This window comes from Maniola jurtina, chromosome 26 (genome assembly GCF_905333055.1).
Source record: "Maniola jurtina chromosome 26, ilManJurt1.1, whole genome shotgun sequence".
NCBI lineage: Eukaryota > Metazoa > Arthropoda > Insecta > Lepidoptera > Nymphalidae > Maniola > Maniola jurtina.
In genome coordinates, this window is record NC_060054.1 from 4628629 (window position 1) to 4700717 (window position 72089).

Sequence of the window (72089 nt, forward strand, 5' to 3'; positions counted from 1 at the left end):
AATCACATACCCACTGGTAATCAAAAGTTATTTTTATTTAATACCTAAATCTTATAGCAAATCATTAAAAAAAAAGAAGAAAATCAATAACAATTTTAATATGAAGTAGGTAATAACTAAAATGAATCTATTGAATATTATATCATATGTACATATTTCTAATTTAGATTATGAATGTCTACTTGATCATGGTTGACTAAGTGAGACACTATTATTATTTAGCCATTTAATGTTGATCACTTGGTGGCGAAACAGATTGACCAAGCGTTTTTTAGGTAACCTCTTAAGTGCATATTACTGTTCGGTGTTTTTCTTTTGCCAGGTGGCCAATGATGCGAAAGCCGGGATGTTATCTGTGGGCCGTGGGGCACGGCCTTTCTAGGATGGCCGAGTGTTAACAACTACCTCAAGATGCTGCCTTATATCATGAGTCATAGACATCTAGACCTATATCAGATTAATTATTATTATTTATAAATAATTGGCGGGAATGGATTATAAATCACATTTAGTTATTAACTATTTGGATCAATACATATTGTGTCGTATTTTACATTTAGCTGATATAATTGTTACGTTAATTGTCTATTACATCACCATGGTTTTACCTCTGTGGTAATTTGTCAAATAGCTTTCCGAAAAGTAGTACCTACCTACCTTAAAAATAAATCTGTCAAACTGATATAAATAGCGAAGGTATCGAATAAAGACGGGTATTGAGAAATAATAATTGTAAGCGAAAACTATTCTCAAAAAATACAGTGAAGTGAAATTGGAAAGTGTCTATTATTCAAACCTATCCATATACTTCTGCAACACTTAGTTGATAAGCCTAACTCAGCCTTCTTCTACTTATCTATACCTACCTACTCTATACGTTACTAATAAATAAAATTAAAGTGTCTGACTGTAATTTCGAAATAACTACCTACCTCATATTATGGTTATTTGAACCGTAGGTATACCATAACTAAATCACAAGTTTTTAAAATTTTTGTCTGTCTGTCTGTCTGTTAGAACGGGCTAATCTTCCGAACGGCTGAACCCATTTTGATGGGACTTTTACTTACAAGTATAAGATTAACCAAGGAGTAACATAGGCTACTTTTTTAACTGACTGAAAATGGAGGAGTTGTGTTTTTCTACCTAAATATGTACACCGAGATTTCTAAACCGGTATGCGTAATTTTTTTAAAAATCGACAAAGGAACTTTGCGACATCCAAATTTTGTATGGAAAAATACAAAATTTGGATTCCAACTCCTCAATCCTGATGCTGCAGAGGACCTGACCAACAAAGTTGATGGGATTTAGCAACTGTCGGTTATAAATTGGTATTGGAGGATATCTATACCAAGTAAAGACTTTATCGTTAACCTTGAGAGACCAACTCCTCAACCCTGATGCTGTAAGGAATTGCATTCCTAAATCCTGGTGATCCCATGGGATTTTTAAAGGATCATCCGTTTAAATGTTTAATTACGTTTGGAGACTTTGTCTGTGTTGGTGTTGGCTGGCGGGCGTGCTCTGCCTTTTTGTTAAAACTGACTGGAAAGCGCTCTAAGGGGGTGCTGTGCGTATGTCGGCGAGTGCCTGCACAGACGGGGTCCATACTTGTATAGTTTAACTAACTTGTTACAAATAACTACCTACAAACTTGACATTGGCTAATCTTTGTAAAGCCAGACGAGAGAGGAAAAATTACGTTTGGTACAGAAATACCTTGCATCCCGGGGACGGGCTATTATGGATAGCTTACTTTTGTACTGGAAAATCTAGAGTTCCCACGGGATTTTTAAAAACCTTCACACACGCGAACGAAGTCGCGGGCATCAGCTAGTACTTAGATAAAAGGTCAAATGATGTCTTACGTTACATTATAGTTATTGGTGATAACAAATTAATTAATGTGATATTAATTGCGAGACATTAAAAACAAAACAGTTATACAGTCCAGTTCCATTGTACAAACACGATGCACGCGCTTGGAATTTTGTGAGTTTTATTCTAATTAACTAATTAATTACTTATTGGGTATGTATTTTGTTAAGGTTCTGTACCTCATAAGGAAAAAAGGAACTCTTATAGGATCACTCTGTTGTCTGTCCATCATCGTTTCTGTCAAGAAAACCTTTAGGGTAGGTAGTTAGGTAGATACTTCGCGTTGATCTAGATTTAGAATCGTGAAAAGCAGTTATGTAGGTAGATCTTATAGCACAAGTATAAAGGAAAAACCGGCCAAGTGCGAGTCAGACTCGCGCATCGAGGGTTCCGTACTCGGGTATTTTTCCGACATTTTGCACGATAAATCACAAACTGTCGTGCCTATAAATAAATAAAAATATGAAAGGGCTTTACCTGTACATTCTAAAACAGATTTTTATTTATTTTTATGCATAATAGATTTATCGTGCAAAATGTCGGAAAAAAATACCCGAGTAGGTACGGAACCCTCGGTCCGCGAGTCTGGCTCGCACTTGGCTGGGTTTTTTGACTTAGGTGAATAGGTACGCACTGTTAGAACTTCACTGACAATAACTCCGAAGTTATGCCGCGTCCACACCCTGCTCTACTCGCGCAAATTAATCGCGTCGCGCCGCACTAGGTCGCTTGCCTTTGCAACGCGATGGACGTCGAAACTGTGGCAGCGTGCGCGCTATTGCATACTTACTGACACAAGTGTAAATTAAATATTTATAACACCCCCGACAAGTGAAGGTTACAGTAACTAGAAAAGAGCTAATAACAATCAAACGGCTGAACCGATTTTCTTGGATTATAGCTAAGAACACTCTCGATCATGCCACCTTTCAAACAAAAAAAAACTAAATTAAAATCGGTTCATTAGTTTAGACGCTACGGTGCCACAGATAGATACACAGATACACAGATACACAGACACACAGATACACAGATACACACGTCAAACTTATAACACCCGTCTTTTTGGGTCGGGGTTAAAAATAGGGAGCGATGGGCATGAACGAGGAACACGCGAGTAACGCGCCCACACTACGTCTCTGCCTCCGTTCCTCGCTCCTTCCCATGCCACACGGACAGTGTGTGGACGGGGGCTTAGAGGTGCGTGCATAGGAATGAATCCAAGAGCCCCAAAGTAGGAATTATGAGATCTACCGTGTGTCAATAAAGTTAACCATCATGATCAACCCATTTCCGCCCCACTACTGAGTACGGGTCTCCTCTCAGAATGAGAAGGGTTTAAGCCCAATGCGAATTGGCATACTTCACACACCTTTGAGAACATGGAGAACTCTCAGACATGCAGGTTTCCTCACGATGTCTTCCTTTACCGTTAAAGCAAGTGATATTTAATTGCTTAACGCACTTAACTGAAAAGTTAGTGGTGCGTGCCCGGGATCGAACCCCCGACCTCCGATTAGGAGGACGTTCTAACCACTAGGTTATCACAGCTTCTGTAAAGTTACAAGTTCAATAAAGTTAATACTTAATATTAATTTCAGAGTTTTAGTGGTACTTTTTTACGGAGACGTAACCTTCTCATGGATGGCGGTGCCGCAAGACGTTGAAACATCACAATCTGCGATAGAAACCAAGGAAAACGGTGGGGATATACAGTGTTTGGTAATCAGTATATAATGACAACACGTACCCATGCTACTTTGATCTAATAAATACAATGCTGAAGTAAAATGACGAAATAAAATTATAAAAATTTCCATACAAAATTTCAATTTTTTTTTATGTCCAAGTTTTTATGGCCCTAACGTGCCCTAACTCACTGAGATCGTTGGCCTCGGCCTATCTAAAGATGGCCAACGATTTCAGTGAGTTAGGGCACGTTAGGGCCATGAAAACTTTTAAGTATAATTTTATTTCGTCACTATCTGATGCCCGCGACTTCTTTCGCGTGGATGTAGGTTTTTTAAAATTCCCGTGGGAACTCTTTGATTTTCCGGGATAAAAAGTAGCCTATGTGCTAATCCAGGGTGTAATCTATCTCCATTCTAAAGAACATGGAACAAAACGTACCCACCCTTGTAGCAAATTGAAACCGGTACCATTAGAAAGGTCTTTGAAAATATTTAAACTTGTTGTATGACACCAACTTTGTAGCTCATGGGGGAAAAAAGATATTCGGCGTTAAAAATGCCGAAAATCATCGAATTTCCCTCAAGCGCATTCAACATGTTCGCGATATAAATGTGCATAAGTGCAAGTGAGATAGATAGTGTGGCGTCAGTACCTCCGCCGCGCCGCCTCGATCTTTTGTTCTCGCCAAGTTACTAGTTAGTACTACCCGTACACATAAAGAATGGTATTGAAAATGGCGTCGCTTTCTAACCTCTCACTCGCACTTAGCGGATTGTCGCTATACATCCCGTTTATGCTGACAAAACCGGCCTACTTTGCCGCCATTTCTAATCCCATTCTTTATCTGTACGGGTAGTACCTGTTTGGAACTATCTTTGAGCGCGCGTGTTAGATTTTTGGTTACAGAGTGGGCTTAAAAAAATGATGATTAGTATAAGTTATCATCAATTTTATATTTAAACTGTAGGTAGCTATGATTTTGTCAGGTAAAGCCTAAATGTTAAATCATTTAACAATTAAAATCAAGCAGAGCAACTACTGTATTATTTAGTAAAAGTAAGAATCCTAAACTGTTTTCTAAAATTAAATAAGTTAAAAACCTAATCTATACTTTCACTTCAATAGATAAAGTTAATTAATTACCAAGAGAGGGTAGGTAGTTAACACATAAGTAAAACAAACCAAGCTGAATAATAATAATTAGTCGTTTATTCAGATATCTTTCTTACTCTAATCTTTATAGATCTATCTGTATTTTATTGTATTGTTCAGCATAGATCTATTTATTTAAAGATGACTCTACCGCCCGTTTCGCAAAGGTGTTTAGTCGTGGAGAAGAAAGGGCAAAGAAACTCCACGACACACGTCCTTTAAAAACCATTACAACATACAATAAATAGTAGATATTTGTTAATTATATTAATTATAATAAAATATAAGAATACTTAACTTTGGTATAACCTGCCGCCCTTGTTTGCTCTGGCGTCAAGAACTTCACCGTTTGTACCAGACTGACTTTACTATTTGAATTATATCACAAGACTAACACAAGGATGTCGTAGACTGAATTATTACACAAGAATGACCCCTCTCCGTCGAGGTAAGGTACTTTTATAGACACTGCCATCGCAAACCAGGCGGGAATCCATTGTGACGTCCATCTTAATATTTATTTGAAGGTTGGTACAATGTACCAACCTAACACAATATTTAATTTAACATAATAATATCATCAGCAACACATATTTATGGTTTACATATTGTTAATTTGACAATAATAATTATTTACATAATAAATCGATGGTTTACATATTATTTCACATAATAACTATTGACAACTGTATACCAAATCCAGCGGTATCATGTCAACCCTAGTATAGTGACAGTATTCAATTTACAATTAATAATTAGTGACATGTATTGATAATTAACATCATAATATTTTAGATATTCTCTTATTCCTTATTTTACATAATAACTATTGACTACTGTATGTTATATGTTAAATCCAGTAGTATCATGTCAATCTTAGTATATTGACAGTATTTATTTTACAATAAATTAACTAGTGATATGTATTGATAATTTGCATCTTAATATTTTACATATTGTCATATCCCTAGATACCAAATTAAACTATGATGAATAATAATAGACATTATAACAATATCATACTCTTGTTTGATGGCAGCACATTGGCAGTAAAACTGTCGCGGAATAATAATGTTTCCGTTTAAAATATTAATTCAGAATCCAAGTTTATGATTGGGTCAATTTTAGCATAATAAATATAGACTCTAGCATCATAAAATTATCTTAATATGACACGGCCAGACTGACAAGTACTTCGCTCTCGAAGTACATAGGGGATAGAAAGGAAAAGAAAAGAAAAATGCCTAGCTAAAAGCTAAAAAAAAATATCTGTAAGCTACCAAAAATATATCTGTAGGCTACAAAAAAAATATATCTGTAAGCTAAAAAAAAAAATCTGTAAGCTAATAGCTAACCTATTAGTTAGAGACCCCTTCTCAGTCCTCTCACCTGCTGTGCGTGAAGATCTAGACCGAGTGGGTCAGTAACTCAGCAGACTACTGCCTCCGGCCTTTATTGCAAAATACCTATTCCCGCTGAGTGGAACATAACGGTAGAGCAACAGGGCGGTCATCAGCAGCCTAAATAAACTACCTAACTATCTGCCCCCCATAAATATTATGGGTTTGTACCAGAGACAATTACTAGATCACAGTACTAGCATTTGTCAGGTTCAAGAAGTCTAACATTATCAAACCAAAAACTTCTTTTTAAAAAAAAGGAAATGTTAAGAGAAGTTAAGAATTAGTACTGATAATGATTAGTACAAGCAGAACTAACTAACACCTACCTAACAATCTGCCCCCCATAAAAATATGGGCTTGTACCAGAGACAATTACTAGGTCATAGTACTAGCATTTGTCAAGTTCAAGACGTCTAACATTACCAGACTAAAAACTTCTTAAAAAAAGTATTAATAGAAGTTAAGAATTAGTACTGGCAATGATTAGTACAAGCAGAACTAACACCTACCTACCTAACTATCTGCCCCCCATAAAAATATGGGCTTGTACCAAAGACAATTACTAGATCACAGTACTAGCATTTGTCAAGTTCAAGACGTCTAACATTACCAGACTAAAAACTTCTTAAAAAAAAGTATTAATAGAAGTTAAGAATTAGTACTGGCAATGATTAGTACAAGCAAAACTAACACCTACCTACCTAACGATCTGCCCCCCATAAAGATATGGGCTTGTACCAGAGACAAGTACTAGATCACAGTACTAGTATTTGTCAAGTTCAAGACGTCTAACATTACCAGACTAAAAACTTCTTAAAAAAAAGTATTAATAGAAGTTAAGAATTAGTACTGGCAATGATTAGTACAAGCAGAACTAACACCTACCTACCTAACGATCTGCCCCCCATAAAGATATGGGCTTGTACCAGAGACAAGTACTAGATAACAGTACTAGTATTTGTCAAATTCAAGACGTCTAACATTACCAGACTAAAAACTTCTTAAAAAAAATGTATTAATAGAAGTTAAGAATTAGTACTGGTAATGATTAGTACAAGCAGAACTAACACCTACCTACCTAACGATCTGCCCCCCATAAAGATATGGGCTTGTACCAGAGACAAGTACTAGATCACAGTACTAGTATTTGTCAAGTTCAAGACGTCTAACATTACCAGACTAAAAACTTCTTAAAAAAAAGTATTAATAGAAGTTAAGAATTAGTACTGGCAATGATTAGTACAAGCAGAACTAACTAACCTAATTTTCTATTTGTCCTTGTCTCATTTGGGATTATTAATCTTTTGACCGTTTGACCATTTGACACTAAAAGATTTTTTTTTTTGTTTTTTTTTTTTGTTTTTCTTCCTTGTTTTTCTTCTTTCTGTCATTTAAAGTATAAATTATTAGCATATTATATCTCTTATTCGGCCATTCTGATAAGTACTTCGCTCTCGAAGTACATAGGAAAATAGAACATTGTAGCCAGTGAAAGTAAATCAACTGCGGTAGCAAAATACCGACATGAAAAAAAAATATATATAAAATGATGTCATTCGTAACAAAGTACCGACGTATATAAAATAAATTATATATAAATACGATTGTGTTATTCGTAACACAATTAATATTCAAAGATTCAATGTCAATGTTACTGCCATGAAAACTAAGATAGCTAGACGTCAGACCGAAATTGGATTATTATAGAATTTGTTTTATTTGTTGTTACAAAACATAGATTGTGAATAAACATAGTCTTTATTTTATGTTATTGTATGTGATTTCATCCTTCCTTCCTCTTTCAAAACAACTCAAGAAAAATAAAATTATAAAATGTTATAATGTAGGTATTTCCAAAATAAAATGGATGTATTACTATTAGTAGGAAGACTTATTAACATTAGGTATCTATATACTAAATATAGAAACAGTGAGGATATTTTATTAGTAAGATTAAAAATCAAACTATATTTAAGGGGAATATTTTTTTTTTTGTTTAAGGCAAGTTGAAGAGAGCCCAAAAAAAAACACTTGAGTGTCAAAAATTATTTAAATTGCTTTAAGAGAAAAGAAAGTAAATAGTTTTTTTTTTTATGCTTAGGTTTCGTAAATCATAATTTTGAAAATTCACACTGTCTTCAGACTTTTACCTAAAGTAAATGGGTATGATATATTCTCGAAAGCAAATTTACTGTTTTGTTGTTATTTTTTGCTTTGATAGAGTATAATAATTGTGATTATTTCACAAATACATTTTATATAAATCGCTCGGCCAATCTGACGCCTAACTAGATTTACCATTATCTAAATAAAATTATCTTAATCTAGATTTGTCTTATTAATTAAAAAATTTGTAACCACCCTCACTAAAAAAAAATGAACACTGGAACTTAGCTGTAGCATTGAATTTCACCAATGGAGAAACGTTTTAACTAGCGGTGCCAAACTAGCATCAAGTGCCACTGACGACAGGGTTGTCCATCGCTCTCTGGCCTTCGGATTACCAGCACCAAGTGCCGTTGACGACAGGCAGAAGCCTGTCGCTTCGAGGAGAGGCCGCATCCACGATTACTGAAAGCATTTGAAAAGTATTAGTATTAAGACAAGATCTTATCGAATCCCACTTCTGATGTTAGATTTTTGGTTACAGAGTGGGCTTAAAAAAATGATGATTAGTATAAGTTATCATCAATTTTATATTTAAACTGTAGGTAGCTATGATTTTGTCAGGTAAAGCCTAAATGTTAAATCATTTAACAATTAAAATCAAGCAGAGCAACTACTGTATTATTTAGTAAAAGTAAGAATCCTAAACTGTTTTCTAAAATTAAATAAGTTAAAAACCTAATCTATACTTTCACTTCAATAGATAAAGTTAATTAATTACCAAGAGAGGGTAGGTAGTTAACACATAAGTAAAACAAACCAAGCTGAATAATAATAATTAGTCGTTTATTCAGATATCTTTCTTACTCTAATCTTTATAGATCTATCTGTATTTTATTGTATTGTTCAGCATAGATCTATTTATTTAAAGATGACTCTACCGCCCGTTTCGCAAAGGTGTTTAGTCGTGGAGAAGAAAGGGCAAAGAAACTCCACGACACACGTCCTTTAAAAACCATTACAACATACAATAAATAGTAGATATTTGTTAATTCGCGCATTTTTGTCATCTTAGTTTTTTTATCATTGTTTTACCTACAACCTCAGCCTTCACAACGGACTTTAGTGTATTGCTTAACGACTGGATTTGACGAAATGGAAGGTGAACGCCGTGTAGTGTGTATTACGTGTACAAGATCAGTACTACGTGACCGAAACCGGCATCATCTGACGCGAGACTATTTGGAAGACAATCCAGGCTTCACAGAGTACGTGATGGAACGGATTAACATAAATGAGGTTAGTAAAAACTTAACTGTTTTCATTTATCATACATATGACTTAGTAGTATTTGCTCTTGCAGTGTCTTTGTGTTTACTCATACCTAATACGTAACGTCAAAGTATGCCCTCAAATAAAAAATAACATGAAGATAACTTGAGGTTTTTTTCTTTTAGATGGCCCTCAATCAAGTCCAATATATGTGTCATCGTTGTTGGGTAGCTGGAAGAAGACAGCAAGCCAGGTTCGAACAAGAACAAAACCAAGAACTCGGAAATCCAGAGCAACCAACCATGCAACCAACGTCGGTTCCAACTTATAGGCGGGTTGCAAATACGGCGCGTCACTGCTTATTCCGCGGGTGCATCAACCAAGAACTTCATAGAGTGTCCAGCTTTATAAAAGTACTTTTGTTAGTTGATTATAGCGTATACGTTCCTGAAAATGCACGCATTTGTGCACATCACATCAACTCAAATGATTGGAGCTCCCTGTATGAAAATGGGGAGACGATATTCACGCCAGATCAGCTAAAAGACATGATCGACACGTTACGAGCTGCATATAAACATAAGACAAATATAGATTTTGACAATGTAAACAACATTTCACCTGAGGATCTATTTTACCTAACTGGCTTAACACACCAACAATTCTCAACCATTTTAAGTGAAACACCGTCTCTTTTAGCTCAATGTAAAAGACCAAAAACTGCACTGGGTGTCTATTTATTAAAACTTAGGTCTGGTGAACCAAATACTCGTATAGCCTCACAAATAGGTGTATCTCGAAAAACGATTGGCGTTTTACTTAAAACTGCACGAAACTGCTTGACGCAGGACTTTGTTGTTCGCCATTTAGGTTTTAATCATATAAGCCGTAATGATATCATAGCTCACAGCCTTGCAGTGCCATCATATTTATACTCCAACCCTTTAAATCCAGTGGCGATAGTTCTATGTGATGGTTCATATATATACGTCCAGAAAAGTAAAAACTTTTTGTTTCAAAAAAAAACCTACAGCTTACACAAGTACAAAAACCTGTTAAAACCCTTTTTAATTACATGCCCAGACGGCTATATTATAGATATATGTGGACCATACGCTGCAACCAAAACGGATGCCCAAATCATGAGTGATATTATGAATGATACCACGTCCCCAGTGCATATAGTATTACAAACAGATGACGTTTTTATCTTAGATCGAGGGTTCAGAGACTCTATACCAGAAATAGAAAGTGCAGGTTATGTTGCCCATATGCCGCCGAGCAAAGACAGACATGCCACACAGCTCACAGACATACAAGCAAATAAATCTCGACAAATCACAATAGTGCGATGGGTCATTGAAGTCATAAATGGATGGTTCAAAAGAGACTACAAGATATTCAGGCATACACTTATTAATAAAACACTCCCTCACGTGTTTACAGACTTTCGCATTGCAGGAGCACTTATAAATGCATTTAGGCAACCTCTGACGGACAATGAGCATGCCCAAGCCTTTATCGGAATAATAGCTCAAAGAATAAACGAACACAATATACTGGGCAATTATGTAGTCACAGAAAATATAAATCGACAACGGGCGGTGTTCACTACAATGACGGCTACATTAATACCATTTCCACAATTGACAGAAGAAGACGTCATTTTATTCAGTTTGGGAACATACCATTTAAAACTCGCTAGATCGTACGTTGCCGAGCATTTGCGAGGTGGAGATGGTTTATATAATATAGAGGTATCTTCTAGCCCTAGCCCTAGTATGGCGGAGCATGGGCTGGTGACAGAAAACTGCTCATTAATTAGAGGCCGCATATTATCGAGGCACGTCTCGAATAAAATATATTACACATATATTTTGCTTAAAGAGAACATCCAGGGCAGAGAAGCTATCGCAGCATATTATTGTTCCTGCATGACAGGTATGAGAACTCTAGGCGCCTGTGCCCACACTGTTAGCATAATATGGTACTTAGGTGTGGGTAGGCACCTAGATAACTTCGTTGGTCCGGCAAATGCCTGGGACGATGTAATAATTGAAAGTAGCAATACCATATAAAAATGATGCTTCTTTGTTCTGTAATAAAACTGTGCTTTTTAAGATTGATGGTTTTTTATTTAATATTTTGCCCGTAGCAAAAACGAACGGTATGGAGGTAAGGAAGAGAGAACGTCTTAGCTTTTAAGCTGATGGTCTCTTTTTAGAATGGAAGAATGTCTGGTTGTTCATTTGGTTTATAGAACAGAAAAATATGCTATTGTTATAATACTTGGCAATTAAAAATGCAAAAAAGAAGTTATCATAACTTCGGTCTCCCATTCATTCATTCATTCGTTCATTCATTTTTCTGTCAGTCAGTTATGCCTCTTCTAAATGACACCTAGTCTAAAATGCTACACGGTGGGTACGGGTTCCATACAAAATTACCCATTGTTCTTTCAGCCCAATCCGTCCAGTAGTTTTTGCGTGAAGGAGTAACAAACATACACACATACACACACACACACACACACACACTCACATACAAACTTTCTCCTTTATAATATTAGTGTGATTTTACTTCAGCATTGTATTTATCAGATCATAGTAGCATGGGTACGTGTCGTCTTTGTATACTAATTACCAAACACCCTGTATAGCTATACTCTATCCACGGCGAGAATTTAATATAGGGCTCTCTCTGTTACGCAATCCCATACAAATGACAAAGACAACATGATAAAGTTGTAAAAACCCGACTGCAATCGTCTTAATTAACGCTGAAATCACACTATAATATTATAAAGGCGAAAGTTTGTGTGTATGTTTGTTACTCCTTCACGCAAAAACTACTGCACGGATTTGGCTGAAATTTGGAATGGAGATAGATAATATCCTGGATTAGCACATAGGCTACTTTTTTACTTTACTTAAAATCACAGAGTTCCCACGGGATTTCTAAAAACCTAAATCAACGCGGGCGAAGCTGCGGGCATCAGCTAGTATAAGAATAAAATTGTTTTTCTGTCGCTTGGTATATTTTAATGTTGTACAATTATTATCCGTCTTCCAAGAAAACCTATAGGGTGCTTCCCGTTGACCAAGAATCACAAAATTTGGCAGGCAGGTAGGTCTTATAGCACAGATACAGGAATAAATCTGAAAACCGCGAATTTGTGGTTACATCATTAAAAAAAATTTAAAATGTGTTTCAATTTTCAAAGTAAGATAACTATACCAAGTGGGGTATCATTATGAAAGGGATTTACGTGTACCTACATTCTAAAACAGATATTATTTAAGTTTATGAATATTAGTTTTTGATTTATTGTGCAAAATGTCGGAAAAATACCTGAGTGCAGAACCCTCAGTTCGCGAGTCTGACTCGCACTTGGCCGGTTTTTCCTTTACTTGTGTTATAAGACCTACCTACCTGCCTTTCATGATTCTAGGTCATTTCTAGGTCAACAGGAAGAACCCTATAGGTTTTCTTGACAGACACGACAAACAGACAGACAACAAAGTGATCCTATATAAAACAGATTTTTATTTATTTCTATGCATAACAGTTTTTGATTTATCGTGCAAAATGTCGATTAGGTACGGAACCCTCGGTGCGCAAGTCTGACTCGCACTTGGCCGATTTTTTTGATTATACAACTTGTTTCATGCATACAGTAACATCTCCGGCGCCTGCAATACAATGCCAAACAGCCAAAAATATAACAGGGTTATGTACAGTGAGGGAGCAATGCGACTTCGGCCCTGGAGGGATAGACTTTACCCTCTACGCTCCAAGATGGTATAAAAAGTGAGTACCTTTATACTCGACCCAATATATGGCTCTCTCTCACGTAATCCCATACTAATGATAAAGACAACAAGTGTAAATTAAATATTTATAACACACCCGACAAGTGACGGTTACAGTAACTAGAAAAGACCTGATAACTTTCAAACGGCGAAACCGATTTTCTTGGATTATAACTAAGAACACTCTCGATCAAGCCACCTTTCAAACAAAAAAAAAACTAAATTAAAATCGGTTCATTAGTTTAGTAGCTACGATGCCACAGATACACCCGTCAAACTTATAACACCCCTCTTTTTGGGTCGGGGGTTAAAAAAACCCAGTGGGTGTAAACCATTTTGAGTCACCCACCAATCACAAACGGAACTACAGAGTGTAACCAGAACGCTAGCAAAAATTTAGCGTTATTATTATACTTACTACCTTAACACAATCCAATGCCAATAACCATTTGCCTTATCTAGTAGTTTAAACCCGCATTGTATAGCGTGCAAAACTCGGGTCAATGCACCCACTTTCCGTAAATAGGTGACTTCGAGTCGCCTATTTACGGAACGTTCGTTGACCTCTAGCGTCAGTCAGATGCTTGCTAAGCTGCTTAGTCAATAAAACAAGTGTAAATTAAAAATTTATAACACCCCCGACAAGTGAAGGTTACAGTAACTAGAAAAGAGCTGATAACTTTCAAACGGCTGAATCGATTTTCTTGGATCATAGCTAAGAACACTCTCGATCAAGCCAACTTTCAAACAAAAAAAAACTAAATTAAAATCGGTTCATTCGTTTAGGCGCTACGATGCCACAGACAGATACACAGATATACAGATACACACGTCAAACTTATAACACCCCTCTTTTTGGGTCGGGGGTTAAAAATTATAAATGTAAACATAGGTTTCTATTATAATCAAAGAGTTCCTTGGATTTATAAAAAAAAATTAAATTCATACAGATGAAGTCATGGGCATCATTTATTTTTATTTTTTAGTTTATAAATGAAAAGGATTAAAGCTAATATCTATAGAACACACTTTGATTTCGCTCAGCCTTAACTTTCAGTTAAAACGAGACAGATTTATGTTATAGATATAACCCTGTCTTGTTTTTACAGTGTCTTAACAGGGCCCTCTCCGTCACTTACTCCATACAATCGTAGTCCCAATTTCATTTGAATACTAAGCAACCAAAGTCCATGAAATTTTGCAGACATATTCTAGAAACTAATATCTGTGTCTGTGGTGTTTTAGATTTTTCTAAAAATGTGTAGTTTTAAACTTACAGGGGCTCAAAGATTGGTATGTGAGTTTTTTTAGACCGCGTAACTTTGAAACCGAATATTTTAATGGAAATATGGAAAACCACAGGTCAGGGTATTAGTTCCCGGAACGTTTCTACAAAATTCCATTGAGTATGATTGGGTTAGAATTCCAATGAGAGACGAACTACGTTTGTATGGAGCGAGTGATGGAGAGACCCCTCTTAAGTCTGAGCAAAGTTAAAGTGTGGTCTATAGATCTCAGCCTAAGACCCACAACAACTCATTGTTGTGGGTCTTAGGCTGAGATCCAATACAATACTTATATTGCGACACAAAGAGATTCTTCTGTTCTGGAGAGAGATTTTTTTTTTTTTTTTTATTCACTATAGGCAAGCGCTTGACCACAATCACACCTGATGGAAAGTGATGATGTGGTCTAAGATGCGACGCGTTTACCTAGAAGGTGCCTATTCACTCTTGTTTTGTTTCTTGTTTATTAGCATTTGTGCGTCCACCAGTTTTGTGCAAGAGTTGCCATAGAAAACATCTTATTACAATTGGTGCATTTCCAATCTTTTTCATCGGCATGGCGTTCTTCAAAATGAGCCTTCAACTCTGGAATTAAACTCAAACCAACAAACTTGACGGAGCAAGCTGTGCACTCCACTTCAATCATCGGATTGGACAGTGACAACGGACCCAGAAATATTCTATACTGCGGTGAAATAGTCTCTTCCAACTGTAAATCATATTTCCTCGAATTGATATCCGGTTTCTTGACCTCTTTATACAAGTATCGTATGTATGGATACTTATTTGTATACCGTTTATAGCTCGCCCTTGACGCTATTTTATCCGGCAGCAACCTGATATCTCTTTGAATAAATTTCAGCAAAGGCACCAACGTAGGGTGCACACCCTTTAAATTCTCAACGAAAGCAACGTATTTAAATGTGCTCGTGTTGAGTTGTTCCGATTTGGCAAACTGATTCAATTCAATTTCTTGAGGTAACACTTTTAACGGATTGTATCGTGACATCAGATTCTTGTTAACGAGAACGTGGCTCAGTTCGTGAGTAGTTCTTCGTTCGTAGAGGTACGTGTTGCCTCGTACTATAGATATTTTGACGTCCCACCAATTCAGTATAGCGTCTAACGGTAGCCTAGTCACTTTTATTTGAGTCTGTGCAGAATCTGCTCCGTTGAAAATTGAATCGTTAAAGTTGGGGTGGGGTCTTCTAAAGATTACTTGATTGAGTTGCTGTCTGGAACATTGTATTTCTAATACAACATTGTCGTCTTTACTATCGGGTTTGTTCTTGACGTTTGCATCAATCATTTTGTCTTCAATCATTTTGTTGACTGTACTTTTGGCTATCGCCTGTGCCCGACCCAACATAACTTTTAAATGGTCTATTAAATCATGATAATTGCTTTCTAGCATTCTGTTTAATCCCTCCTTGTCATTTTTGGTCTTCAATATGTTGACGGTCTTGTCAAACTCGTCCCATTGAGGCCAGTCCTTTAAGAATTTCTTCATAATGGTTAAGTAGATTTCCCCCTCCAATTCGTGGATATCCCATAAGTTGATGCCAAACTCCTTGTCAAGTATGTCAACAATTTGGGCATTTGTCAAGATTGTACTCTGCTTATTATTATCATTGTTGATCAGCCGTTTGAAAAGTTGTATGATCGGCTTGTCTAGAAATGAAGGCATACAGATGTATATTACTAACTAGCTGATGCCCACAATCTTTTACGATAGAGGCTTTTTAAAAATCCAATAGGAACTCTTTAATTTTCCGAGATACAAAGTAGCTTATGTGCTAATCTGGGTATAATCTATTGATTATACACTGGATTTGAAATGGAGATATCCATTTCAAATTTCAGCCAAATCCGTCCAGTAGTTTTGCGTGACAGAGTAATAAACATACACACACACACAAACTTTCGTCTTTATAATATTAGTGTGAAGTGTGATTTAAATCCATACAAATGCTATTTAATTTTTTTTATTTTAATGATGAAGGAAAAAATCATGAGGAAATCGGTATGCTTTAAAGTTTCCCAAAAAGTTCCCAAGCAGTAAAAGTTCTCACTTACTCACAGTAAATAGGCAGTAAGTTACTGCCCTACTGTACATGTAGGTAGTGTAAATAAAAAACCGGCCAAGTGCGAGTCAGACTCGCGCACTGAGGGTTTTTTTTCAACATTATGCACAATAAATCAAAAACTATTATACATAAAAATAAATAAAAATCTGTCTTAGAATGTACAAGTAAAGCCCTTTCATATGATACCCCACTTGGTATAGTTACCTTACTTTGAAAATTGAAACCATTTTAATTTTTTTTTCATGATGTAACCACAAATTCGCGGTTTTCAGATTTATTCCTGTATCTGTGCTATAAGACCTACCTACCTGCTTTCATGATTCTAGGACAACGGGAAGTACCCTATAGGTTTCTTGACAGACAGACAGACAACAAAGTGATCCTATGAGGGTTCCGTATCCTTTTGAGGTAGGAACCCTAAAAAACAAAATATTACCTAAATCCAGAACTGATTCATCGTCATCCGAATTAATTGCAACGATTTCTAAAACTTCTTGCACGGCCATTCTTCTTAACGTATAGTAATTGGGTTAATTTAAATATATTCCGTATTTACATTACTTTAAAATACGCGTTCAAACTCCAAATCCAAAATATCAGTAAAAATAAAAAAAGCTGAAAACTCCTTATTTGTTAGAATTTGACATTTGTTTTTTTTTCTCTCTCGTCTGGCTTTACACTGATTAGCCAATGTCAAGTTTGTAGTTATTTACAAGTTAAGGAACTATATGTATAAGTATGGACTTCGTCTGTGCCGGCGCCCGCCGACATACACGCGGCGCCCCTTTAGAGCACTTCCCAGTCAGTTCCACCACCAATAAACACCAGCAGAACACTAAAACCGGCCACTTCTAACAAAAAAACACTCCAAAAAGGCACAACACGTGCGCCAGCAAACGCCACCACAGACGAAGTCCTTGACATTTGTTTGACGTTGACAGTGACAAGCCATAGACCAAATTAGCTTTTTGAAAATTACGGACATGACTGCTCTGAGTACTAGTATTTTCGGCCGACCTCGAAAAAGAAGCGCATACACGGGATCATCACCATATTAATTTTATTAGCGATTCAAAATTAATGATTTTGTCACACAAAAAAGTTAGAAAACAGCGTTCGACCGACCACCACTGTAAAGAGCGAAATAAAGACGTTTTAATATTTGCTTTTTAACCCCCGACCCAAAGAGGGGTTTTATAAGTTTGACGTGTGTATCTGTCTGTGGCATCGTAGCTCCTAAACTAATGAAATGATTTTAATTTAGTTTTTTTTGATTGAAAGGTGGCTTTATCGAGAGTGTTCTTAGCTATAATTCGAGAAAATCGGTTTAGCTGTTTGAAAGTTATCAGCTCTTTTCTAATTACTATAACCTTCACAGGCAAATGGTTATTGGCATTGGATTGTGTTAAGGTAGTAAGTATAATAATAACGCAAAATTTTTGCTAGCGTTCTGGTTACACTCTGTAGTGTTGTGATTGGTGGGTGACTCAAAATGGTTTACACCCACTGGGTTTTTTAACCCCCGACCCAAAAAGAGGGGTGTTATAAGTTTGACGTGTGTATCTGTGTATCTGTCTGTGGCATTGTAGCTCCTAAACTAATGAACTGATTTTAATTTAGTTTTTTTTGTTTGAAACGTGGCTTTATCGAGAGTGTTTGGCTATAATTCGAGAAAATCGGTTTAGCTGTTTGAAAGTTATCAGCTCTTTTCTAGTTACTATAACCTTCACTTGTCGGGGGTGTTACAAATTTTTAATTTACACTTGTATTGAACTTTTGTTTCTTTTTCAGACCATGCAAAGCGGGTGAAGTATGCTGCCCTTACCAGTTCATCCAGGTGCAAAGCCAACCAGCAGAACGGAGCGTGGAAAGCGATGATTACTTTGAACTTGACGACGACGATTATTTATTAATAAAGCACTAAATTAACTAATATAGTTATTTTATTTTGTTAAAGGTTGCAAAGATATTATAATTCCAGATTCATAAAAAGATATTAATTAAAGTATCGACTATTCTCACAAATTAGTCGATACTTTAATTAATTTCATAAACTGGACCTTTTCTGAAGAAAGTAAAGATTTTTATATAAACCTGTGAGGATGATACTGCCACTGTCGGAATCAGAATGCCTTAAGCCTACGTTGTCGTATTAGTTTAAAAATTGCGAAAAACAGAATGAGAATGAGACAGACCCGTCTCATTCCCCGTTAATATAGATTTTTTGTAAATATCAATATCAAAAATTTTGCGCTACAAATCTGAAAAATCACAGACACAGATACTATAGTTTATAGAATATGTCTGCAAAATTTCATGGACTTTGGTTGCTTAAAATTCAAATGAAATTGGAACTACGTTTGTATGGAGCAAGTGACGGAGAGAGCCCTGTTAAAATAAAATAAAATATAAACTCTAATAGACTTTCATATTTTTGTTAAATACATAGTTACTTTTTATAATAAATTAATTAGGTAATTAAAAAAATGCGAATGACTGTAATTGCAAGGCGCGCGCGCACGTTAGTGACGTTCAGGTGGAACCGCAGTCGTATGAGTTGCAACGTGGACATCGCCGTCCCCGCTTTCCTCTGCGGGCCTTATCTTCGTTGCTCCTTGACCGGCTCTTCGAACAGGATCTGTGCAGAAATCGACACAATCACACTAATATTATAAAGGTGAAAGTTTGTATGTGTGTGTATGTTTGTTACTCCTTCACGCAATAACTACTGAATGGATTTGGTTGAAATTTGGAATGAAGATAGATAATATCCTGGACGGAGAACGCCACCGTGACATAAACAAGATAGTTACCTGGATCGTGAACGCGACAGCCTGCTGGTGGAACGTTTCCGGGGTATCTCATTCTTCTCTACCTGGCTCGTAAACAGCATCTACCCGTGACATAAACAAGATACCTGGATCGTGAACGCGACAGCCTGCTGGTGGAACGTTTCCGGGGTATCTCATTCTTCTCTACCTGGCTCGTAAACAGCATGCTACCCGTGACATAAACAAGATACCTGGATCGTGAACGCGACAGCCTGCTGGTGGAACGTTTCCGGGGTATCTCATTCTTCTCTACCTGGCTCGTAAACAGAACGCTACCGTGACATAAACAAGATACTTGGATCGTGAACGCGACAGCCTGTTGGTGGAACATTTCCGGGGTATCTCATTCTTCTCTACCTGGCTCGTAAACAGAACGCTACCGTGACATAAACAAGATACTTGGATCGTGAACGCGACAGCCTGTTGGTGGAACATTTCCGGGGTATCTCATTCTTCTCTACCTAGCTCGTAAACAGAACGCTACCGTGACATAAACAAGATAGTTACCTGGATCGTGAACGCGACAGCCTGCTGGTGGAACATTTCCGAGGTATCTCATTCTTCTCTACCTGGCTCGTAAACAGAACGCTACCGTGACATAAACAAGATAGTTACCTGGATCGTGAACGCGACAGCCTGCTGGTGGAACGTTTCCGGGGTATCTCATTCTTCTCTACCTGGCTCGTAAACAGCATCTACCCGTGACATAAACAAGATACCTGGATCGTGAACGCGACAGCCTGCTGGTGGAACGTTTCCGGGGTATCTCATTCTTCTCTACCTGGCTCGTAAACAGCATGCTACCCGTGACATAAACAAGATACCTGGATCGTGAACGCGACAGCCTGCTGGTGGAACGTTTCCGGGGTATCTCATTCTTCTCTACCTGGCTCGTAAACAGAACGCTACCGTGAAATAAACAAGATACCTGGATCGTGAACGCGACAGCCTGCTGGTGGAACGTTTCCGGGGTATCTCATTCTTCTCTACCTGGCTCGTGAACAGGATATCCCAGTATTGGTATAACAGATACCCCATGGTCAGCACTGCTGCTATCTGTGACATACAAAATCACACTTACATGTTAAAGGCGAAAGTTTGTATGTGTGTGTGTGTGTTTTTTAAACAGCGCGCAAATGAGCAGGCGGGTCACCTGATGTTAAGTGATTACCGCCGCCCATGAACATTTGCAGCACTAGAGGTACCGCCGATGCGTTGCCGGCCTTACAGTTGTGTGAGTGTGTGTATTTTACTCTTACACGCAAAAATTGCTGGACTCGTTGAGTTGAATGTAGATAGATTATAGGTACCTACCGATATGGCTACTTTTTATCCCGGAAAATTGAAGAGTTCCCACGGGATTCATAAAAAAACCCATATCCACGCGAACGGAAGCTGTTCAAGTTAATAAAGTTAACAAGTAAAGCTAGCTTGCATCATGCAAGCTGTATGTACCTAGACAAACTTTTTTTACTCTCATTTATTTATTATGCACATTTTACCCTATTTTTAAAAAATGTTCAAAAATAACAGCAATAACAAAAACAACAGAAAAAATAACAGAAACACAGAAAGAACAAAAAATAAAATAACAGCAACAACAAAATCAATAAATAACAGAAACAAAAGAGAAATAAAATAACAGAAACAACAGAAAACTAATGTAACGGAAGAAGAAAAAAAGAAAAAAAAACATTGGATAAAAATACGGTAAAATGGCTCCCACTAGCAGCGGGGTGGGTTGGACCCAAGCCGCCAGCGGTCAGGGCTCCAGAGTGAGGAACCTCACAATGCGTGCCGTCTCAAGAACCACTGCCTTCTGTATCTTACCCTTGATCCAACAGTTAAGCGACAGTTTGTTAAGATGTTGGATTAATAAGATAAGTACCTAGACCTACTAATTATTATCAAAACTAGCTGGTGCCCGCGACTTCGTTCGCGTGGATGAAGGTTTTTTAAAAATCCCGTGGGAACTCTTTGATTTTCCGGGATAAAAAGTAGCCTATGTGCTAATCCAGGGTATAATCTATCTCCATTCTTTTCAGACAAATCCGTCCAGTAGTTTTTGCAGAAGGAGTAACAAACATACACACACACACACACACACATACAAACTTTCGCCTTTATAATATTAGTGTGAACTGTGAAGTGTGATTAGTTAGACCGATGGGCCAACAGACAGACACACTTTCGCATTTATAATAAGTACCTATACCTGATCTAATTACAAAGATTCAGAGCGAACGAAGCCGCAGGCAAAATATATATCGGGAGGTAAATAACAACAGTAGATATTTAAACCTAATAGTTTGATGGCTGCTTTTAAGAAAATTACGCTTTTACGTGATAAAGCATAGATAAATCCATTAGTAAACCATTTACATCCATACATACATTACATCCATACATACATTATCCATTAGATTAGTAGTTCTACTTAATTAACTATCTTTTGTAATAAATTTGGCTACTAAAAAGTTTTTCTTTGTAAATAATCTATAGTAAGAGCGGTTAAACGCACTCAGTCCGATCCGAGTCTGTGAAAATCACACTAATATTTTAAAGGCGAAATTTTTGTGTATGTACTATGTATGTATGGATGTTTGTTACTCCTTCACGCAAAAACTACTGGACGGATTTGTCTGAAATTTGGAATGGAGATATTATATCCTGGATTAGCACATATAGGCTACTTTTTATCCCGGAAAATCAATATTACTACGGGATTTCTAAAAACCTATATCCACGCGGACGAAGTCGCGGGCATCAGCTAGTATTAATTAAAGGCGTTACGTGTATGTATGGATGTTTGTTACTCTTTCACGCAAAAACTACTGGACGGATTTGGCTGGGAAAGGAGATGAATTATACCCTGGATTAACATGTAGGCTACTTTTTATCCCGGAAAATCAATTTCTAAAAACCTATCACCTACCTATATCACGCACCGTGGGAAGCCGGTATAACTCGATCCTATATCTATCATCTAAAGGAAATTACAGAAAAAGTATTTATGAAAATAGGCTTGCTAGTTGCTACAAAATGCTTGCTACTTTTATCATCTAAAAGTACGTAGGTAGATTTAGTAACTGTGTAGGTAAATCATCATCATCATCAGCCTGTGGACGTCCACTGTTGGACATAGGCCTTCCCTATAGAGCGCCACCACACCCGGTCCTCAGCCTTCCTCATCCAGCCACTTCCCGCCAGCCGCTTTATATCGTCGGTCCATCGCTGGAGGGCGTCCCACACTAACGCGGTCTTCACTCAAGTAGGTGAATCACATACCTAAATGTTCTAGCGGAAATGGCGAAAAAGCGCAAAGTGACAAAGAAACCAACCGCTATGTTGAGCTGCCTCACTCGGACAAAGTCCGTGATAGACTCGACCAGAGCTTCCATGGCCCATGTATACTCCGTTTACGCGCAATTCTGCAAAGAGACCAGTTTACACGGACTGAAGCATACAGTGAACGCGGACTTGTATCCCTTCGAAAGGTGCACGCGGAATTTGTGGTTCTTATACTTTTTGTACGGAATAATACGTCGTAAAATTTACAGAATTTAAAGGAAAAATCTAATATTTATTACTTTGATCATGACACTTGTAAATTTTAACTTTTTACTTATATGTGACATTTTTGTGACGATTCTTCTTTTAAATCAGTGATTTATTTTTTATTTATAGCCAGAATTGTTTTTTTTTTAATATATGAAATTTTTGTTGTTCAATTGTAGAATTATTTAAAATGTTTGCATATTTTTTTATGGCCAAAGTGGCCAAATGGGAAACTTTTAAATCACTTTGCAATTTTCTGAATTTGCGCTTATTTTTTTTCTTTACAGATTTACAGTTTTTTAATTTGCAATTTGTCATTAGTCATTTTTCTATTTCATTTTTAATTAATCTTATGATGCAATTCTTTTGAACAAAGTTGTTTAAAAGATTTTTTAAGATAATTTTTTTTAAGAGAATCAATCAAATCGCAATTTATCATTTTTTAATGGAATTAAGATTTGAAACGTCGTGTAATTTTGGATTTTTCTGGCTACCTAGTTAGTTAAAAACATTTTTCACTTTGAAATTTTTCATTTTTCAGGATCATCTGGTTAGTACTTACAATAAGCGCATTTGCTGGAGCGGTATATTGTGCATTAAATCAGCTTGATAGATACAATTCTGAACCTGTTGTAGTATCTTTGCAAAGAGATTATAGGTGTGTTCTTTGCAAAAGTCCTTTTTTATCATTTTACCTTTAGAAATTAAAAAAAAATTAGATTCTTTCTTTTTAATTTTAAGATTTTAGCGGTCTGCGTTTTGTGTGTTTGTGTATCTACATGATTGAACGTAACTCTCGTAACGCTTTTACTTATTTTTTTCTCTCTTAGGGGTTGGTCTACGGCTTTTCCTGCTGTCACTGCATGTTTCTTGGAGAGGGTGGATTCAGAAAAAGCTAAGACAGTTATTTCACAGTAAGTTCCTCCTTCTGTTTCAAAATCTATCTCTAAAAATTGATTCACTGTTTCGAGTTAATCGTGAACTACAAAATAATGTAAAAAAATTAGGCGAAAGGACTCACTTACTTTGACTTCGCCCATTAAAACGAGACACAGTTATGTCAGAGGCAAGAAAACGGTGTAAAAGTAAATAAGGCTGTACTTTTTGATTCAGAATTTGGAACGTAACAGAAGATTTAGATTCGGAGAAATACCAATACTATTACGAATTCGTGGAGCTCATTGGAGAGATATCGTTTCGCGGCAATCTGCAGAATTTCTGGAAGTACCAGAATGATGACACTGTCAACAATATAGACCTGCTGCAGCTGGCGATCAGTGTACATCCGAATTTCCCGCTGAAGATTACCACTTCACAGAGCAAAGAGGTAGGTAACAGATTTATTGTTGAGCTATTGTAAATACCTGTTATGCAAAGGCCCAAATCAAGTCTATATTATTCAAGCTACTTCCATAAAGAGCGTATAAAAAATCCTAAAAAGGTTAATTTAGGTAAGGCCTAGGTCTGTTGCTGCAAATATTCTTGGGGGAGTATCAAATTAATTACTTATCATCAGGTGCTCTCACCACTGGCTCAGCTCGTTTGCTCGCTACTCATAAAATTAAATTGAAGCACCACCCTTATTATCATAATTGATTTCTGTGGGATAAAAAATGCTTCGAAATATGCTGGAAATAACTCCTCTGGTGGACACAGACCAATTTTTATCGGAGAAGAGACAGAAATAGAGATATTATGCTGCTTTAGGAATAAGTGACAAGCAAAAGATATGTTGGGTCACTTATTACTGATTCAATTAAACTCAGACTTCACCGTAGATCATGTATTTAATTTACATAGCAACAACAGAGCTTATCTACTTATAAACTATGTACATGACCAACCGAGTTGGTAGGCGCCAACCAACTGCCCGACTCTGCCGCGCGCAGGCGGCTCATTCCATTTTACTTACATCAGCCCTTTTAGTCCCCCACAATATTCCCCCCTTTTAAAAAAAAAAAAAAAAAAATTTTTGTTTCTACAACACACAAAAAAAATTTTTATATAGTGATTTCAAACATTACTACTGAGCTCACAGGTCGCTTTGTTGCTGACTACGCGCCACTTGGAATGTAGATCGCTATAATTGTAAACAAAGGCTTCACATTACGGTCACTTGATGTGGGACTAAAAGTTACACGCGCCTAACCGACTTGGCACAATAAGTGGTACTCAACACTATTAACACATAACAATAAATTTTCTTCAAAACTTGTAACGTTCTTTTATTTCCTAGATACCTGTAAGGGCCATGCTAGGGTTTTATATTTTACGACACATTCCTACATCTACAACACATTACGAAATACGAGCTCCGCTTATTACACATATTCCACTAATACGTTTGGTTCTGCGTGACACCCGGTAGGGTGGATTGGATCCTTACTGTCGGGACCTCCAATCCGACACTAGCAGCCTCTTTACGTAGCCACTTCCCAATCTTTTTCCTGATTTGGTTCCTTACACCATAGCAGTAGATTATACATAAAAATATCGTTACAGTGCCCAGCAATGCAAACAGCAAGTTAATTTTTGATTCTAAGTTTCCGTTATTCGACACGGTCTGTTCAATAGCCACATTATTCTGGTTCCTTTCCTCTTTACTCTGACCGTAACCCATTGTTGCTCTCGCTAATAGATACGTATATGTACTGTAACTACTTAACAAATGATTTCTATATTATTTAATTAATTAATATATACTACTTGTTACATATTCTGCTCACGTTCGACCTAATTACTGTGTTGCATCTGCTTTACGTTACTGCGTAATATAAAAATATACAATAAAAATACACCATTATTTTTCTGTATTGCCTAACTCATTACTCAGCAAACCGCACTGGTCTAATTATTCTACGGCCGCTACGTGAGGTCTTTGGCGGCATGCAGTTTTCTACCTTATCACTTGGCGTTATAATCGGTTCCTTATACTCACAACGCTCGTCAACCTCGTCGTTTAATATGAATGCAGGCTTCAGTCTGTCTATTGATATATATAACTCCCTATTAGGTAGCTGAATTAAAAAACATTTTTTGTTCCTCTTGATTACCTGGTACGGACCTTGGTACGTGGGTGTTAATGGCTTCCGTACCGCATCATTCCTTACAAACACATGCGTACACTTGTGTAACTCGGGGTGGCAAAACGTCTCTTTAGGATCGGTGCCTTTCCGAGTTACGGGGTTAAAACTATGCAACGTCTTGCGTAATCTGTCCACGAATGTGTACGGGTCATTACCTTTGTACGACGAACTTTCCGCGAAAAAATCGCCAGGTAACCTGATATCATGCCCGTACACCATTTGCGCCGCACTTACCCCTGAATCACTCCTGCATGCTGCTCGGAGACCTAGTAAAACTGTTGGCAACTCCTGTACCCAACACTCGCTACGAATCATTCTTGCTGTAATTGCTGTTTTGAGAGACCTATGCCACCTCTCAACCAACCCATTACTTTGTGGGTGATACGGGGTTGTCCTGATACGTTGCACCCCCATTAATTTCATGAGATTCTGGAACACTTCCGCTTCAAACTGCCTGCCCTGGTCCGAAGTCAGCCATTTTGTTCCCCCGAACCTGCTGCACCACCCTGTATATATTACCTCGGCTACCGTCTCCGCTGTAATGTCCTTGATGGGCAACGCTTCCGGCCATCGTGTGTACCTGTCGACGATGGTAAGTAGGTATCTGTATCCATCTTGTGATGTCGGTAGGGGCCCAACTATATCGACATGTATATGATCGAACCTCTGGCATGGTGGAAAAGACTCTAATTTTGAAAGTGTGTGCCGACTCACCTTGACCTTCTGGCATTCAATGCACGCTTTTGCCCAAGACCTGACATCCCTATTCATATCTTTCCACACGAACCGTTGTGCTACCATCTTGAGGGTTGCCTTAACTCCGGGGTGACTTATATTATGAACCGCTTCAAAAACATGCCTCCTGAACTTCCCTGTTATGTATGGCCTAATACGGTTCCCTGTTACATCACAATAAATGCCTTTACTAACGTTAGGTATGCTAACACGTTCCAACTTAAGACTGCTTACATTGCAATCGTTTCGTAACCGCATGACCTCATCGCTTACCTCCTGGTCCCTAGCTAATTCCTCGTAATCGATTACCGTTGGGAAAACAATGGTCTCTATTCTCGATAATGCGTCCGCGACCGGGTTCTGATTTCCGGTGATATGTTGTATATCGCTGGTAAATTCGCTAATATACAACAATTGCCTGACTCTCCTTGGGGTCTCTTTTTCTGAACTTACTTTAGTTAGTGCAAAAGTTAACGGTTTATGATCCGTAAATACTGTCAGTTGCCGTCCCTCGATCATATTCTTAAAATGTGTGATAGCCATGTAGATCGCTAGTAACTCTCGATCGTACGTGCTATACTTGCGTTGCGCATCGGATAGTCGCTTGGAAAAATAGCCTAAGGGCTTCCACACACTGTTGACTTTCTGTTGCAACACCGCGCCTACACACGTATCTGACGCGTCTGTCATGAGCGCTAAAGGAACGTTAGAAATTGGGTGCGACAATGTAACGGCGCTTTTGAGGCTTACCTTACATTGTTCGAATGCTTTCTCTGCCTCGCTGTTCCAATTGATTTTTGTCTTATCGTGCTTTTTCGCGTTATGCAGAAAACTATTAAGATGCGCATGGTGTTGAGCTGCATTTGGTAAATGAGACCTGTAGAAATTTACCATTCCTAAAAATCGTCGGAGCTGTTCAATATTTTCGGGCTTAGGGTAGTCTGCGATCGCCTTAATTTTATCGGGCAACGGACTGATGCCCTCTCGGGTTACCGCGTATCCTAAGAATTCTATTTCGTTGCGACCAAACGAACACTTGCTCGCGTTTATTGTAATGCCTACTCTATCGAAACGCTCACAAATTAACCTAACATGCTCTCTATGAATTTCTTCCGTTTCACTCGCGATAATGACGTCATCGATGTAACAAAACAACGCCGATTTTTCGCCGGCTGTTCCCTTGATGTATTCGATCCCTTGCAAAACTGTATGGTCCATGAATCTCTGAAACGTCTGTGCCGCATTTCTTAAGCCAAAGGTCATGCGAGGGAATTCGAATAAACCAAATGGGGTAATGATCGCCGTTTTCTCTATATCTTCCGGGTTAACTAAAATATTGTGGAAGGCTCTATTAACATCAATTTTAGAAAAAAAATTCTTACCTGTTAAACAGTACGTGAAGTCCTGTAGTCTCGGTACTGGGTAGCGGTCTGGTTTCGTTATCGCGTTGAGGCGTCTGTAGTCACCGCAAGGACGGATTTGCCCGTCTTTCTTCGGAACCACGTGTAGCGGACTGGCCCACTCGCTCTTTGATGGGCGGCATATACCTATTTCCTGCATTTTTCTAAACTCTTCTTTAACTAACCTATATCTATCTGGGGGCAACGGTCTCGCTTTAGCATAAACAGGCGGGCCGCAGGTCTCTATATAATGGTACACATTATGCTCAGCCTGGTCTAAGTTCTCCTTAAAATTAAGTGGTTTAGTAATGTTGGGGAAAGTGGACAGAATATCATGATATTGCATTTTACTATCGAATGTACTAATCGACGCATCGTTACACTTAACTAGCGGTCCTGCTACCGTTAACCCTGTGACTTTGTCAATTATTTTCTTTGAGCTAAGGTCTACTATAAGCTGGAAATGGCTCAAGAAATCTGCACCCAATATTGGTTGACTTACGTTCGCAATTACAAAACTCCACTTAAATGCTCTTCTTAAACACAAATTTAACTCTAAAGTTATTGTCCCAAATGTTTTTATCTCTGAGCCGTTCGCAGCGAACAACTTATATGACTCACTGTTTTTAATATATTGTTTACTCACTTTTGAGGCTGGAATCACACTAATATTAGCCCCTGTGTCCACCAAAAAACGTAAAGCATTTTTCACATCAAATACACTGAGACGGTGATTGTCCAAAACAGCGACAGAACTCTGCGTCTCACCTGAGCCTGCCGCGCCTAGTTTTCCGACCTGCCCTTCCAACTGCACGGCTGCTCGCACCTTTTCGCTCTGGATCCGAACTTGTAGTGGAAGTGACATAACCAATCCGGACTAGCTGGGCTCCGCCTTGGCGAGCCTGCCCTGGTCGGTCTGCCTCTTGAGCTAGATCGACCTCTGGGAAATCCTCGATTACCCCTGCTCCTACCGACTTCCTCACGTAGCGCCGCTATCTCTGTCATCATTTTGTTTATCTGTTGCATCACCTCACTGCCCGTCCTTTCCGGTGTCTCGCTGCTTACCGCTGCCGTCTCTCCTGTGATTGGCTGCATATTCTCCATCACTTTGTCTGCGATGGCGGCTAGGTTGTCTACTTGTTGGTCTTGACTAGCTGCGAGCACTGTCTTCACGGGTACCGGCAGTCTTGTTATCCATAGATTCTTCACCGTCTCATCGCTAGCCTTGCTGTTTCTTGCCAGCTCCTTCATCCTGCGCAGGAGCTGTGATGGTTTTTGAGTGCCCAAATCTAACTCTCCAACCAGCCTCTGGAATTGTCGCTCCGGTGACTCCTCATAAACTTGTAAAAGCCGTTCTTTTAACACTTGGTATTTATTTGTTTCAGGTGGGCTGTAAATGATATCAGCTACCTGCTGAAGCGCCTCGCGATTTAATTTCGATACAACCAACTGGAAACGGCACTCGTCTCCCTGCTTCTGAGGGGCTATGGTCGCCTCAAATTGGGCGAACCAAAGTCTAGGCATCTCTCTCCAAAACTCGGGTATTCTTGCCGACACAGAGATACTTGCCATACCTTCTTCCACTTTCATAACCTGCGGCGCACCCTTCTGAGGCGAGCCTATCGGGTTCATTGTGCTTGAATTACCGTACGACGACCAGGTTGCGCTTTGTTCAGCTGCGGGGTCACCACTGTTGGGTCACTTATTACTGATTCAATTAAACTCAGACTTCACCGTAGATCATGTATTTAATTTACATAGCAACAACAGAGCTTATCTACTTATAAACTATGTACATGACCAACCGAGTTGGTAGGCGCCAACCAACTGCCCGACTCTGCCGCGCGCAGGCGGCTCATTCCATTTTACTTACATCAGCCCTTTTAGTCCCCCACAGATATTTTACTATTTTATCATACGCAAGTTTTCTACTAAAAGCGGGTTTTAATTGGTTTTACTAGGTCCAGTGGATGCCGGTGATGACAGAAGAAGGTCTCTGTCAAACATTCAATTCAGAATACGCCAAGTATCAAATTGTGGATGATAGAGCGTGGAGGAACCAAGAGTTGATGAAATGTCACTACCACAGCGAAGCGTGCTTAGTGAGGATAAACACTATGGAGAATGGTGTGAGGGTGAGTGTATAAATAAATAGAAAGTGCAAGCGAAGTGATTATTTTTAACAATTTTATGGAATACAAGTGTAAATTAAAAATTTATAACACCCCCGACAAGTGAAGGTTACAATAACTAGAAAAGAGCTGATAACTTTCCAACGGCTGAACCGATTTTCTCGGATTATAGTTAAGAACACTCTCGATCAAGCCAACTTTCAAACAAAAAAACCTAAATTAAAATCGGTTCATTAGTTTAGGAGCTACGATGCCACAGACAGATACACACGTCAAACTTATAGCACCCCTCTTTTTGGGTCGAGGGTTAAAAACACGGTTGACTATGGAAGAGTGGCGTATGTAAGTGAGCCCACTACATTAAACATTTGGTTTTTTTTTTTTGCAGTATTTCATACATTCGCCTTTCGATATAGCGACGGCGATATCCAATCCCACGGGAGAAGTTGTGCCTGATGAGGAACTGGTAACGGATTTTAAGGTATTATACTATACATATACAGGGTGTTTGGTAATTAGTATATAAAGACGACACGTACCCATGCTACTTTGATCTGATAAATACAATGCTGAAGTAAAATGACGAAATAAAATTATAAAAATTTCCATACAAAATTATACATTTTTTTTATGTCCAAGTTTTCATGGCCCTAACGTGCCCTAACTCACTGAGATCGTTGGCCTTGGCCTACCTAAAGATGGCCAACGATCTCAGTGAGTTAGGGCACGTTAGGGTCATGAAAACTTTGACATAATTTTTTTTTTAAATTTTGTATGCAAATTTTTATAGTTTTATTTCGTCATTATACTTCAGCATTGTATTTATCAGATCAAAGTAGCATGGGTACGTGTCGTCTTTATATACTAATTACCGAACACCCTGTATAGCTTCTTCATAATAAGCCTTCAAAGTCAGATTTTTCTTGAAATTCTGATACTTACTCGACATACAGTCTGTTTCAAATACGGCGCTAACCTTGGTAACACTAGGTCCTCGAGAATTTGAGAGTCACCAACAAATTCATGTCACGGTAAATTATTATTAAAGATCAATGACCTTCTAAAGGAGGTCTTTTAGAAGGTCATTGTTAAACATTCTAAAGTTTATAATATCTTGCAGGTGGTAGAGATAGAAGCTGCTAAGAGGATAAAAAGTTTGAGGTCTGAACAGCGTCGATGCAGGTACCCTGACGAATGGCTTGGTAGTTCAATAAAGGTAGCATAAATATCTAAAATATTTTATGGGCTAATTTTTGTCTTAAAACTCTGCAATGATGGTTTTCTAATTAATTCATAATTTTGTATATATTTTTTTTTTATTATTTTTTTTATTATAGGCGTACAGTTTTGGGCTGTGTCAAATGCACTGTCGAACTCGTATGGCGGTTATGTTTTGTGGATGTCGGCCGTATTTTCATGTCAAAGGCGGTAAGAATCTTAAAACTACTTATGTAATACTAGAGGATGCCCGCGGCTTCGTCCGCGTGGATTAACGTTTTTAAAGATCCCGTGGGAACTGTTTGATTTTCCGGGATAAAAAGTAACCTGTGTCCGTCCCCGGGATATAAGCTAACCCTGTACCTTTCGTCAGAATCGGTTAAACTGTTGGACCGTGAAAAGGTAACAGACAGACAGACAGACAGACATACTTTCGCATTTATAATATGATAACAATGATGATTTTCAATTTAAACCAAGCGCTGAATGATTACTAAATCTTATGAATCGCTTTGCAATATTGCAAAGTGGCTTTGCATTTATCTGTACAAAGCCAGTAGATGCTATCGCTATTACACATAATATTAGCCGGTAAAGTGGATTTGTACCTAAACAAAATTATAGAGCTGTAGAGAGCTATAGGATTCGCACGGCAAAGTTATTGAAAAATGACTTTGCAGTATTCCACCAGTTGACTCTACTCTTAATTACTTAAGTATAATTTACATAGCTTACGTAGTTTATTACTTTGTACATCCTTTTTAACCCCCGACCCAAAAAAATGGGTGTTATAAGTTTGACGTGTGTATCTGGGTATCTGTCTGTGGCATCGTAGCTCCTTAACGAATGAACCGATTATAATTTAGTTTTTTTTGTTTGAAAGGTGGCTTGATCGAGTGTTCTTAGCTATAATCGAAGAAAATCGGTTCAGTCGTTTGAAAGTAACTAATCAGCTCTTTTCTAGTTTTCTTATTAGAGGTTTTTGTGTCGGGAGTTTTATAAATTTTGAGTTATTCCACCTATTCATTATAAAACTTTTTGGCTTTGTTAAATTTTATACCTAATAAAAACTTTTTACGAATTATTTTTAAAACTTTAGTGAAATTATTTGTAACTTTTTAATAAATGACAGTAATTGTCTCCTTGGTTTCAAACAACCAAACTGTCATTGTAACATTTGAAAAATCCTAAAATTATTTCACATAACATTAGAAAAGTTAAATTAATATTTGGTGTTAAAAAAGTTTCGTTTTTGATTTTTCCGCCCGCCATTTGTCTGCGTGATACTGATAATTAGCCCCCGACCCAAAAAGAGGTGTGTTATAACATGGTTATAACTTTGACGCGTGTATCTGTGTATCTGTATACCTGTGTGGCATCGTAGCTCCTAAACTAATGAACCGATTTTAATTCAGTTTTTTTTTGTTTGAAAGGTGGCTTGATCGAGAGTGTTCTTAGCTATAATCCAAGAAAATCGGTTCAGCTGTTTAAAAGCTATCAGCTCTTTTCTAGTTACTGTAACCTTCACTTGTCGGGGGTGTTATAATTTGTTTACACTTGTCCAAGATGGCGACGTATGCGACGCGCACGGCATGGCGTGCATTGGACGGAACGTGGAGATACTCGTCAATCTGCCAAAGAACCTCGCCAACTGCCCCTGCATGCCCCAGTGCGAGGAACTCAATTATTATTCACACACAAAAAAGATCATTGTTCGGTAAGGATCCTGCTTATTGCTTAATCTTTAGGGCTTTAAGTATCATCCCCACCTTTCCACAATAGCTCAACCGGTAAAGGAGTGAACTGAAAACCGAAAGGTCGACGGTTCAAACCCCGCCCGTCGCACTATTGTCGTACCTACTCCTAGCACAAGCCTGACGCTTAGTTGGAGAGGAAAGGGGAATATTAGTCATTTAACATGGCTAATATTCTTTAAAAAAAAAAAAACTAAAAAAAAAAATTATATAAAAATCTTTACTTGAAAGGGTCCAGTTTAAGAAATTAGCTCTAGTACCGACTGTAACTCACAAATTACTAGAAACTATAATTAATTTCTTAAATTGGACCCTTTCAAGTAAAATTTTTTATATAAACCTGTGAGAATGATACTGCCATTGGCGCAATTAAAATACCATAAGCCTACATTGTCGTATAAATTTACAAATTGCGAAAAACCAAATTAAATTTGAATTTCGCGGGCAGACCCGTCGCTTCTACTGAATCAAACTCGCTGGTGTAATTGACGACCAAATTGCATAGATTACCGATTCGACAATCGATTCTGAATACGATTCTTGTATCGATGAATGTAATTTGAAATCGTTTTTCGATTCGAAGGTGCTTTTTTGTGTTGAACTTGAATATGTTAAAAAGAAGAACCTACAATTTTACATGGACTTTGGGTCCACTGTCACTTACTTCTGGTTATTTAGAAATAGGGTTTTCTTATTTTTTGAAATCGATGAAAAAAATGAAAAAAAATTTTTTTTTTACGTCAACATGAATGAGACGTCTGAGCAACCATCAGAGGCGGCGGTCAAGTTCACGCTGATGCCGCCCAAGTTTCGACTGCATCGTGACGTCATTTTCAGCCTTGACGATCTCTTCTGTATGTTTCCTTGAATGCATTTTGATTTTGCACTTTGGTTTACCTTTACTGATTGCATTATGGTAAGGATTGCATGAGCTAATCGCAATTTATTTTAATTTTCTTTTCTTGTCTTTTCTTTTGTTTTCTTTTTTCTTTTCTTTTCTTTTCTGTTCTGTTCTTTTCTTTGTTCCTACTTTTGTAAATTTGGAAGTGGGCGTTAACAACTACAACACAGTTTTGTAACTAACGCAGTTGTTACCGTACTTTACTGTTAAGGCAATGTAAAGAGTTTTAAATAAAGATTTTTCATTTTTCATTTTCATTTGGGAATTAAAACAACATGAGTACAGGGTCCTAATAGCTAACTAGAGCCTCTTTGGGACTCTCCATCATATTTGACACTGTTCTATTTTATCCAATTGTTTTCAGTTTAAACTGTTTTTACAGTTGGTTGTGTTTTGATTTTAGTCCCATTGTGTACATGACTGGGACTTTATTTTCCCATGCGTGATTATTTGTGTGGTGTGATGAGTTTGTACTATAGTGTGGAGAATCTTCGGTAGGCTCTCTATTTGACTGCTGTTCTATTTCAATCTTTTTCGTTCCAACAGCTTCGCTGGGTGGCACCACGGCTCTCTTCGTCGGTGCCAGCGTGCTAACTGTGGTGGAGACGATGCTCTTCGTCATCAGATATTTTGTTTCTAATGTATTGTGTCTTGGCATAATGGACGATGCGTCAAACTTTAGCAATTTAGTTTACTGTAGTAAACATAAATAGTTAGTAACTAAGCAGTAGGCACCTATTTTATTTTATGTACGTTATACATACATGTCGTATACATATATGAAAATATATCTGTTTGTCAGTTTTGAGTGTGCGCATTTCACTGTAGATGTAATAAAAGTTATGAAGCATAGATATTTAATAGATCATAAAAATATATTATATTATGGTAACTAGACCTATCTACATATAGCACTAAATTCGATTGTAATCAATTGAGTGGGACCTGAGTTAGAAAGTGCAAAAGAAGTGTAAAAGATAGTAGTTATTATTGAAAATAATCAAGTAGGCACTATTTTTATTAGATAAAATCGTACCGATGTGTGTAGAAAAATGTATCTATAAAATATCATATTAAAATATTATAATACATACTTATTTTTTATGGATAGACTAAATGAAATATATTATTTTAGATATTTTATTCTGTGTAATGGGCTTTTTAATTTATTTCCACGACCCATTCCTTACAATTACAATATTATATAATATTTTACGATACGTGCCTAGCTAAAAGTAGATACTGTTTACATAACTACTGATTTTAATACCTAATTATTTATTTATTTAAAAAAAAACATACAATAGGTATTATCAATAATAATTAATAAGTAGGTGCTAAATATATCAGAAGTCACATAATATAAGGCGATTAAAATTCTTCGTAAAAAAAAAACGCTCAATGTATTACAAAATATCGATGTAAGTAAGACAGCCGAATTATCGATTTTGGATATTTCACTTCACTACATCACTATGGGACTTCGTCTGTGTTGGTGTTGGCTGGCGGGCGTGCTCTGCCTTTTTGGAGTGTTTTTTTGTTAAAACTGACTGGAAACCGCTCTAAAGGGGTGCCGTGCGTGTGTCGGCGAGCACCGGCACAGACGGGGTCCATACTTGTATATAGTTTAACTAACTTGTTACAAATAACTACAAACTTGACATTGGCTAATCTTTGTAAAGCCAGACGAGAGAGAAAAAAAAAATCCCTCACTAAGTAATAATCAATAACCTTGACTTCGTCTGTGATGGCGTTTGCTGGCGCGCGTGCTATGCTTGTTTGGAGTGTTTTTTTTTTGTTAAGAGTGGCTGGTTTTTGTGTTAGTTGGTGTTTTTTGGTGGTGGAACTGACTGGGAAGCGCTCTAAAGGGGCGCCGCGCGTATGTCGGTGGGCGCCGGCGCAGACTGAGTCCATACTTGTATAAATTCAATAACTTGAAAATATCACCAACTTGACATTGGCTAATCAGAGTAAAGCCAGATTTAAAGAAAAAAAAAAAAAAAACAATAACCATCTGTCAACCATCTGTCATAATCGAAGCCGCGCCTTCGAAACCTTCGAATCGAAATGCGATTAATTACTATTTGTTTACGAAAATCATAACATAAATAACACGAAATCTCCAAACGAACGACACGAGACATGTTTTTGACGATAATATCTATCGTATTCAACGGTGTTTATTACGTAATAGCGTTTTTATTTACATTTATTTACGCTTTACATACAGTGCTACCTCTCGGGCTTGATGTGGCGTTAGTTGGCGTTGCGGCGTATTATATTACACGGTTAAAGAAACCAGATCAACAGAATGTGCAGAATATATTCGGCCCTGTGCCCGGGTCGAAGGACAGCTCGCTGTACCCGGATAAAATAGTTAAATGTATAGCGCACAGAGGCGCTGGTTTGGACGCCCCGGAAAACACTTTGGAAGCTTTTAAATACGTTAGTAAACTGTTACATACTCATGATTGTAGGTGTTGAGGCTTATCGGACAGTTGTATGCTTGCTATGCCATTGTGCCGACGGCCTAGTAAGGTACTGGCGTTTATTGTTGGAAAGACATACAAATTCAACTTGAAATGTTCAAGTTTCTGCAGGCTATGTAATTTAACAATACAGTACAGAAAGTGTTCAACAAGTAATGCAAAAAGTAAACATATGGGAAACTCGAAGAACTTCTGATATAGACAGATCAGCGAAAGCTGCTTAGTCTATCCTACTAATATTATAAATGCGAAAATTTGTATGTTTGTATGGAAATATGGATGATTGTTACTAGATTTAGGTAGATTTAGGTTCTTAAAGATCCTGTGGGAAGTGGGAACTGTTTGATTTTCCAGGATAAAAAAATGCCAATTAATGTCAATTAATTACATAGACGCAAGTTACCTAGTCACTTTCATACAAATCGGTTATGCGGGTGGGTCTGTAGTCATCCCGTGTGAATTCTTTGATATTTCAAGATAAAATGTAGCTTTTGTCCGTCCCTGGGATATAAGCTAACTCTGTACCAAATTTCGTCAGAATCGGTTAAACGGTTGGGCTGTGAATAGGTAGCAGACTTTCGCACACTTTCGCATTTATAATATTAGTTTAAGTACATAAGTATGGAGGATATTAATTATAACAATCGTTTCTTTCAGTGTGTAGAGAGGGAATGCAACTTCATAGAGTTGGACGTGAGGACGTCAAAAGACGGCCAGCTGGTGTTGCTGCACGACACAAGCCTGCAGCGCCTGAGCGGCGTCAGCACCGACATCCGCGACGTGGACTGGGACAGCGTCAAACGCATCGACGTCGGTGCCACTCATCCCAACAGGTAAATTTCTTTGAAATGTCCTATCAGATCATCTAACATGTTATATAACATACTAGATCACGCCCGACAAACCCAAAGACAGTTGTAAAATTTACAACCAGTCTGATTTCATGTTATTATTTAACATGTGTTTGTTATATATCTATTGTTTGTGGATACTATATCAATATGTTATACTACTATTTATATTATAAAGTTTTTAGATAAATCTACGCTGGAACTGATTTGGACGATAGCTGAGGCATGTTATATAACAACAACAATGTTATATAACATTTTTAAACATACTTTTCAGGCATCTGTACAAGGAGGTGCATCTATGTCTGCTATCGGACGCACTAGAATACCTGCTGCCCAGAAACGTCAAGATTATCATTGACGTCAAAGGGGATGACAAACAGGTGATTATCATCATCATCACCATGATCAACCCATTGCCGGCTCACTACTGAGCACATGTCTCTTAAGACTTTCGCCTGGTATTTTCAAAAATGCTATCTGTTTCACGTCGTTTCGTTTCCTTCTTTGTATCGTGCGATAGAGAGAATCCCAAGTCCAGTAGGCATTAATTGCCTATATTTTATTCTTTAAATATTGTTTTGGGTGATAACGTTTTTATTGTGGGGCTTGCTTGCTGGCTTTTCTTGCATGCTTAGCAGTGGGAGGGCGGGTGGTGCGTGTCGCATGCTGCATGTTGTACCATTGCCTTTTTCAGTAGATTATAGCAAAATTAAGCTTTTGATTCTTTGTATATCATCTTCCGCAAAGTTATGCCTGCTTCTATTCAATATCCAAAACATTTCGGGCGGCGTATATTGAATTCCTCGCTACGCTTAGGATTCTACTTTAAGAATACTTCGCTTCACAATAAAATAGCAAGCAATTATCAGGCGGGTCACCTGATGTTAAGTGATTACAGCTGCCTATGAACATTTGCAGCACCAGAGGAACCGCCGATGCGTTGACGGCCTTTCAGGAATGTGTTGGATCGCCCCTTGATTAACGTCATGCTTTGCTCTGAATTCAAAATGACGAGGAACAAAATATCACTTTGGCCCCTTGTGACGCAAATAACTATTTTATCTCTATTTTAGGTGATTAATGGCATCCTTAGAACGTTTTCGTCAAACCCAGCTCTTTACAAGCAAGCGGTTGTCACTGCGTTCAATCCTTTCACACTGTATCAGGTATGATTGTATGGCTTCTTCATAATATGAATCGTCTCTACGTCACACTAATATTATAAAAGGTGAATGTTTGTCTGTATGTATGTGTGTGTGTGTATGTTTGTTACTCCTTTACGCAAAAAGTACTGGACGGATTTGACTGAAATTTGGAATGGAGACAGATAATATCCTTGATTAGCTCATAGGCTACTTTTTATTCCGGAAAATCAAAGAGTTCCCACGGGATTTCGAAAAACCTAAATCCACGCGGGCGAAGTCGCGGGCAACGGTTAGTAGTATAAAGGATGAAGTTAATCATCACTAAAACCCGACTACTACCCGCGAACTGCATATAGATAGGGATAATAGATACAGGGTGAACCAGAACGCTAGCAAAAACGAAGAGGTGTTGTACACACACAATATCACTAAAACTACAAGATAAGGCAAATGGTTATTGGCATTGGATTGTGTTAAGGTACTATAATAAATAAATAACGCTAAGTTTTTTCTAGCGTTCTAGTTACACCCTGTATACAATATACAATATGTATATACATTATACATGTATTTTTTTTTAAAGAATATTAGCCATGCTTATCATGACTGATACTCCCCATTTCCCTCCAATTAAGCGTAAAGCTTGTGCCAGGAGTGGGTACGACAATAGTGCAACGGGTGGGGTTTGAACCGCCGACCTTTCGGAATTCAGTTCGCTCCTCAACTGTTGAGCTATCGAGGCTCTGAATACGTAAAGATTTCATATTGCAGATACGTTACAAGGACCCTCAGATAGTGGGCGCGATCAGTTACCGGCCATATTGCTTCAGCGCTCAGAACTATGATGCGGAAAACGGACCCAGCAACCCCAGGTACGATCACCTTCTAGGTCAACGGAAAGATCCGTCGTGTCTGTCAAGAAAACCTATGTAGCAGCCATGCAGCGTATGATAACTAGTAAATGAAATGCCGCTACATATTATCACGTTGTATTACATGAGTAATTATCATTTACAATATGGGCCTTGGTTACAATTAAAACTGTGGTAGAAAACCGAGGGCCGGAGCTTGATGCTAGACCGAGGCGTTGCGGTCTTGATGTTTCTGAAGTGAATTAGTTGAATGCGTTGCCCCGGGTTCGTCCAGGCCAGCAGAATATTCGAATCGTTCCGAATTCAAATTGTGTTCTCTAAGTGACAGCTGCAAAGTGTGTTGTTTTCTTCACAGCTGCCAGTCTTAAAAGAGGCTGCATGCCTCTATACCTATAGGGTCCTTCCCGTTGACCTAGAATCATGAAATTTGGCAGTTAGGTAGGTCTAAGAGCATAAGTCAAGGAATAAATCTGAAAACCGCTAATTTGTGGTTACATCATTTAAAAAAAATGTGTGTTTCAATTTTCAAAGTATACTAAATTAGATGATGATTCTTAAAATCCCGTGGGAACTCTGATTTTCCGAGATAAAAATAAGTAGCCTGTGTGCTAATTCCAGGGTATAATCTAACTCCATTCTAAATTTGAGCCCAATCCGTCTAGTAGTTTTTGCGTGAAGGAGTAACAAACATACACACACACACACAAACACACACATATACACAAACTTTCGCCTTTATAATATTAGTGTGATACCAAGTGGAGTATCATATGAAAGGGCTTTACCTGTATATTCTAAAACAGATTTTTATTTAAGTTTATGAATATTAGTTTTTGATTTATCGTGCAAAATGTCGGAAAAATACCTGAGTGCGGAACCCTCAGTGCGCGAGTCTGACTCGCACTTGGCCGGTTTTTCCTTTACTTGTGCTATAAGACCTACCTATCTGCCAAATTTCATGATTCTAGGTCAACGGGAAGAGTACCCTATAGGTTTTCTTGACAGATAGACAGACAATAAAGTGATCCTATAAATCTGTTTTTCCTTTTGAGTTTAATATTGCGTGGTTGTTGCAGGTTTGGCGACAAGCTGGTCGTCCACGGTCTTCTTCGCGTTGCGGACCTGGTATACTCCCTCCTGTGGCGCTGGTCCGCCAGGTGGTGCTCAGTCAGCGCAGTTCTCCTGCACAAGGACATCGTTAGCCCGTGAGTGTACAGCTTTACCCTCTTCCCACGCAAATTCAAATTCAAATCCATACTAATATTATACATTTAATATCATATAATAATATTAGACATGGGATACATCCCGGGGAAGGACATAGGCTACTTTTTATCCCGGAAAATCAAAGCGTTCCTATGGTATTTAAAAAAAACTGAAATCCACGCGGGCGAAGCCGCGGGCATCCTCTAGTTCAATTTTTTTTATTCAATTAAGACTTTTACAAGTTCTTTTGAATCGTCAAAAGCATCTACAACTGGTTCGGAATGCCTTTCCTGCCGAGAAGAACCAGCAAGAAACTCGGCGGTTGCTCTTTTCAAAGATTTGATTTAAAATATTATGCCATGTATAAAAGCAATTGAAGTCCCGCGCATTGCTGGAGCGAGCTGCAGGTCAAATCCACGCTCTTTTATCATTTACTTAATCTTCGATTGTATAATAAGAACTAGATAAATACTAAAATAATAAAAACTACATAATGGCCGCGACCTCATCCGCGTGGTTTTAGTTTTTTTTTAATCCCGTGGGAACTCGTTGCTTTTTCGGTATAAAAAGTTGCCTATGTCAGTTTTCAGGACGCAAGCTACATCTGTACCAAGTTTCATATAAATAGGTTAAATGGATGGGCCTGAATCCCGTGGGAACTCTGACTTTCCGGGATAAAAAGTAGCCTATGTCCGTCCCCGAGATATAGGCTAAGTTGCACCAAATTTCACCAAAATCGGTTAAACTGTTGGAACCTGAAAAACTAGCAAACATCTGTCTGGTAACTTTTCACATCAATTACAGTTTAATTTTTTTTTTTTTTTTTGTAGTCAAGGGTTAGTAGTATTTTTTTTTTAAAATTATATAGACTAGCGCTTGGCTGCAATCAGACCTGCTAGCAAGTGATGATGCAGCCTAAGATGGAGCGCGCTTGCCTAGAAGTTGCCTTGTAGCAGCCATGCAGCGTATGGTAGATAACTGATAAATAAAAATACCGCTACATATTCTCACTCGTATTACTTGGGCTGTATTTACAACATGTGCCTTGGTTACAATTAAAACTGTGGTAGAAAAACGAGGGCCGAAGCTTGATGCTAGACCGAGGTGTTTCGGTCTTGATGATCTGAAGCGAAGTGTTTGAATGCGTTGCCCGGGGTTCGTCCAGGCCAGCAGAATATTCGAATCGTTCCGAATTCAAATTGTGTTCTCTAAGTGACAGCTGCAAAGTGTGTTGCTTTCTTCGCAGCTGCCGGTCTTAAAAGAGGCTGCATGCCTCTACAGCCTATTCGCTCTTGACTTGAAGGTACCCATATTATAGGTGGAAGGGAAAACTGATGCCGGAAGAGCGTTCTATATCCTAGCGGTTCGGATAAGAAAAGAGGAAGCAAATCGCTACGTACGTGTTCGAGGAATTTCGACTACGTACGGATGCAGACCTTGACGTTGCCTGGCGGTACGATGGTAGAAAGGTGAAGGAGGAACCAGGTCAAAGTAATACAATTAACTACTGGTTTTTAGGAGTGAAGTGGCATACTGGCGGGCTGCAGGCGTGCGGTGCGCGGGCTGGTGTGTGAACAGGCCCTTAGAGAAGCTGTACTGGAGAGCGGTCCTGAAGGCGCCCTATCTAGCCAACACTTTGCTCGGAGAGCCCGAGGTCAGTACTGTATAAAAAGTTGCCTATGCCAATTTCCGAGACGCAAGCTACCTCTGTATCAAAATTCATATAAATCGGTTAAACGGACGGGTCTTTGAGAATCCCGTGGGAACTCTTCGATTTTCCGGGATAAAAAGTGGCCTGTGTCCATCCCGGGATGTAAGCTAACTCTGCAAATTTCATCAAAATCAGTTAAACTGTTGACAGACAGGCTGACACACTTTCGCATTTATAATATTAGTATGGATAATATTTACGTTTTTTATTAAAAATTTACAGGAAAAGAGGGAGCAGGACAAAAGATCGGACGGTTTCGACCGTCCTGGACCATTAGTAGACCGACTGTTAGAGACAGAGAAACGCATGACGTCCGGACAAAATTAATATATGTAGAAATGTATATACCTACTATATCCACGGAGAGAAGTTAGTATATGGCTCTCTCTGTTACGTAATACCACACAAATGACAGAGACAAAAAACTCGCCAATCAATCACAAACATGTTTTCAAAAACATTAGAAAAATTCGACAATGTTTTCATAAAACATAAACTCAATTTGAAAATATAGTTTCGTTTGTGATTGGTTTATTTTAAAATTGTTAAGAAAATGTTATATTGTTATATAACATTATATAACAGTTGTGTGGGGGGCACCATAACAGTAAAGTGTCTCTTCGGTAGGTCGAGGAACGGAGAAAAACGGTACAGAGACAAACAGAAGAGAGAGAGAAAGATTTGGAATAGTTGAATGAAGAGTAAATGAGGTTAGTACCTCCTAGCACAAGTTTCACGTTTATTCAGAGTCTGAAGGCCAACGCAAACAGACAGAGCGGAACGGAGTCGAATCTCTTTGATTACCCTATTAGCTCAGCTTTATGTACTTTGGCATACTGTTGAAATTGGCATCATCATGATCATCATTGTCAAACGATGGACGTCTGCTGGACATGGGTTTCTTAGAGTCAAAACCGTGACGTCTGTCTGTCGTCACTCTGTCAGTATGCATTGTGCTGTTGAAAAGAAATTCCTTGTTTGCATAAAAATTGTATCTATCGGTACAACTCGATTCGAATGAGACCAAAACTATCAATCAAAAAGATCTAATGTACATAGGATTATAGATTGGAGTAAAGTGTGTCCAAATGAATGAAATATAAATTATTTCTTTCCAATCCAAGCATTAATGAGTCACACAGCAGTTGTAAAGTGTTATATAACATTGTGTGAGAAATGATTGCTATAAAGTTCGTGAAAAAAATGTTCGTGTTATATAATGTTATATAACACTATTTTAATTTGTAAGTTATTTTTAATTTTATAATTTACACCATGAACGTTTACCAAATTATCATAGTGTTAGAACAAATCATTTTTATTTATTTATTTTTACAGTCGAGGGAATGAATTTACAAAACCTCTTTTACATAGAAAATAATACGTAATATAAGTGTGAAGCAAAAAAAGAGAGATACGCGAATTTGCTTCGAACTGTTTTTATTTTGTTGAATATTTTTTCACAAAATGTTCATTATGTGGATATAAAGTTCGATTCAATCGGAGGTTCCAATGCTAAAAGTGTCTAAGTCCATTTTTGGTATTTGTAAAATGGCAATGTTAAACCAAGGTTAGACACCTATTCTTAGAAACATTTTAAAACACAAATGTTAGTAATACTAAGGGTCTAATTTTTCAATCACCAAATAAACTTTAACTGGCGAATATATTTTGACAGGTTTCCAATTCAAAATCTGTTGAAATGTCTAAAAATCTGTTAAATATTATTTGGCTGATAAAAAATTGGCCCTTAAATAGATAAGTGTATACAAAGTATTATCTTTTTTATACATTTCACGTTTCTAATGAATAAAGACGCTACAGACTTCGTCTGTGTTGGTGTTAGCTGGCGGGCGTGCTCTGCCTTTTTGGGAGTGTTTTTTTGTTAAAACTGACTGGAAAGCGCTCTAAAGGGGTGCTGTGCGTGTGTCGGCGAGCGCCGGCACAGACGGGGTCCATACTTGTATAGTTTAACTAACTTGTTACAAATAATTACAAACTTGACATTGGCTAATCTTTGTAAAGCCAGACAAAAGAGAAAAAAAAGCCGATACATTTTTTTAAACATTATTGCAATTTGTAATACAACCTGACATTTTTAAATGAAGGATTTGTGACTTAGGACTCTTTGCATTGGGGCCTCCAATTTATCTTGAAGCATTTTATAATTTAATAATGTTTTGATTTTACAGCAGTATGCCTTGAGTCTAATAGGATAGAGACATAATGATAAGTAAGTAATTTATTTAATCTCGAATACTTGAACGCCATTTAAAAATTCAAGCATTTGATTGGCGTTTTAGTATTTGTCCGCTAAATCATAACTTTGAAGTATTATTTTTTTACCAAAAATGTATTGATTTCTATTTATTTGCACAAATTCTTATGTATCATTGATATAGATTAACTGAGCAAGCCTCCTGCAGTATAGTCCGGTCAATATAGACATTTGAAATAACAAAAATTCCCACAGAGCCAAATATTGGTGGGGAGTTGAGATTTACCATTACAAATAAAGTGTTAAAAATCCCCATCGATCCTATGTGTGCTACAAAAGTTATTCGGGGTCAAGGGTCAAAATTTGAGGTATTTTGGATATTTCTCGAAAACAGTAAGTTTTATCAAAAAAAAATCTCTTTGTTGATCTTAAAATTTTCTTCAAAAATGGTCGTCATCATTTTTTCCCTAAGAGTTACCATTCCTGAGATATCGCAATTCTGGGAGTAGCTAATCTAGCGATACCAGTAGGTATTCAGTATAGCACACATAGGATCGATGGGGATTTTTAAAACTTTATTGACGTGACAACGTCTTATAATTCGATAGAGCCGGCTGCACGCACGAAAAAACATGACTCATGCGGCGTTACCATGAGGCGTTCCATCTAAGGCTTGAAGTGCAAGCGAGAGCGCGGAACGAGCGACAAAGAAGCACAATCGGCCTTTGTTGTCACGTTCAACTATCGTCAGTAAACCGACTTTACAGACAACCAATTTTGACGTGACAACGTCTTATAATTCGATAGAGCCGGCTGCACGCACGAAAAAACATGACTCATGCGGCGTTACCTCGCTCTGAGGCGTTCCATGTAAAGCTTGAAGTGCAAGCGAGAGCGCGGAACGAGCGACAAAGAAGCACAATCGGCCTTTGTTGTCACGTTCAACTCTCGTCAGTAAACCGACTTTACAGACGACCAATTTTTTCAACAAGAATTTTGTTACAGAGACTATTCGCGAACCGTGACTACGTCTACATAAGGCGGCATAAAGAGTACGATATTAAAACGAAATCGCCCGCACCAATCATTGAAGACAAACCCATCTACTCTTCATCCGACAATGTACACTCGAAAGCGAAACGGCAATCGGCCTTTGTTGTCACGTTCAACTATCGTCAGTAAACCGACTTTACAGACAACCAATTTTTGTAATGGTAAACCCCCTCTCTCCACCAATATTTGGCTCCGTGGGAATTATTGTTATTTGACCACTATTTTTATCTCTAAAATGACCGGGCTAGTAGTAAAGCGGTGCAGGAAGGCGACAGCTGTCACAAGTTGACCAATCACTGAGCTCTTGTGTGACGTCATCACACCCCTCCCGCACCGCCCCACTACCGAGCCACTAATAAGAGCCTACTCATTTATGTTGTAATAATAAATGTACAAAGTACAATGTGATTCTATTTGTGTAGCAATGAGTTTATTTATACCTTATTTATTGATTAATTAATTAAATCACGATATTGTGTAATTTCAGTTTTTGTTTTATTTCTTAACCGTCTTGCTCTTACATAGCTGTTATACAAGTGTAAATTAAAAATTTATAACACCCCCGACAAGTGACGGTTACAGTAACTAGAAAAGAGCTAATAACTTTCAAACGGCTGAACCAATTTTCTTGGATTATAGCTAAGAACACTCGATCAAGCCACCTTTCAGACAAAAAAAACTCAATTAAAATCGGTTCATTTAGTTTAGGAGCTACGATGCCACAGACAGATATACACGTCAAACTTATAACACCACTCTTTTGGGCCAGGGGTTAAAAAACTGTAAAATATTTTCGTACACTTGTTACCTTATGTTACAATTTTTATACTCGCTCTGGCAATTATTTTGTCATATTATTCTGTTTCGTAACAATTGTTACATAACATTTTATTAACCCCCGACCCAAAAAGAGGGGTGTTATAAGTTTGACGTGTGTATCTGTGTGTCTGTGTATCTGTGTATCGGTGTATCTGTGTATCTGTCTGTGGCATCGTAGCGCCTAAACGAATGAACCGATTTTAATTTAGTTTTTTTTGTTTGAAAGGTGGCTTGATCGAGAGTGTTCTTAGCTATAATCTAAAAAAATTGGTTCAGCCGTTTAAGAGTTATCAGCTCTTTTCTAGTTTTCTTGTAGAAAAGAAGGTTAGATAACCGTTAGGTTCATAATATTATGTCAATAGACAAATGTCAAGCTGTCAAGATGGACGTTGCCTAAATACATAATTATTTATTTGAAAATGATGTTTTGAAAAACTCAGATACTTTGGATCGTCGGGGGTGTTATAAATTTTTAATTTACACTTGTAACTACTACGTGGGAGAGCTATTAAACAATCTCACTCCAGCAACACAGACATTTGACGATCTCCCTGATGCAGTGGTCTTAGTGAGAGGTCCCGGGTTCGATTCCCGGCAGAATTTTATAATTTCTAAATCACTGGTCTGGTCTGGTGGGAGGCTTCGGCCGTGGCTAGTTACCACCCTACTGGCAAAGCAATGCCGCCAAGCGATTTAGCGTTCCGGTACGATGCCGTGTAGAAACCAAAATGGTATGGGTTCAATAAAAACTGCCATACCCCTTCCTGGTTAGCCCGCTTTCTAGACTGCATCATCACTTACCACCAGGTAAGATTGTAGTCAAGGGCTAACTTGTATCTTAATAAATAAAATCGCATTTACGCCATGGAAAGTTAAATTGTCCTACAGATGGTTTACATTTTATATACGGCCAATATTAAAATCAATCTATCTGTAATCTGCCGATAAGTTACATAGCAATGTTGTTATTCGTCAAAAGTCTTTTTGACATATAACAGCGTTGCTAAGTAACTTATCGACAAGTTAAAGATAGATTGAGTATAAATGGCCGATAGTATACTAGGACTAGTAGTTTCTAACTTTCCTATGGCGCGCGTGGCTACGCAACAAAAGGGAATTAAAAGTCAATAATCTCGGTAATACAAATGAATTGTCTTTATCAGTTGTAGATTTTTTTGTAAAACAAGTGTAAATTAAAAATTTATAACACCCCCGACAAGTGAAAGTTACAGTAACTAGAAAAGAGCTGATAACGTTCAAACGGCTGAGCCGATTTTCTTGGATTATAGCTAAGAACACTCTCGATCAAGCCACCTTTCAAACAAAAAAAACAAAATTAAAATCGGTTCATTAGTTTAGGAGCTACGATATCCACAGACAGATACACACGTCAAACTTATAACACCCCTCTTTTTGGGTCGGGGGTTAAAAAATAGCGCATATTATAAAAATGAAGTATGTAGGTGTGTACTTAATTTTTATATGCGCTATATTTAAAAAAATAGCGCATGTAAGAATGGATAGGTAGGTATAGCACGCGACAGGTCCAGATGGCAATCGGAGTGGGGGCGCCGCGCGCTCACCCGGTGCGGGATAGCGCGGGTGGGTGGGGCATCCCCCCCCCCCCCCCTCATACCCCGGTTGCTATCTGGATCTGTCGCGTACTATACCTACCTATTCATTGATTTTTCCCTACCTAACCTTTTATTCCCCTCTGAACTTCAGAGTATATGTAACAAACACATAAAAGAATTTAAGTAAAAATTATTTAAACATCTTACTGAAAGAAAAGGGGGGAGGCCTTTGCCCGCATTTGGGATGACCTCTGAAGAAAAAAACAGTTATACTTACTTACTAATTTGAAGGAAAAAATATATGTACCTGCATATACTTAATATTAAGAAAAAAAATTAAACAGAATAAAAAAGGAAAAAATATATTAAAAATTAAAAAAAAATTTAGAAGTAACTAGGCTAAAATAAAAATAAAAATAAACCTTTTATTCAATTGGTACTTCCAAACGGTAGTTATATAACATATTGACATTCTCTATTGAACCACCCGAGTCTTAATTAAATGCCGTGGCTGTTTTGTTTAAGCAATCACACTAATATTGTTATATTCCCCCCCCCCCCCCCAACTTTATTACACCTCAATAATGTTCCTTGCTATATAATGAATGAAATTAACAACATCGTTATATAACTTAGTTATAAAATGTTATAAACTATCTAGGGTTCCGTAACTCAAAAGGAAAAACGGAACCCTTTCAGGATCACTTTTTTGTCTGTCTCTCTGTCCGTCTGTCCGTCAGTGGTGTCTGTCAAGAAAACCTATAGGGTACCTACCTACTTCCCGATGACCTAGAGTCACGAAATTTGGCAGGTAGGTAGGTCTTATAGCACAAGTAAAGGAATAAATTTGAAAACCGTGAATTTGTGGTTACATCATTAAAAAAAAAATTTAAATGTGTTTCAATTTTTAAAGTAAGATAACTATACCAAGTGGGGTATCATATGAAAGGGCTTAACCTGTACATTCTAAAACAGATTTTTATTTATTTTTATGTTTAATAGTTTTTGATTTATCGTGCAGAATGTTGGAAAAATTACCTGAGTACGGAACCCTCAGTGCGCGAGTCTGACTCGCACTTGGCCGGTTTTTGAAAGCCGTGTGGAAGCACCATAACACATAACCGAACAATAAATTGTACAATAACAAATTACTTTTTCTTATCTTTTTTTCCTGTAGACGGTTTTCCCTTCTTTCTAAACAAATTACTAAGAATTTTCTTAATTATTATTGCAATAATAAACAGTGCTAATATAAGTACGGCCAGTTGATCCAGCATCCACAGTTGGTACCAGGAGTACATCAGGCTATTAGAACGCAGGTGACGTGCCCCTGAAATATAACAAAATAACTCAAAATTTAAAAAACCCCGACACAAAAACCTCTATAAGAAAACTAGAAAAAAGCTTTCAAACGGCTGAACCGATTTTCTTCGATTATAGCTAAGAACACTCTCGATCAAGCCACCTTTTAAACAAAAAAAACTAAATTAAAATCGGTTCATTCGTTTAGAAGCTCCGACTGCGATCGTCTTAATAAACGCTGAAATATTATAATAGTAAAATTGTTTTTCTGTCGCTTGGTATATTTTAATGTTTTAGTAAATTTATATTTATGAACTCGGGATTTTCTCCTCTTTCATTTCACATCCCACTCGATACGAAATTTTTGGAGACCCGCATTTTTTTGATGTAACATCCGTTAAGTCAATTTTATTAATATAAAATGTAGCCTATGTTACCCGGACCTTTACAACGGATCAATTGACACCTCATTCATGAAAATCGGCTTAGTAGTTTAGGCGCTACGGTGGAACACACAGAATCTGGATACAAACATACACACATACATAGACTTCTAAAACCATAACCCTTCCTTTTGGCTTTGCCGCAGTCGGGTAAATAAAGTTAAACAGCACTAGTGGTTCATGTACGATGGTAGGGAACCCTTTGTGTGCGAGTCCGACTTGCACTTGGCCGGTTTTATTGTCGACGCGTTTTGGCTCGATTCAGCGCGCTTTAGGGTGGACGTCAAACCTTACCTTTGCTCTCGATAGCCAGTTCTACGTAGTGCTGAATAAGCTTCTTGTTAGAGACGGGGCGCTTGCGGAACAGCCTCGATATCTCCTTCGCGCGATTGTAGTAACTGTAACACAAAAGATCGATAAAATCATTGGTCGAACGGATAGATCTTGAACGATCCCGTGGGAACTCTTTCATTTTCCGGGATAAAAGTAGCCTTGGATGTAGGCTAACTGTATAAAATTTCATCAAAATCGGTTAAATTGTTGGGGCGTGAAAAGCTAGCAAACAGACAGACACACTGTTCCATCTGTTGGTAGGTGACATTGCTGGTGCAGCTACTTATCCGCTCACTCCAGCCAGAATCTAAGCAGGCGAGACGGAGACAGCTATAGCGGCCATATGAAGAATGACTACCTAATCCTGGTTATTGAGCATCTCATTGAGGGCGATTTTCAGGTTCCCTGCCAGTTCTGGAGTTGAAGTCAACTTTGAGAGCATGTCCCGCCCTCACACAGCACAGGGCTGGGCTGGATTCTGAAGATAGTACAGCTTCTGTTCTTCTTTATCCTGGATTGTATGATGTAGTTCATCCATTGGTACTTGAGATCGCTGGTGTAGGTACTTATCAGCTCACTCCAGCCAGAATCTAAGCAGGCGGGACTATAGTGGCCACATGAAGAGGACTACCTCACCTGTTGTTATTGAGCATCTCGTTGAGGGCGGTTTTCAGGTTCCCTGCCAGTTCTGGAGTTGAAGTCAACTTTGAGAGCATGTCCCACCCTCACACAGCACAGGGCTGGGCTGGATTCTGAAGATAGTACAGCTTCTTTTCTTCTTTATCCTGGATTGTATGACGTAGTTCATCCATTGGTACTTGAGATCGCTGGTGCAGCTACTTATCAGCTCGCTCCAGCCAGAATCTAAGCAGGCGAGACAGGGACAGCTATAGCGGCCACATGAAGAGGACTACCTCACCTGTTGTTATTGAGCATCTCGTCGAGGGCGGTTTTCAGGTTCCCTGCCAGTTCTGGCAGGTTGAAGTCGACTTTAAGAGCATGTCCCGCCCTCACACAGCGCAGGGCATTACTGGGTTGGTCTCCGAAGACTGGCACGGCTATAACTGGCACTCCAAAATGGAGGGACTCCAACGTGCTGAGCAGACCGCCATGAGTGATGAACACCTTCACATTGGGGTGCGCTGGAAGAAATATTAGCATGAATTCAGAATGGGTGTAAAACTGTACAGTACGTCAGAGAATATAAAAGTCATACCTTTCCAACTTTCGCGATTTGGTGCATAAAAGAGAAATAGTATGACAAGTGTAAATTAAAAATTTATAACACCCCTGGCAAGTAAAGGTTACAGTAACTAGAAAAGAACTGATAACTTTCAAACGGCTCAACTGATTTTCTTGGATTATAGCTAAGAACACTCTCGATCAAGCCACCTTTCAAACAAAAAAAACTAAGTTAAAATCGGTTCATTAGTTTAGGAGCTACGATGACGTGTGTATCTGTGTATCTGTGAATCGGTGTATCTACACTGATTCACAGATACACAGATACACACGTCATATTTATAACATCCCTCTTTTTGGGTCGGGGGTTAAAAAGCGAAAAGAAGAGAAGAGATGCGGAGGCGCACCATAGTAGCTTCTGCCTCAGTACTCACAGAGTATACTAGACTGCGGCATCCAGGGTCTAATGTGAAGGTTCCTGGGCAGCCCTTCCATCTTCTCCTCGAACTTCCACAGCACGGTGTAGGGCAGTTCCCCCAGCATCTTGACCAGCTCGCGTTGGGTCTGCGCCGGTAGTGCCGCGGACCGGACCACGGAACCCATGCTGAAGTAGACCACCCCCTGGCGGGATGAGTCCAGGAGGTCTTGGAGATCCTGGAAATGTAGAGGGATAGGTTTTTTACCCGACTGCGGCAAAGCCAAAAGGAAGGGTTATGATTTTAGCAGTCTATGTACGTATGTATGTTTGTATCCAAATTCTGTGTGTTCCATCATAGTGCCTAAACTACTGGACCAATTTTGATGAATGAGGTGTCAATTGATTCGTTGTAAAGGTCCGTGTGAAATAGGCTATGTTTATACGAAAAAAATTGACCTAACGGATGTTACATCAAAAAAAGTGGAGGTCTGCAAAAATTTTTTTTTGCTATTGTATCGAGTGGGATGTCAAATGAAAGTAGAAAATTCTGAGCTCATGAATATAAATGTATAACAACATTAATTTCACCAGCAGTATGGGTGTGTTATGTAAGTATGCGGTAGCCAGCGAAGGATGGGTGAGAGTTCACCAGCAGTATGGGTGTGTTAAATAAGTATGCGGTAGCCTGTGAAGGATGGGTGAGAGTTCACCAGCAGTATGGGTGTGTTATGTAAGTTTCCGGTAGGCTGCGAAGGATGATTGAGAGTTCACCAGCAGTATGGGTGTGTTATGTAAGTATGCGTAGCCAGCGAAGGATGGGTGAGAGTTCACCAGCAGTATGGGTGTGTTACTTAAGTATGTGGTAGCCAGCGAAGGATGGGTGAGAGTTCACCAGCAGTATGGGTGTGTTATGTAAGTATGCGGTAGCCAGCGAAGGATGGGTGAGAGTTCACCAGCAGTATGGGTGTTTTATGTAAGTGTACGGTAGCCTGCGAAGGATGGGTGAGAGTTCACCAGCAGTATGGGTGTGTTATGTAAGTATGCAGTAGCCTGTGACGGATGGGTGAAAGTTCACCAGCTGTATGGGTGTTGTGTGTTAGTATGTATGCCTGTTCCACATACCTTGGGCAGTGGCGGTACATCCTCGTCGATGTGGTAGCCCGCGATGTCCACCACGTTGGGTGGAGTGACGAAGGGTGGTGCGAACGATGGGTGTGAGTTCACAAACATTATGGAAACATTGTGCATCGCCTCGTCGTACGGAGGTAGGGTAACGCCGCGCGCTTTAGCTAGTGGTTCGAAGTATTCCTCGTAGTTTGCTTTGTTGATGGGCTGGCTTGACCTGGAATTCAAGAAATAGATCTAATTAAACGACTGCAGTAAATATAAAAAATAATTGAAATCAAATTGACGCGAGCGAAGCGAGCTCTACTTTTTTGCACCACCACATTTTTTACCTCAACTTTTTTATTCATATTGAGTCGTGACTTACATGGTGTAACTTATATTGAGTTGCGACTCACATGGTGTGGTTTATATGTGTTTCGATTTGCGAGTCACATGGGTTGTATTGAGTTTATACTCATAAGGTATGGTTTATATTGAGTTGTGACTCACGTGTGTTTTATATTGAGTTGCGACTGACGTGGCGTGGTGTATAATAAGATCTTATATTGAGTTGTGACTATATGGTATGGTTTATATTGAATTGTGACTTAATTTATATTGGGATTTATATTGGGTTGCGACTTGCGACTTACATGGTGTGATTTATATTGAGTTTATTTGTTGTTTATTTGTTCATGATGTACAGTGTACACTGTCCTAAGGTTGCCTGGAAGAAATCGCTATTTTAGCGATAAGGCTGCCTATTGTACATAAATCTATTTTGTTATTTAAGTATACATTCTTGTATTTGATGTCTTGGTGAAATATAAAGAATATTTTACTTTTACTTTAATTTACTGTCCTTACAGGGAGTCCTAATGCGACACTGTACTTAAATACTAATACTACACATTCAGATATACTATACATTCAGAGTTGTGATTATATGGTATGGTTTATACTTTATATAGAGCTGCGATATAAATGGTGTGTTTTGTATTGAGTCGTGAGTTGTGACTCACAGGCCAGGGTTTATTAAGTAGTCATCTCAGACTTGGGCGCCTTTGGAACCCTCGTTGCTTTAGTTTTAAGTAACGTAATTAATTATCACCACCCGACCATCAAAAGGAGTACAATTGTACCTACTTGAACAAATGATTATGACTTTGACTTTGACTTTGTAGCGACTCACATGGTGTGGTAGGTAAAGGAGAGAAAAGAGAAGGTGTTCTGGATGCGTTGCCACAGCGTCATGGGCGTATCGTAGTGGCTCGTCAAGAAGGGGCTGGTGGAGTACAATCGTGCCTACTTTGAATAAATGATTTTGACTTTGACTTTGACTTCGTAGCGACTTACATGGTGTGGTAGGTAAAGGAGAGATAGGAGAGGGTGTTCTGGATGCGTTGCCACAGCGTCATGGGCGTATCGTAGTGGCTCGTCAAGAAGGGGATGGTGGAGTACAATTGTACCTACTTTGAATAAATGATTTTGACTTTGACTTCGTAGCGACTTACATGGTGTGGTAGGTAAAGGAGAGATAGGAGAGGGTGTTCTGGATGCGTTGCCACAGCGTCATGGGCGTATCGTAGTGGCTCGTCAAGATGGGGATGGTGGGCACGGAGCGCACCGTGTCCACTAGATATTCCAGGTGCGAGTGGAGCACCATACCGCACAGCAGGATCCATGGCGCGTCCTGTACCGCTGCATAGCTGTAAATAATGAAACTTGTTAGAAGTTTTTGTGGGTTGCGTATCTTTTGAGGTAAAACGGAACCCTTATATCATCTCTTCATTTCACTTTTCACACTTCAAGATCTGATGAATATCTTCGGAGATGGAGAACAGAACTCCTCAATGGATAAGAGCAAATTGCTCGCGATCAGTGTAATAGCTTAGTAAACAGTAGTGTTTTACCTGGGCATAAGTAGCATATTATAGTACAGTGGGGCCACTAAAAATTGTGAAATAAAAAAATTTCAAAAGAAAAATAAAACCGACTTTTTAGTGTTTGTGGTTTTTGAAGTCGGTTTTATTTTTCTTTTGAAAATTTTTTATGGGCTTGCCTTTACACAAGTTAAAATACCTAAATCTATTAAAACTATGCCCTTTAAAAAAGCTCATTATACAATCGAGGATTATGTACCTAAATGATAAAAGAGCGTGGATTTGACCTGCAGCTCGCTCCAGCAATGCGCGGGACTTCAATTACTTTTATACATGGCATAATATTTGTATTGTACTTATATCAAATCTTTGAAAAGAGCAACCGCCGAGTTTCTTGCTGGTTCTTCTCGGTAGGAAAGGCATTCCGCACCAGTGATAAATGCTTTTGATAATTCAAAAGCAAAAAAAGATAATACTTGTAAAAATTTGATTAAATAAAAATATTTTGAACTAGCTGATGCCCGCGACTTCGTTCGCGTGGATGTAGTTTTTTAAAAATCCCGTGGGAACTCTTTAATTTTCCGGGATAAAAAGTAGCCTATGTGCTAATCCAGAGTATAATCTATCTCCATTCTAAATTTCAGCCCAATCCGTCCAGTTGTTTTTGCGTGAAGGAGTAACAAACATACACACATACACACATACAAACTTTCGCCTTTATAATATTAGTGTGATTTGAACTAACCCAGTCTCCACTTCAGAGAAGAACCACTCAGTGACGACAGCATCGAACTTCTCGTTGATCAGCGCGTTCCTTACTCCTGGAGTCTGCAGGGTACTGCGAGTGATGTTTCTTGCAAACTCCTTCACCATATCCAAGTTTTGGCTATTGGGGTTGGTCATATCTAAGTCTGAAAATACGGCAGTAAAAAAATAAATATGTAAATTGTGCCTTTGCAGTACAAGTTTATTATTTATTAGAACTACGAAATAGCGGTGGTCGTCTCGGCCGAAATGCATGGAAAGCTCAGTAAGTTATGTTTTAGATAAATATTTAGGTTTTTAAGTTTAAGTTATTAGTTTTTATGTTTTATCTGTTTTCATTCTATGTACTGTGTTTGCGCCTAACTTTATAGTCCCGAATAAAAGTATATTTATTTATTTTATTTAAATGAAAAACATTCGCACAAGAAGGTTTCCGTACCATCGCACAAGTGCTTCAATAGCTCAACGGTTGAGGAGCGGACTGAATACCGGAAGGTCGGCGGTTCAAACCCCACCCGTTGCACTATTGTCGTACCCACTCCTGGCACAAGCTTTACGCTTAATTGGTGGGGAAAGGGGAATATTGGTCATGGCATTCTTTATAAAAAAAACCGGCCAAGTGCGAGTCAGACTCGTGCACTGAGGGTTCCGTACTTGGGTAATTTTTCCCATTATTATGCATAAAAACAAACAAAAAACTGTTTTAGAATATACATATGTATGTATGGGATATCATATGAATGGGCTTTACATGTGTAAAGCCCATTCATATGATATCCCACTTGGTATAGTTATCTTCCTGCCCATGATTTTAGGTGAACGGGAAGTACTCTATAGATTAGACACGACGGACGGCCAGATAGACACACAGACGGACAGACAGACTGACAACAAAGTGATCCTATAAAGGTTCCGTATTTCCTTTTGAGGTACGGAACCCTAAAAACTATGCTCGTACGTTTTAATTTTAAAGAAATATTGCAGTTAAAAGTTAAAGGGGGATTTAGATACAAGTTAGCCTTTTGACTGCAATCTCACCTGGTGGTAAGTGATGATGCAGTTTAAGATGGAAGCGGGCTAACCTGGAACCTGGAATGCGCGGGATTTCAATTGCTTATACATAGCATAATATTGTATATCAAATCTTTGAAAAGAGCAACCGCCGAGTTTCTTGCTGGTTCTTCTCGGTAGGAAAGGCATTCCGAACCAATGGTAGATGCTTTTGACGATTCAAAAGAACTTGTAAAAGTCTAATTGAATAAAAATAATTTGAATTTGAAGGGGTATGGCAGTTTTTATTAAACTCACACCCCTTTGTGTTCTACACGGCATCGTACCGGAACGCTGAATCGCTTGGCGGTACGTGTCTTTGCCAGTAGGGTGGTAACTAGCCACGGCCGAAGCCTCTTACCAGACTAAAACAGAGATTCCGTTACGACTGTAATTAACAGGGCTCTCTCCGTCACTTATTCCATACAATCGTAGTTCCAATTTCATTTGAATATTAAGCAACCAAAGTCCATGAAATTTTGGAGACATATTCTAGAAACTAATATCTGTGCCTGAGGTGTTTTAGATTTTTCTAAAAATATGTAGTTTTAAAATTACAGGGGCTCAAAGACTTGTATGTGAATTTTTAAGATCGCGTAACTTTGAAACCGAATATTTTAACGGAAATCTGGAAAACCACAGGCATAGATATTAGTTTCTAGAATATGTCTGCAAAATTTCATGGACTTTGGTTGCTTGATATTGAAATGAAATTGGAACTACGTTTGTATGGAGTGAGTGACGGAGAGACCCCTCTTAAGGTATACTTACGCCTCGTTAACTCTTGTATATGACTTATGTCGATGTAGGTCAGGTTTGTAACTGGTTTGCCGGGGAACGTTGTGATCCATGTCACCTGAAAACATTCGTCACCATCATCATCAATGTCTGTTCACTAAGATACTGTCGATACACCCTGCCAGACGCTCTTATTTTGCTTTTTACCCGACTGCGGCAAAGCCAAAAGGAAGGGTTATGATTTAAGCAGTCTATGTATGTGTGTGTGTATGCTTGTATCCAGATTCTGTGTGTTCCACCATAGCGCCTAAACTACTGGGCCGATTTTTAACCCCCGACCCAAAAAGAGGGGTGTTATAAGTTTGACGTGTGTATGTGTGTATCTGTGTATCTGTCTGTGGCATCGTAGCGCCTAAACGAGTGAACCGATTTTAATTTACTTTTTGTTGTTTGAAAGGTGGCTTGATCGAGAGTGTTCTTAGCTATAATCCAAAAAAATTGGTTCAGCCGTTTGAAAGTTATCAGCTCTTTTCTAGTTACTGCAACCTTCACTTGTCGGGGGTGTTATAAATTTTTAATTTACACTTGTGATGAATGAGGTGTCAATCGATTCGTCGTAAAGGACCGGGTGACACAGGCTACATTTCATACGAAAAAATTGACCTAACGGATATTACATGAAAAAAAGTGGGGGTTTTCAAATTTTTTTTTTGCTATTGTATCGAGTGGGGTGTCAAATGAAAGAGGAGAAAATTCAGAGTTCATAAATATAAATGTACTACAACATTAAAATATACCAAGCGACAGAAAAACAATTTTACTCTAATATTTTAGCGTTTATTAAGACGATCGCAGTCGGGTTTTAGTTTCCACACACATACATACATACATAGACTGCTAAAATCATAACCCTTCCTATTGGCTTTGAACAAATTACGACTATAATAGGTAGGTTAACATTGATTTGCCTGTAATCGCGTGACCTCCATTTTCGATAACTAGCTAATTGTTAGGCAATGACTTCTTTGTATTGAAGTCATTGTTGTTACGTAATTAAGTTTCGTGTCAAATATTAACTTATCTCAGAAAACGTTTAACAGGGCTCTCTCCGTCACTCGTTTCATACAATCGTAGTTCCAATTTCATTTGAATATTAAGCAACCAAAGTCCATGAAATTTTGCAGACATATTCTAGAAACTAATACCTGTGTCTGTGGTGTTTTAGATTTTTCTAAAAATATGTAGTTTTAAAATTACAGGGGCTCAAAGATTTGTATGAAATTTTTTAAGACTGCGTAACTTTGAAACCGAATATTTTAACAGAAATCTGGAAAACCATAGATATTAGTTTCTAGAATATGTCTGCAAAATTTCATGGACTTTGGTTGCTTAATATTCAAATGAAATTGGAACTACGATTGTATGAAACGAGTGTCGGAGAGAGCCCTCTTAATTATGAATTAAAATGAATAATTGCCCTTCAACATGAAACGTTCAATAAGTTGCTAAAATTTTCAAAGTAAGATAGCTATTAAAAAAGGGGGTATCATATGAAAGTGCTTTACCTGTACATTCTAAAACAGATTTTTATTTACTTTCATGCCCGAGAGCGAAACCCTCGGTGCGCGAGTCTGACTCACACTTGGCCGATTTTTTTAACCTAGGTAGGATGTAACTATAGATATACCAAGCTATACCGGTATATGAACTTTTCATAACATACATATAAGAAAATATTCTTTCTACTGGACAAAACGTCAGGGTTTGGTTTCGCTGTATTTACCCCGTATTTTAATTTCGCAATTACGGGTTACCCTGAAATACGTGGTGTACGGGGTATAATAAAGTACGGGGCATCTGGCAATCCTATTTGTAACACGCTGATGCCCGCTACTTCGTTCGCGTGGATGTAGATTTTTAAAACTCCCGAGGGAACTCTTAAATTTTCCGGGATAAAAAGTAGCCTAATGTGCTAATCCAAGGTATAATCTATCTCCGTTCCAAACAGCCCAATCCGTTCAGACGTTTTTGGGTTAAAGAGTAACAAACTTTCAAACATCCACACCTTTACATATTTATAATATTAAGTAGGATTATCGCTGTTTTTAACCCCCGACCGAGAACGGGTGTTATAGGTTTAACGTGAGTATCTGTGTGTCTGTGGCATCATAGCTCCTAAACTAATGAACCGATTTTAGTTTAGTTTTTTTCGTTTGAAAGGTGGCTTAATCGAGAGTGTTCTTCGCTATAATCGAAGAAAATCGGTTCAGCCGTTTGAAAGTTATCAGCTCTTTTCTAGTTACTGTAACCTTCACTTGTCGGGGGTGTTATAAATTAATTTACACTTGTTTCAAGTAAATAAATTACCTTATGCCCCGCTTCCAGTAGGGGGAAAATTAACCCCTTCACAAGATGGTAGTGACTTTTGGAAGGCACATTCTGCAAGCATAGAATGTTGTATGCATATCCCGTTGATATAACACTCAGGAGTACGGCTAACTTCATTTTAGTTTGTACCTGCAAAAAAAAAACATTTTAAGGCATTAAATATCACTTGTTGATGATGAAAACAAAGGCAATGGGAAGAAAAAATTCGAGAAAAAAAAAGGTAGCATAAATTGTATGAAATTAATTCAAAAATTGAAAGAAATATATTTGTCGGACTGTACTTTCGAAGAAAATATTAAAGCATTTATTGGTTTTATTATTGAGGAGATTATGAAGTATATTTCGCTTTGGTTTGGGGATAATGTCATCTGCACATGGCTGCTTTCTAAATCAAATTATGGGTAGTGAGAAAGACGTATTTTGTTAGGTTAAGAATTTTGTTGTATTTAATCACACTAATATTATAAAGAAGAAAGTTTGTATGTGTGTGAGTGTGTGTGTGTATGTTTGTTACTCCTTCACGCAAAAACTACTGGACGGATTGGGCTGAAATTTAGAATGGAGATAGATTATACCCTGGATTAGCACATAGGCTACTTTTTATCCCGTAAAATCAAAGAGTTCCCACGGGAATTTTCAAAAACCTACATCCATGCGAACGAAGTCGCGGGCATCAGCTAGTTAGATTATAATAGGGCTGACATGTACCTACTTTTAAATGTATAAAAGCCCTTAAATGAATAAAGAAAAAAAAAAAAAAACAACAACATTATCACTTGTTTTAACGGCGAAGATTAATCGAGAGAAAACACTTGAAATGAATGAATACTGGAAAAGAGCAACCGCCGAGTTTCTTGCTGGTTCTTCTCGGTAGGAACGCCATTCCGAACCAGTGGTAAATTATTTTGACGATTCAAAAGCACATGTAAAATTTTAATTGAATAAAAATATTTTGAATTTGAATTTGAAAACCTGCATGCTTGTGACTTATAATGTACTCACACTACACACAAACACTCACACTAATGCTACACACACACACACACATACACACTGTGCACTCTAGTTTCCTTTACATGTAGTAAAGGGTGTAACAAAAACGCTAGAAAAAACTTAGCGTTATTATTTAATTTTATACTACCTTAACACAATCCAATGCCAATAACCATTTGCCAAATTACAGTTTTAGTGATTTAGTATTTTTCTAACCCGCATTGTATTGCGTGCAAAACTCGGGTCAATGCCCCATCTACGACGCGGCATTGACTTCGAGTGACCTATTTACGGAACGTTCGTTGACCTCTAGCGTCAGTCAGGTGTTTTATTTGCAACATATTTGAACTTTAAAAAATACAGGTTTAAAAAAACTATTTTTTCGTAAGTATAGTTTTTATTGGTATCTTATCAGTAACCATCAGTACTATCACCTGTCTTCGTTTTCGCTAACGTTCTGGTTACACTCTGTATATTCTGTGGCGTGTGTGATTGCGATCGACGATCGTTACACTGTAACTGTCAAACTACCCCCCGTGCTCAGTATTGGGTTGGCGTTGAGTAAATAATAAATTCAATAAATAAAAATAAAAAAGCCTTTTATTTCTTCTAATTTTACAATAAGGAATAATTAAATATAACTTTAATACGAGATAATTAAAATAAATAGTTAAATATCTTAAATTTAGTAGATACGATAATATTTTTTATGAAGATCCCTTTTCAGGTCAAGGCCGCCTCCAGAGAAATCCATTTTGCTCTGTCTTTGGCTTTGAGCATCCAGATTGGTCCCGCCACTGTTTTTATGTCATTCTCCGTCACTCGTTTCAAACAAACTTAGTTCCAATTTCATTTGAATATTAAGCAACCAAAGTCCATGAAATTTTGCAGACATATTCTAGAAACGTCTGTGGTTTTCCAGAAATCTGGAAAACCACAGACATAGATATTAGTTTCTAGAATATCTGTCTGCAAAATTTCATGGACTTTGGTTGCTTAATATTCAAATGAAATTGGAACTACGTTTGTATGGAGCAAGTGACGGAGAGACCCCTCTCAATATAGTGATTAAAATTAACATCCTGTATATAAGTCGCTAATTATTATTTACAGTGGATCTCATTACTAGATTCTTTAAAAGGGCCTTGGGACGTGATTAGAATTACCTATACTATGAGTTTCTGTGACATTGCCATATTTGAAACTAGTTGATGCTCGCGTCTTCGTCCGCTTGGATTTCATTATCATCATCTTTACAATATAAGTATCAGCCCGGCGCCCCACAAACTGACTGAGTGTAATCTATACTAATATTATAAATGCGATAGTGTGTCTATGTCTGTCTGTCTGTCTGCTACTTTTTCACGAAATGAAATTGGGTACAGACTTAGCTTACATTCCGGAGACGGACATAGGCTACTTTTTATCCCGTTAAATTGAAGAGTTCCCACGGGATTAAGCTAACTTTGTATCAAATTTTATTAAAATCGATTCAGCGGTTGAGCCGAGAAAACGTAGCACAGAGAGACAGACAGACAGATACACTTTCGCATTTATAATATTAAGTGTGGATTTTTCTACAAAGGTAATTGGCGTCCCATAAAGTGATATATGTATGCAACTTTTTGTCCCGGAAAAGCAAGAGTTCCCACGGGATATTTAAAAACCTAAACCACGCGGACGAAGTCGCGGGGATCACCTAGTTGCTTATAACATTATGTCGTTAAACGAACGTCGAACTCGGATATGCAGGTTTCCTCGCGTTGTTTTCTTCACCGTTATAGCAGTGATATCTAATTACTTAAAACGCACATATAACTCCAAAAAAAAAAGTTTTTTATTGAAAATCACACTAATATTATAAAGGTGAAAGTTTGTATGTGTGTGTGTGTGTGTGTGTGTGTGTGTGTGTGTGTGTGTGTGTGTGTATGTTTGTTACTCCTTCACGCAAAAACTACTGGACGGATTTGGCTGAAATTTGGAATGGAGATAGATAATATCCAGGATTAGCACATAGGCTACTTTTTATCCCGGAAAATCAAAGAGTTCCCACGGGATTTCAAAAAACTTAAATGCACGCGGACGAAGTCGCGGGCATCATCTAGTATTACAGTAAAACTTAAAGCTGGGCTCATCTTCTAATTACTTCTTCTAATTACTATACAAATCATGCCCGCATGAAATGGTGCCAAGAATACTGGCTGCATTTCCGCGCTGGACAGCCATGCTGATCCGTTGCGCAAAAAATGGAAAGACCTTCTGTTATTAGTAAAAATATATAACATAAATTAAATACTCACTTAAAAATCGATAATCAACATTTATTGATTAAACTCAACACTATTTACCACAGAAAAAAAATTCGAAATTCGAACTTTAAACGCTTTTTAAATTTGGAACGTTAAACTCTACTAAAAATTATAACATCATACGAGACTCTATGGTTCGAACATATAACATCTAACTGATGATAGGTCTTGGGATCCGACCGCATATTGACCTATGCAATACAACAAAAGAATAGTGTAATGAAAATAATGCATTCAATTTTGACCCGTATCTTTAATGACATAAATGTCTTTATAGAATAAATCGTTTTGAACAACATAAACTAACAGATATAGGGAATTTTAAACTATGTAGCGTTGCATTCTTATTTAAAACTTATTGCTTATACATCAACGATGATTTTCTATTGAAGAATCAAGAGCGATTTTATTACAGTATAGTTTTATTATGTGCATTTCAAATTAAATTCTATGAATAGCAGCATAAGGTCTGGTTTAGATTGCACAATAGTCTTTCCATGTTTCTACCCGTTTCTTTTAATCGTTGATATTACAATATTATAATGATCTGAACTCTAAAGGTTCGATCACATATTAAGCAAGGATAAAACGCTTCGGGTAGACTCTACCATAGTGAGGAAATTCTCGGGTTTGATCCTGAATCGATATCCGTCGAATACAGGATGTTTGGTAAATAAAAAATTTCCATACAATTTTTTTTTTAATGTCAAAGTTTTCATGACCCTAACGTGCCCTAACTCACTGAGATCGTTGACTCCGCCTATTTAAAGATGGCCAACGATCTCAGTGAGTACTCTAGGGCACGTTAGGGTTATTCTATGGATCTGTGTTCTTCGCGTAGATTTTGAGAGGACATTCCAATAATAAATAATTCGTGAAAATATTTAAATAACTAGCTGATGCCCGCAGCTTCGCCCGCGTGGATTGGTCAGATCCCCTGCAGCATCAGGATTGAGGAGTTGGACTCCAAATTTTTTATGAAACAATGTCGCAAAGTTCCTCTATCGATTAAAAAAGAAATGACGCAAATCGGTTCAGAAATCTCGGAGATTTCGGTGTACATAGGTAGAAAAACACAACTCCCTTTTTAAAAGTCGGTTAAAAAAGTAGCCTATTTTACGCCCTGGTCAATCCTCTACTTGCCTGTGAAAGTCCCTTCAAAATCGGTTCAGCCGTTCCAAAGATTAGCCTTTTCAAACAGACAGACAGACAGACAGACAGACAGACAGACAGACAGACAGACAGACAGACAAAAATTTTAAAAACGTGTGATTCAGTTATGGTATCGTTCAAATAACCATATGAGCTTAATATGAGGTAGTTATTTCGAAATTACAGACAGACACTCCAATTTTATTTATTAGTATAGATACTTGCTTTTGTGAGTGACGCTTATACAATACTCGCTGCCAGTATGTAGCTTAAATTCGGTCGGGAAGAATGGAGGAACACACACCTTGGTGTGGCACGACCTTTATTTAATGTCGTGGTTCAAGGTCTTCCGAAATAAATTAAGCAGTCCACACAGAAATTATTAGTTATAATAATATGTTACACTCAAATACCGAAAACGCTCACTGAGCGAAAATACAGCTCGCAACGCATTGTGGTATTGATAGGTAACTGTAAAACATCGCGTTTGTGGCTATCATGCCATACAGATACAACCACAACGCGTTGTGGCAAATCTTACGCGACTACACTTACAGGTGTAACTTACAGGTGTAATTAACTACTACTAGTTAGTTTTAACTTACCGCGGCCTAAGAGCCAAGGATGAGCCTAAAGCGGCCTTTGCGCTGTCTAAAGCTACCGTGGATTTTAGTGGGTAGAAAACCCACATAACCCGACCTCTCCCCGCGATCTCAAAGCGATCGGGTACCGTAGAATAGCCAAGTAACTTACATATAATCTATTATCTAGCTAGAAAGGAACCCGACGGGAACCTATTACTAAGCCTCCGCTGTCCGTCTGTCTGTTCGTCTGTTTGTCTATCAGCGGGCTGTATGTATCTCATGAGCTCTAATAGGTAGAGAGTTGTCAGGTATGTATATTTGGTAATGCCAAATAGAAAAAATCGAAATGGCCGCCATGTGAATTAAAAAAAACGGCCAAGTTTGAGTCAGACTCGCGCGCCGAGGGTTCCGTACTCGGGTATTTATTCCGATATTCTGCACGATAAATCAAAAACTATTATTCATAAAAATAAATAAAAATCTGTTTTAGAGTGTACAGGTAAAGCCCTTTCATATGATAGTTGATACCCCCACTTGGTATAGTTATCTGAGTTGGAAAATTGAAACACATTTTAATTTTCTTTTCTGTGATGTGACCATAAATTCACGGATTTATTCCTTTACTTCTGCTATTAGAGCTACCTACCTATCTGCCTTTAATGATTCTAGGACAACGGGAAGTACCCTATAGACTTTCTTGACAGACATGCGCGACGGACGGACAGACAGACAGACAGACAGACAGACACACAACAAAGTGATCCTATAAGGGTTCCGATTCTCCTTTTGAGGTACGGAACCCTAAAAAGTAACAATACATTTTTATTTTTATTCTTGACGGAACCCTACGTGTGGGCGTGTTTTGCAAAAAAATCTTAATTGTTAAGTATAAGTCCAGTTAGTTTTACCTAGCGTTTTGAGCACGTATTTCGGGATTTGGATATTTTACAGTGACCACATCGCAAGTGAGCTGCTTTTTCGCTCAATGAGCGTTTTCGGTCAGCGAGCGTAACTTATATGTTCAAAATGATAATAATATTACGCACCTGCAGGTCTATTTCTTATCACAGTGGTTATTATATAACTAGATAGATGGTGCCCGCAGCTTCGCGTGGATTGATCAGATCCTTGCAGCATCCGGATTGAGGAGTTCATCATCAGAGGAGGATCCAAATTTTTATGGAACAATCTCGCAAAGTTCTTCTATCGATTAAAAAAAATTACGCCAATCAGTTCAGAAATCTCGGAGATATCAGTGTACATAGGTAGAAAAATACAATTCCTCCATTTTATAATCAGTTAAAAAAGTAGCCTATGTTACTCCTTGGTTAATACTCTACTTGTCTGTGAGAGTCCCGTCAAAATAGATGCAGCCATTCCGAAGATTAGCCCGTACAAACAGACAGGCACTTCAATTTTATTTATTACTAGCTGTGCCCGCGACTTCGTTCGCGTGGAATAGCTCTCAGCGCGCTTTATATAGCCACGGACGCTCAGGCGCGAGGCGTGTAGTACGTACTCTGTACGTTAAAAATGTTCGCCGTGATTCTTTAAATGAACATAACTTTTTTATTTATAAACCGATTGACATGAAATAAACACTAAATATTAAGTGAAGCTTACTACATACAATATATTAGTGAAAACTGTATCTAAATCGAAAAAGCAGTTTCTGATATTAGCGTGCACAAACACACAGACAAACAGACAAAAAAAAATTAATTACAATTTCGGGTTCGGCATCGATATAATAACAGCCCCTGCTACTTTTTTTTTATATATTTCCATTGTACAGACACCACTTTTCTACAATTTTATTATATGTATAGATAAGTATAGATTTACTTGTACGTTACTACGAAGCTCCAAATAATAATAATAGGTATCTAGTCAAACCACTGAATGAATATTTAATTAAGGCCATCTGCCTAGCTATTAAATAATATTTAAACTACTAGACCTGCTTTAAATATCTTCTCACATAACTGTTATACAGAGTGTATCTAGAACGCTAGCAAAAACTTAGCGTTGTTATTATATTGCCTTAAGGGGCATGTGACGGATCTGCCCGCGAAATTCAAATTTAATTTGGTTTTTCGCAATTTGTAAACTAATACGACAACGTAGGCTGATGGTATCTTAATTGCGACAATGGCAGTATCATCTTCACAGGTTTATATAAAAATCTTTACTTGAAAGGGTCCAGTTTAAGAAATTAATTCTAGTATCGACTATTCTCACAAATTGGCCGATACTTGAATTATTTTCTTACACTGGACCCTTCCAATCCACCTGGATCCAATGCTAATAACCATTTTACCTTATTTTGCAGTTTTAGTGATTTAGTATTTTTCAAACCCGCATTTTACAGCAAAACTAGGGCCAATGCCGCACCTACGATGCGGCATTGACGTCGAGTGACCTATTTGCGGAACGTTCGATGACCTCTAGCGTCAGTCAGGTGTTTTATTTGCAATAATTTACTGTTATACTGTGAACTTTTTAAAAAGACAGGATTATTTTTTTCTTAGTTTTTTTTAATGGTATCTTATCAGTACGAGGGCGGCACTGAAAATTTCGGGAATCATGGAAGTGACACAACATTACTATTTAAAAATGTATTTATTGCTTTTCGAAGTATTCTCCGCGGACACATTTTTCCATATGATGGAACCAATCATTGAAGCAACCATTCCATTCGGAAGTTGGGGTCTCCAAAATGGCCGTTTTGTAGGCGTCCACAGCTTCTTCAGGTGATGAAAATCTCTGACCACGCAATGTATTCTTTATTTTAGGGATAGTACAGAAATCATTAGGGCTTAGGTCGGGGCTGTACGGCGGATGGTATAATAATTCTATGTTTTCTTGCTCTAAAAACTCTTTTGTTCTGTGCGCGATGTGAGAACTCGCATTGTCGTGATGGAGGATGATGCGGCGGTTGCAGTTCTCTTTACGGAGTTCAGAAACGACCTGTGGCAAACAAATGCTAGCATACCATTCTGCATTAACCGTTCTTTGTCCCTCAAGAGGAATAGTCGCAACATGGCCGGTTTTGGAGACAAACGTGGCCACCATTTTTTTTGCAACACTTCGTGAACGAACAATTTTTGTTGGCTTTAACTCATTTTCGAACACCCAAACTCGTGACTGGTTTTTTGTTTCGGGTTCGTACGCGTATATCCAGGATTCGTCACCTGATACGATGTTGTATACAGCATTTGAGGATCCTGCGTGGAATCTTTCGAGAGTTCTAACGCACCAAGTAACGCGAGCCGCTTTTTGCTCTTCACAGAGCAAATGCGGTATCCATCGGGAAAACAACTTTTTTACACCTAATTGTTCATGCAAGAATATTTGTATTTGACTCATGCCAATGTCTAAAGTTGCCTGAATTTCGCGGTATGTCACATGTCGATCTCCCTCAATCAGCTTACTAACAGCATCAACGTTTTCTTGGGTGACTGCAGTTTTTGGACGACCTTGACGGGGATCATCACTGAGCTTGACACGTCCACGTTGAAATTCAGCAAACCAGCGATAAATTGTGGTTTTGGATGGGGCTTCATCACCAAATGCAGAAATCATCCGGTCAACACACTATTTTTGTGTTAAACCACTTCGAAAGTCATAATAAATCATCGCTCTATCTATTTTCTCGAGTCAATTCCATTTTCTCAACGACTAAACAAGTTTGACAAGACATTGTGAAAAGACCGAGAATCTTTTTTTAAATAAATAAATGGTATTCGATTTTTAAAACCAAGGAGTTTTCAATTAAAAAGATTTTAATATGACAGGGACAGTGGAAATATTCCATTCCCGATACTTTCAGTGCAGCCTATGTAGGTAAAATCATCAGTAATATCACCTGTCTTCGTTTTTGCTAGAGTTCTGGTTACACCCTGTATTATTTTACATAGGTACGTAAGGGTAACGTCGAATGTCCAAACTTTTCACGGATTTTGATATCATTGGGCTTTATCATAAAATAAAAATATTACTATATGCATGATTTGCACGTTGTACACGTAACATTTTATCATAAAAAACCGGCCAAGTGTGAATCAGACTCGCGCACCGAGGGTTCCGTACTTGGATATTTTTCCGACATTTTGCACGATAAATCAAAAACTAAAGTGCATAAAAATAAAAATGAAATCTGTTTTAGAATGTAAAGGTAAAGCCCTTTCATATAATACCCCACTTAGTATAGTTATCTTATTTTGAAAATTGAAACACATTTTAATTTTTTTTTAATGATGTAACCATCAATTCAAGGTTTTCAGATTTATTCCTGTACTTGTGCTATAAGACCTACCTACCTGCCTTTCATGATTCTAGGTCAACGGGAAGTACCCTATAGGTTTTCTTGACAGACACGACGGACGGACGGACGAGTTCCGTTTTTCTTTTTGAGGTACGGAACCCTAAAAATTCCACTTTTTTATAACTTTCATTTATTTTAGTCAATTTGCATGTAAATCGAAAGAGGTATTTTAGGAATAAGGCAATGTTTTCTATTTAATAATATAGAATAAAATAAAAGTCTACATTAAAAATAAAATGTAAATTTTTATTAGTTGAGATTTTTTGTACAAATATATATTAATAGCTATATTAATATAAATATATTATAAGCATATAATTTTTTTATACCTCTCCCATGTTTGTAACACATTTTATTTTTTAACTAGTGTGGAAGCACCATAAGTCATAACACAATTAAATAACTTAAATATTGTTAATAATAATAAATCTGTGTTGGTGTTAGCTGGCGGGCGTGCTCTGCCTTTTCGGAGTGTTTTTTTTTGTTAAAACTGACTGGAAAGCGCTCTAAGGGGGTGCCGTGCGTATGTCGGCGAGCGCCGGCACAGACGGGGTCCATACTTGTATAGTTTAGCTAACTTGTTACAAATAACTACAAACTTGACATTGGCTAATCTTTGTAAAGTCAGACGAGAGAGAAAAAAAAACCTAAATATTATTACACAATAATAAATTAGTTTTTCTTGACCTTATTTCCTATACTCGCTATTCCCAGTATATTAAACAAATTACTAACAACTTTCTTAATTATTATCGCAATAATAAACAGTGCTAATACAAGTACGGCCAGTTGATCCAGCATCCACAGTTGGTACCAGGAGTACAGCACGCTTTGGGAACGCAGGTGGTATGCCCCTGAAAATATTAAAAAAAATTATAGGACTTAAAAATTATAGGCTACTAGCTGATGCCCACGACTTCGTTCGCGCGGATGTAAGTTTTTTTAAAATCCCGTGGAAACTCTATGATTTTCCGGGATAAAAAGTACACGGGATTCCTAAAAACCCATCCGCTTAACCGATTTGTAAGAAATTTGATATCGAGGTAGCTTGCGTCTTTGTAATTGAGATAGGCAACTATTTGTCCCGGAAAATCAAACAGTTCCCACGGGATCTTTAAAAATCTAAATCCATGCGGACGAAGTCGCAGGCATCCTCTAGTGCACCATAAATGGCTGTCTACAGTACCTCCAACACTTTTAAAACTAAATAATAACTCGTAATAATCGCAATAAATTTCTATCACAGAGGCTTGTTGGGCACAGATGTGAACTATGACCAAGAAGAAAAAATGTGTTTTTCTCTTTATCACTGTTCATAGCTTTTCCATACACTTAGCTTGCTCTAACAAGGTTTCATTATTTTGATGACAAGTTCACCTAATTCTTTGGCTGAGCCCGAATGGAATAAAATAAAGCGAATACGAAGCGATTTGCCTCCTCGTTTCTTATTCAAAGCACTAGGATATTATGGAACGCCCTACTAGCATCTGTTTTCCCCTACAATTTTAATACCTTCAAGTCAAGAGTCTACTAGGCATCTTCTAGACAAGCGCGCTCTATCTTAGGCTGTCATCACTTGCCGCCAAGCGCTACTCTGGAAGTAAATTTAAAAAAAAAAACCTTTGCTCTCGATGGCCAGTTCTACGTAGTGCTGTATAAGCTTCTTGTTGGAGACGGGGCGCGTGTGGAACAGCCTCGATATCTCCTTCGCGCGATTGTAGTAACTGCAACACAAAAGATAAGATCCATAAAAAAGATGTGTATCAGTTCATCATCATGGTCATCCAATGTCCCATAGCTGGACATAGAGCTCTTATAGGAACTTTAAGAGCATGCCCTGCCTTTACGCAGGGTATTATTAGACTGGTCTTCGAAGATAAGGACAGCTATGACGGCCGCATGATGATTGAGGGAGATTTTGAGGGAGATTTTGAGGTTTCATGCCCGTACTGGTAGATCAATCTCAAAATAAAGCCTTTATTGCTGAATACATCACACTATCACACTAATATTATAAAGGAGAAAGTTTGAATGTGTGTGTGTGTGTGTGTGTGTGTGTGTGTGTGTGTGTGTGTGTGTGTGTGTGTGTGTGTGTGTGTGTGTGTGTGTGTGTGTGTGTGTGTGTGTGTGTGTGTGTGTGTGTGTGTGTGTGTGTGTATGTTTGTTACTCCTTCACGCAAAAACTACTGCACGGATTGGGCTGAAATTTAGAATGGAGATAGATTATACCCTGGATTAGCACATAGGCTACTTTTTATCCCGGAAAATCAAAGAGTTCCCACGGGAATTTTAAAAAACCTACATCCACGCGAACGAAGTCGCGGGTATCAGCTAGTTTACAATAATTAACTTAAGTCTCGCACTTTGGTTATTATTTTGCGATCAGAGCGTCCTCCGACGCATAGGCCTCCTCCAGGCATTTCCAAACGAGTCTATCCCGTGCTTGCCTCGTCCACAATGACCCAACCGTCTTCTTAATGTCATCGGCCCAACGCTTTCTTTGTCTTCCTCGGTAATATAGTGGTAAGTATCCTCGCCTGTCCCGCGGGAGACCGGGATTCGATTCCCCGCCGGGAAGATCAATCTCTACTTTTATTTAAATAAAAAATAGCGAGCAAACGAGCAGGCGGGTCACTTGATGCTAAGTGATTACCGCCGCCCATGAACATTTGCAGCATCAGAGGAACCGCCGATGCGTGGCCAGCCTTTCAGGAATTTGTTGGTCCGCCCTTTGAATAACCCCATGATGTAAGCTAGTGAGAACACCGTTGATGAGAGTTGATTCCACAGTTTGCATGTGCGTGGAAAAAAAATCTGGCACAACGGATGGTCGAAGTGCACCAGGCACCCAGGTGGTGAGGGTGAAAT

At 38.2% G+C, this 72089-nt stretch overlaps 5 protein-coding genes and 1 long non-coding RNA gene across 10 annotated transcripts in view; 3 read left to right on the forward strand and 3 right to left on the reverse strand.

Moving 5' to 3' along the window:
• Positions 1 to 1895: 1895 nt before the first annotated feature.
• LOC123878798 lies at positions 1896 to 18624 on the forward strand. Its single transcript, XM_045926123.1, has 4 exons — positions 1896 to 1995; positions 3483 to 3583; positions 13184 to 13316; positions 18483 to 18624. The coding sequence occupies exons 1-4, from the start codon at positions 1976 to 1978 to the stop codon at positions 18613 to 18615; spliced, it is 387 nt and encodes a 128-aa protein (XP_045782079.1). The 5' UTR covers positions 1896 to 1975; the 3' UTR covers positions 18616 to 18624.
• Positions 9295 to 11779, forward strand: LOC123878793. Its single transcript, XM_045926115.1, has 2 exons — positions 9295 to 9533; positions 9692 to 11779. Exons 1-2 carry the CDS (start codon positions 9390 to 9392, stop codon positions 11582 to 11584), a joined length of 2037 nt encoding a protein of 678 aa, XP_045782071.1. The 5' UTR covers positions 9295 to 9389; the 3' UTR covers positions 11585 to 11779.
• On the reverse strand, positions 14857 to 17350 carry LOC123878796. Of its 2 annotated transcripts, XM_045926122.1 has the most exons (3): positions 17128 to 17349; positions 15068 to 16275; positions 14857 to 14935 (listed from the first exon to the last, which is right to left on the reverse strand). In XM_045926122.1, exons 1-2 carry the CDS (start codon positions 17195 to 17197, stop codon positions 15071 to 15073), a joined length of 1275 nt encoding a protein of 424 aa, XP_045782078.1. In that variant the 5' UTR covers positions 17198 to 17349; the 3' UTR covers positions 14857 to 14935; positions 15068 to 15070. The 2 variants fall into 2 exon arrangements, with proteins under 2 accessions (XP_045782078.1, XP_045782077.1); XM_045926121.1 differs by lacking the exon at positions 14857 to 14935 and having other exon boundaries at positions 14964 to 16275; positions 17128 to 17350.
• Positions 18625 to 19713: 1089 nt separating the features above from the next.
• On the reverse strand, positions 19714 to 23174 carry LOC123878799. Its single transcript, XR_006798881.1, has 3 exons — positions 22864 to 23174; positions 20513 to 20578; positions 19714 to 20408 (listed from the first exon to the last, which is right to left on the reverse strand). It is a non-coding gene; the product is annotated as an uncharacterized LOC123878799 (long non-coding RNA).
• LOC123878795 lies at positions 22868 to 43316 on the forward strand. The gene is made up of 17 exons (XM_045926120.1): positions 22868 to 23019; positions 23622 to 23738; positions 23911 to 23994; positions 24194 to 24407; positions 30263 to 30436; positions 30822 to 30914; positions 31554 to 31649; positions 33218 to 33368; positions 36537 to 36751; positions 37453 to 37628; positions 37924 to 38029; positions 38723 to 38815; positions 39566 to 39666; positions 40743 to 40871; positions 42391 to 42526; positions 42806 to 42952; positions 43211 to 43316. The coding sequence occupies exons 1-16, from the start codon at positions 22868 to 22870 to the stop codon at positions 42908 to 42910; spliced, it is 2142 nt and encodes a 713-aa protein (XP_045782076.1). The 3' UTR covers positions 42911 to 42952; positions 43211 to 43316.
• A 6015-nt stretch (positions 43317 to 49331) lies between these two features.
• Positions 49332 to 72089, reverse strand: part of LOC123878794 (UDP-glucosyltransferase 2-like) — a 32122-nt gene continuing 9364 nt past the window's right edge. Inside the window, exons 1-10 of one of the 4 annotated variants that reach the window (XM_045926116.1) lie at positions 63150 to 63294; positions 59836 to 59985; positions 57502 to 57586; positions 55661 to 55826; positions 54547 to 54741; positions 53048 to 53267; positions 51942 to 52161; positions 51245 to 51467; positions 50287 to 50390; positions 49332 to 49577 (exon numbers count right to left, since the gene is read on the reverse strand). In XM_045926116.1, coding sequence (XP_045782072.1) covers positions 49396 to 49577; positions 50287 to 50390; positions 51245 to 51467; positions 51942 to 52161; positions 53048 to 53267; positions 54547 to 54741; positions 55661 to 55826; positions 57502 to 57586; positions 59836 to 59973 — 1533 coding nt within the window. In that variant the 5' untranslated portion in view covers positions 59974 to 59985; positions 63150 to 63294 and the 3' untranslated portion in view covers positions 49332 to 49395. Of the gene's footprint in view, positions 49578 to 50286; positions 50391 to 51244; positions 51468 to 51941; positions 52162 to 53047; positions 53268 to 54546; positions 54742 to 55660; positions 55827 to 57501; positions 57587 to 59835; positions 59986 to 63149; positions 63295 to 69947; positions 70076 to 70841; positions 70946 to 72089 lie in introns of those variants that run through there. The other 3 variants (XM_045926117.1, XM_045926118.1, XM_045926119.1) reach the window with 3 other exon arrangements.

Excerpts from the sequence above, each read along its gene's own strand:
- LOC123878798 (XM_045926123.1), top strand. The coding sequence starts at position 1,976 with ATGCACGCGCTTGGAATTTT. Across the intron at positions 3,584-13,183 it reads GATAGAAACCAAGGAAAACG|TAACATCTCCGGCGCCTGCA; the intron begins GTGGGGATATAC and ends TCATGCATACAG. Across the intron at positions 13,317-18,482 it reads GCTCCAAGATGGTATAAAAA|ACCATGCAAAGCGGGTGAAG; the intron begins GTGAGTACCTTT and ends TTTCTTTTTCAG.
- LOC123878795 (XM_045926120.1), top strand. The coding sequence starts at position 22,868 with ATGTTGAGCTGCCTCACTCGGACAAAGTCCGTGATAGACTCGACCAGA. Across the intron at positions 33,369-36,536 it reads ACAAAAAAGATCATTGTTCG|TGCTACCTCTCGGGCTTGAT; the intron begins GTAAGGATCCTG and ends CTTTACATACAG. Across the intron at positions 40,872-42,390 it reads CACAAGGACATCGTTAGCCC|GAGTGAAGTGGCATACTGGC; the intron begins GTGAGTGTACAG and ends ACTGGTTTTTAG.
- LOC123878793 (XM_045926115.1), top strand. The coding sequence starts at position 9,390 with ATGGAAGGTGAACGCCGTGTAGTGTGTATTACGTGTACAAGATCAGTA. Across the intron at positions 9,534-9,691 it reads AACGGATTAACATAAATGAG|ATGGCCCTCAATCAAGTCCA; the intron begins GTTAGTAAAAAC and ends TTTTTCTTTTAG.
- LOC123878796 (XM_045926122.1), bottom strand. The coding sequence starts at position 17,197 with ATGGCCGTGCAAGAAGTTTTAGAAATCGTTGCAATTAATTCGGATGAC. Across the intron at positions 16,276-17,127 it reads TGAATCAGTTCTGGATTTAG|ACAAGCCGATCATACAACTT; the intron begins GTAATATTTTGT and ends CTTCATTTCTAG.